This window comes from Scleropages formosus, chromosome 11 (assembly GCF_900964775.1).
Source record: "Scleropages formosus chromosome 11, fSclFor1.1, whole genome shotgun sequence".
Lineage (NCBI taxonomy): Eukaryota > Metazoa > Chordata > Actinopteri > Osteoglossiformes > Osteoglossidae > Scleropages > Scleropages formosus.
The window spans coordinates 4980416-5048483 of record NC_041816.1 but is presented as its reverse complement, the minus strand read 5'-3'; the positions used below and the strand labels follow the sequence as shown (position 1 = coordinate 5048483).

Below are 68068 nucleotides of genomic sequence, written 5' to 3'. Positions count from 1 at the left end.
TAGTATGGCAGGGCCCTTGTAAATTAGCGAACGTGGAATATTGTCTGTGGAGGTAAAATTGAAATTCTGCATGAATATTTTGACCTTCTTCAATCAGTTACATTCATTGCTGTTGAAGTTTTCATGATTCTAGGCATAACGCAATCCACTACAGGAATTATATATTTGTGTTTCTTCATGCGATGCTTTTAAAGATGTGCTGACCAGTTGTTTGTTAAAAGGCCTCAGGGTTGGCAACTAAAGCAAATACATTTGGAATGAAAACAATGTGTTAACATATTTAAGACTAATCACCCTCATAGGGGGTGTATAGCATGTAATTGTCTATTCAGTTCTTGTAGTACTTCCCTTAAATAATCGTAGTGGTAATTGATTTGTCAATATTATTACCATTTTCCTCTTGACATTCATAGGCTTCAAAATTACATCAATGTAGTAACATGAAGCAACTGAATAAGTGGTGCATTGCAGCTTGAGCATCTTGCCCAGTGATATTAAGGTGCAGAAGTAATAGAGATATACCTTCTAATAAAGTATATTGTAGTTTAACATTTTAATTACGTGTATTGCATAATGTCTACATTATTTAGATCACACAGCAATCAGATTATGCTGTGCTTTAGTACATGAACTTCTACTCTGAATGTTACTGGATTGAATCCCATTCCTCACTGTTGCTGCAGTTCTTTAGTTTGTCTTGCTGTAGTAAAAAAAAAAAAAAAAAAGGCAGATGTATAAATTGGTAAAAATGCTGTAAATTGCACTCAATGAAACTATCCAGGGTGGAATTAAAAATCATAGCTAATCTCCAGTTGTAGATATGATCAAAGTAGTACAGTGTTACAATACCAGTAATGAATGTACCAATTACACCAGGACTTTGTGAGCCCCCCCACCATGGAAAAATTAGACAAAATTACTTCAGACATCTTCAGCTAGACCAAGAAATTCATAACAAGACGACTTGCTTTTTTTGACTGTAAAGTTTGCTATGTTTCTATGTAAATCAGTGATTGTTTGTAATGTGGTGATTGCTGACATATGTGCATTGAACATGTGCACTGTTTTGTCCTGTGTTTTAACCACTGAAGTGTTTTTTACTTGTTGCTTTGCGGAGGACTTTATCCCAAAAGAAATGACACAGTAGGGCAGTTTACCGGAGCATTTCGGCACCATATTCAAGGGCATTGCAGCAGTGATAGTGGGTGGGTGGGTCTGAAACCAGCAACCTTCAAGTTAGTGGAGGCTTACAATGACTTAGTCATAAGATACCTGTAATGGTGAAAACATAGCTCGATGTATTCAGGTTTCTTTTTTTTTTAACCTTTCAGCGGTTTTGGTGACTGTGTACATTCTTAATCTCTGAATAAATATAGGTGGTCCCTGACTTATGATGGGGTTACGTTCCGCAAAACCCATCGTAAGTCAAATGCATTTAATACGCTTAATACACACCTCTGCGTAATAGACTGGGAGATGCGGACCGCTGCCCAGCATCGTGAGAGAGTGTCGCTCCCCCTATCGCCTGCCGGGGGGGATCAGAATTCGGAGTATGGTTTCTACTGAATGTCTATTGCTAGCTCACCATTGTAAAGTCGAAAAAATGGTAAGTCGAACCATCGTAAGTGGAGGAGCAACTGTATTGTTCCATTCTATTTTTAAGCAGTAGTTCTGCTAACATTAAATGCTCAAATACAGGGAAAACATTTTACTACACCTCTAGTTTCCCGTTTGCCTAATTATCTTAAAGTCCAGTGAGGGCACTAATGTTATTTGAGTTGTGCATTAAATGGTAAGTTTACCTTGTCTACACTTTGTGTGTAAAAGTGTTAGTCTCTTGCTCTTCGTTTTCAGGAGCCCCCCCCCCCCCCCAGTCAATCCATCAATTTGATATTGAGCTGTTCAGTTACTGATGTCTAATTTGTAGTTAACATGCCATCCTTTGGTGATAAATCTAGGAAAATTCTACGACATTATATTATTCTGATATGTAGTATGCTTTCTCACAAAATTTTTTTAATATAAAACAATTGACCTTCAAAGAAAGAAGGCAATGGAGCTCTAATGTAAAATTGACAGGTACTGGTGTGTTTTTTTTTTCTCCTCTTTTCAGGGCCTGATGGAAAGGTAAACGGAATTGTGTGTCTGGTTGATGCTGGAATGAGATGTTTGTGACATCTGTATTGTCTGAAAGTTAATCCTCTTATCCCTGCCCATCCACTGCTTTGTCTTTCTGCATAGAGATGTCTTTTATCTCTTGGGGGGGGTTTATTTTTCCACTTTTAATCAATGATTACAAGAAACGTATTATAACTAATGAACAACAGAGCGATTGTCTATTACGGAGGGAAAAATATTCTTGGAAATAATTTCCAATCCCATTTACTTTAGCAGATGAGGGTAAATTAGATGGAATTGCTGCTCTGCTGCTTGTTCTTACCGACCGTCTCTGAAATCGTAATTTTCATAATGGATTTTGAATAGTAACACTGAAAGATGGCTCCCCTTAGGAACAAGTTGAAATGTCATCACCCTACACACCTGGCTGTAGTGACATGCTGAAAGGCCCATTTGTTACACTTGTCTTCAACTCCCAACCCCTTTCCTATGAAGATTTGTGCAAGAAATCATAACCTTTAGAAATCTGCTCATCAAGCTTGGGTTCCGAGATGTATCCTGCTAAGCCCCTGCGGTCTGCGCAGATACATGCCCTAAATCGAGAGAGCACTGATGTGTGTGGCTAGGGGGTTGGTGACTTGTTGGGGCCTGTCCTGGCAGGATTACACCGTGGTTGTCGTAGGGATTGGTCCAGGCAGGTACTTGGAGCGTGATGTGGTTGGCTCACTCATCTAGCATAAGTTCTACATCCTGTGATCGGGGCAGCAGGTGGCGTAGCTGTTAGAGCTGATGTCTTGCAGTCAAAAGAGCCAGGTTTGAATCTTACCTCCTGATCCATTTCCTGTGCTGTTAGTATTCAGTACAGAAAGTTGTGAGACTGTATACCGTATCATGTTGCTACTTGCATAGCAGGGCTATATAGGAAGTGATGTACGATGCTGAAGAAAGAGTCTTGCATCCAGGTGGCGGTATTATCTATTTATAACACAATCCGTTACTCTTTATCTGCTGCTTTAAACATGAAGACGTGACCAGAACCTGGTGTTAGAAGTGGGATTTGATCACTTACCCTGGACTGATGCATTTAACATGTTATGCTGTCATAATTAGGCTAATCATTGTAAGTAGCTTAGTGTACAGTCTTAATATTGGAAGCCCCTTTGTTGAAGTGTCACCTAAGTGAAGTAATTGTAAATACTATTTTTTTTCTAAATTCCGAAAATATTATGGAGATTCCACTTTAGCGGTGTGTTGTCTTATTCCTCGACAATGATGTGGCCGTGTGTGCTCTGTGTCTGTCCGCAGGGACAGAAGGGGGGGGTAACCTAGAAACCAGAGCAGAGGCTCTGAAAGACTTGAACCCGCCGCGGGGCCAGCTGAGATGAGTAGAACATCCTGCGCCTGGTGACGCTGTCTGACAGACCCCCTGTGCGGTGTGGAAAAAGAGGACTTGTTCTGTCTTTAGTGGTATTTCAGCTCAGGTTCCTTTAACACGAAGGAGCATTGCTTTGCTGCAGTGCAGCGTGGCCCTCTGGGCATTTCACAGCGGAGGAATATGTTGCAGTTATTGTGATCAGCTGTTGCTATTTCCTGTTGCTCCTTGAATTAAACCAGGCGTGATGCAACATTCCCTGGAAACTGTTGTTTTTTCATGGCATTAGGTCCGCAAATGGGAAGGCTGCAGTCAACCGTGAATCTGTTTTTAAGAAATTCATCCGGTATATTTGTCTGCTTTTCCCCATTTTGTTTTATTGCTGTTTTAGGGTTAATCACTGAGGTTGTGTGTGTGTGTGTGTGTGTGTGTGTATGTGTGTGTGTGTGTATTTTTTCTCTCTCTATATATATATCGAGTACAGCAGCAGTTTTGTCCATCACAGTATCCAATTTGTTAATGACAGTCATAACTGCAGTGTGAAAAGGCCATTTAAATTTACCTCATATCTCATGGATGTTTTTTTAAAGACTTGTGCCCCGTCTTTGGTTGGTGTCCTTAGTGGTTCTGATTTGAGCCACATTTGTATTCTCTCATCTTTACATTCAAGGATCTGCAGTGTTTGGGCACAGAGCAGTGCTCAGTTTGATTTGTCCATCACGCTACATGTTGAGACCCACCTGGAAAGGTGGAGGTACAGCTTCCCCCCCTTCCCCAGTTGGTCACCTTTCCTGCCCTCTGTTAGTGCCCTGTCTTGTATCTGGTGCCATGCTTCTCCTGGGCCTTGCTGGCAGGCTGTCAGAATGCTCCCGTAGAACCAGTCCATTTTCATCCCTAGGCAAAAATAGTTATTTCTATGTTTTTAAAATGAAATGCAATTGAATCAGTTATTACATTGCTTGTTGTGTGCTGAACTGTGACAGGTTAAAAAAAAGACTCTCAAAATAAGTCTCTGTGGAGTAAGGTGTTTAGAGGGCTGAACATCATTGCTTGTTTCTTATACACAGTTCTAAACTGGATGCAAAGAAAAGTATTTGTCCAAACGTCCGGCATAAAAAAGACAAAAATCTTTGTGCACATAAAGTCCAGATAATTGGGACTCAACTGCACCTCTGTATATGTAATTAAACAAGCCGGACCCCTCCATTTCCATACGTCCGCATAGCACAGTAACTTGCATCGGCTGGCGGCACGGGAGCGTGCCAAACCCACCCAGCCCTGCATCAACACAACCGGACCTCCGCCGCGCGTTTGCTTGGACCAGCATCCTTGCCTGGAGCACAGAGTGCAGGCTATGCGTAGCCACAGTATATTGTTGCATGACTAATCTCTCTCTCCCATCTGCTGCGTAGGTCTGGACAAACAGCTCCGCTCCGGCGTCATCTGGAGCCATATTGCACCCATCACAATATTTTGGCTCCCCTCTATCGCCGATGCCAACGCGTTGCGGCAGGTTGGCGACGATGGCCGTAGCATCGCTCCGTGTTCAGCGCATATTTATACATGATGCGGAGAGCACTGCCCAAATGTCAGCTCAAAGCCCATCTGATCGCCATTCCACTTCTTAATAAAACTGTGACTCAGTGCGTTTCTTATCTCGAGTGTTTACATAGTCGTTTCTGCAGAACTCGCCTTGGGTTTATTTTTGCCACAAATGGTCTTTGCTTCTCTCCTTGGCTTCATAACATGGGTTTTCTTGCAGTTTCATTCATCTCAGGTTGTGCACCCTGCTTTTTGGCAGCGCAGGAAATGTTGTCTCCCCCCCTCATATTCCTCAGATGTGTTATTGACAGCTGAACACTAAATGTTTAAAGAGTTTTAAAAAAGTTGTTGCTGTAGAAGGAAGGGAATTTTGCTGTTTTCATGATCTGTTTTATTGTCATTTATGTACCAGCCAGCTTTCCTGTGCATTTCCCTCCTTTAGTTATTTCTCCACATTCTTGTGTTGCTCTACTTGTGCAACAGAAAGATGAACTGGATGCAAAAATGCGGTTATGCTGAGAAATGGACAACTTTGAAGCCATTTGTTACCAAAATAGAGACCAACCTGTTCAGGGCAATTGAGAAATATTTGAGATTTAAATTTTTTTTAATTAAAAAAAGGTCAATGCAGAAGGAGAGTACAAGGCAGCGTCTGTGCCCGCCTACAACACGCTAATGAAATTGGGTTCTCCCCGCAGTCTTTTGTAAGGAAATGGTCGTCATTGCTGCGCGTTGGGTAACATTGATCTGCTCCTGAAGAAGGGCCCTCCTGAGAGGACTTGTGTGGAATATACTGACAGTAGTGAATTATTTAAGGTAATTTACTCCGTGGTAAATTACTCCGGAGTGATTTCAGCCGCGTTCAGTGATTACTGGTTTGCTGGGTGTCCGTTGTTTCAGATGCCCTTAAGCTTGCGGGTGACTGCAGCCTCCCAACGGTGGGGGCTGGACGTTTTGGCACATTGGCGCTTGTGCATGTAGTTATTGGGGGGGGGGGGGGATGACGACAGAATCCTAAAGAATGGGAGCTGCCTTTTTACCGAAGTATCTTCTCTACCTCCTGCTGACCTGTCAGCATGGGAAGGGGCTCACGTACCGTACGCCGTATTGCGACATTTCTTGGTACCCAAGGGTCGGTCAGTAGGTTCATTGATTATGAAAGGAGAGCAGCCTTCAAGACCTATAGAGCATGGTCCCCACTTTAAAGAAATGTTTACTTGTAAAGGTTGAATAGTACCAGTGTAAAGTGAGTACATTTGGGGGCAGCTAGTTTCCCTTTGCGAGGTTTGTGCTAGCAGATTTGAGGGTATGAGTAGTGCTGTGTTCTTTCCAGCTCTCCTGCAGCACTTCCCAGAGATGCAGGACACCTGTGTGGTGCCTTGGTGTCACTCTTCTGTCCAGTTTGTCCCACACAGGTGTGGCCCGGTGGACTCCCTGTTCCCCGACACTGTACAATTTACTTGCTCCATTGACACCCGCAATGCAAAAATGGTCCCCACCCACCGCCCCCCCGTCCCTCTTCCCTTTGCTGTGGGTGACGGAGCCACTATACAAAAAGGTGCGGTGTCTCCTTGGGTGGGACAAACCTGTCAGCGACATACCACGGTTAATGCACGAACAGCAAAGAGGAACAATGGCTCAAACAAATGGCAACATGCGCACATGGTGTCGTGCTTTTTTTTTTTTTTTTTTTTTTTTGTGTTTGTATTCAGAATTTCCATGCAGTCGTTTCACGACCCAGTAATTTCATTTCTCCCATGAAGCCAGTGAGACAGTTGAGGACGTGGAGTGTTTCACTGCGGAAATTCACTCCGGTGTGCCTGTGAACGGCCGTCAAGGCTGAGTGCGCTGTCTGAGCGTATGTGTGTGGGGGGTGGTGTCTGACACATTGTTAATTATTCTTCACGGGACTGAAGGCTGCTCCCCTGGTCACGTGTGATTGGAGGGAGAAACCACCTGTGGGAGGAGCTAATAAATGTCAGCTGCTCCCAGCAACCTCAGGGGAGGAGCAGAGCTGGAGGCCGAGTTGCCTCAGCGTGAGTCGAACTACCTGATTGCGGGAACTGAGGGCATCCAGACAGTGATGCCGGCCAAGGTAATGAATGCCAGGAAGAAGCTCTTGCCACCTTTTGCAAGCAAACAAACAAGAAATTCTCCTGAAGCCCAACTCTGACCTCAGATCCAAAGTGACATCTTGGTACAAACATGTTTATCTGCTGGGGACTCCTCTTTGTAGGCCACAAGCCCCTTTAAGAATATGATGACAGTTAAGGACCCCTCCTATAAATGTCCATTTTTTTAATAAGCTTTGCACTCATTGGTTTGAAAAATTGATTTAGGTCTTGCTTTTCTCTAAAGGCTGCATGGTGGTGCAGCAGGTGTTACCTCACAGTGCCTGTGTGGAGCAGGAGAACTGGGTACGATGCCGCTCAGTGTGCATGGAGTTGCATGTTTTCTCTCTCCTTGTCTGCCTGACTTTCCTCCCACAGTCCAAAGACACAGAGTCCAGGTAAACTGGTGGTTGTCCTCAGCCCTTAGTATATGAATGGGTGACTGACTGTGTGTGTGGGGCTATCCTCTGATGGACTGGTATCCCACCCAGGGTTTAAACCCCCCCCCACTGCGGTGCACCCATTGCTTGTGGGATAGGCTCTCAATCACCATGACTCTGCTTGGGACAAGAGGTTTTTGAAATTGGACAGATTTTCTCCAAATTGACTTAATGTTTACTTGTTTATACAGCTGGGCAATTTTTACTGTATTAGCTCAGGGAAAGTACCTTGATCAAGGATACTGCAGCAAGAAGTGGCATTCAAACCTAGGATGTTTGAATTCAAGGGATGTGACTCTAACCACTGTGCCACCTGCTGTTCTATAGTGACAGTAAACCCTTATTACCACTCAGACTTAATAAATGGTAATTTACTGATATATTTTTAAATACATTAAAAATATTGCTTCTTCACAGACACACAAAGGAGTACATGGGCCCCAGGTTAAGAACAGGTGGTCTTAGGGAATCTTCCCAAGTATTCCTACACCTTCCCACATCAAATAGTTAATGCTACTGAAAGGAAAGAGAGGTCTGTGTGTTCCGGGATGCATGGCTTGGCCCAGTTGAGCCCATTTTGCGTGTGTGCGTGCGCACACACACATCCCTGTGCTGGAAGTGATTACCAGTGATTACCAGTGCAGTTCATTATTCAGCTGAAGAGGAAAGGGGATGGAGCTCTTTGGTGGTTGGAATGGAAGTTTTTTTTTTTTTTTCTCTCCCCCCTTTCCTCTCCCACCCCCCCCTCCCCCCATCAGTCAGCGAGCAAGTTCTGCAGTGTCAGCATTCAGCACACAAAAACGGAATTCAGTAAAAGCGCCCTCTGCCCCCCCCAGCCCCCACTCTCTGGGAGTCCTTTTCCAAACAGCTTGCTCCCCTCCCCTCCCCCTCACGAACTGACATTCTAGAAGAAACATATGCTGCTGGTCCCTCTCTTCAACAGCTTGTGCTGTGTGAATAGGGGTCCGCCTAGAGAGGAAGGGGTTGTGTATGTGTGTGTGCGTGTGTAAGAGAGCGAGGGCTGGGGGGACCGGGTGGGGCGATGATGGAGGATGAGGGAGGGACTCCGAGAACTTAGTGCAGTTGTTTTTGTCTTTTGTTTTTTTTTTTTTCTTTCTTCTTTCCCCCCTTGCATATTTGACGCACACTCTGCCAAAGGGAGGTCTCCTTGTAAAAGCCGATCCACACGTTGTACAAGGCATCGCGTTGGACCGCTTGCGCGTAGTTTTCTTTGAAGGTTAGTGCAGGAAGGGAAACAGTTGCAGGTTTGAGGCTTTTGCCAGAGCAGAACGGATGACAAGGGGGCGTTTCGGATTCAGAAGCCGCGCCGGATGTTTCAGCAAGGGGGCTGCCACTCTCATTGTCCTCCATAAAAACCTTTGTCCAGCCATCTCACAAACACGAATCCGTCCACATTTAAGAGGCTGTTTGACAGCTCTGACAGGCCGCTCTGGAGTCTGCCGAACGGACACTCGCCGTTTTATAGCAGAGCGATGTCGGAAATACCAGCTGTTTCGGATTAACGATTTAAGGCCGTTCCCACATTAGTCCTCGCCTCGCTGTTCGCATTCACGTACCTGGCAGTCCGTTTCGCAGTCTCGTTGCCTCGGTCTCGTTTCTGAACCCTTCTGTGATCGGGTGCGTAAAAATGCATTTGATGGTTACATAGAGGTTCAAAAAAAATTTACAGACCTTCAGCCAAAATATTCTGTGGGAATAGCAAATTAGTTTGTTTGGAGGCTGACCAGGATTTTGTGGGATTCTTTTGCTGCAAAATATGCCATTTCCTGGGAATTAGTGCGCTTCTGCTCGGTAGCAGCAGTCGTGCTGACCGTTTGAGCTGCGTAGTCTGTGTTCCACATCTCTCTGCTTTATCTTGTGCCCCCCACAAATGAATTAAACATGTAGGACCAGCCTGGGATTTCCTGTTTCCTCTTCTGCTCCTGGTCCACCCCTCTCCAACCCCCCCCCCCCCCCCCCCGCTTGCTGTTGACCGTCGGAGGCCAGCAGAGTGCTCCAGTTTTGCGAGCAGATGTCCGACTCCTGGCGAGTGACGTCCTCCTCGTTTGTCTATTGTCTCATCCAGGTTTTTCCCCCTAGTCGGCTCCAGGCTGCGGCTTGGAGGACCCAACCGCCACCATTGATCCCAGCAGCTGGAGCGGCAGCGAGAGTCCTGCCGAGGACATGGAGAGGATGAGTGACTCGGCGGACAAGCCCATGGACAACGACGCTGAGGGTGTGTGGAGTCCCGATATCGAGCAAAGCTTCCAGGAAGCTCTGGCCATCTATCCGCCCTGCGGTCGCCGGAAGATCATTCTCTCTGACGAGGGCAAGATGTACGGTGAGTGCGGGGCAGAACACAGGGCGACTCTGCAAGCCCATCTGGGCTGAGCGCCGCCACCAATGTGCAAATGCACAAGTGTCGCCTCTTCGACCCCAGTGGCATCACAATCTCGAACAAGAATGCTCTTGTGTAACCTGCACAATGTTGCCCATTGTCAAAATAAGCAATGTTTCCTCTCCATTTTTACCCCAAACTTGTGTTTTGACACTCATCCCTTGTTATCGGTACCTAATTTGTTCCTGAAAATGATGAAATTCAGGCTAACGGGAACAGTTGTGTAAAATGAAATGGGAGGAATTCAACTCTGTTCCAAATTCCCCCCTCAAATCACCTTCAGTGCTTAAGACATGAGGGAAAAAGTTGTGTGGGACAATAAGATGGAATAAAGAACAGTTCATTATAACATATATCAGTAAGGTAATGGGAAAAGGGTTATTGCCACCAAGTGCATTTCTTCTCTTGATGCATAGATTACCTGTCGGTAATCCCTGTGGATTTTGGTAACCCTAAAACAAGAGATGTCTCCCCTCGTCCTTTGCCATATTCAGCGTGCTTGAGGACAGCAAGCTTTCGTTACAAACTATAATAAACCCAACGTTTCACCCATTTTTCCACCTTTCCCATTAGTTTTTTCCCCACCCTTTAGGACCAACATTCACAAAAATTTACACAGTCAATGCATAAAAAAATTGAAAGGCAGAGAGAACAAATGTGAGTACGCAGACAACTTTGAAAGCCAGTAGGAGACTGAGTGGATGTGTGTTACCCATCAGGCAGTGTGTCTCACAGCTGCTTGTCACAGTCTTTAATTGGGGTCTCGGCTCACACAGACCGGGTGCTTCTATAACTGAAAATTTTTTTACATGGATAAAGGAAGATGGTATGATATTTGTCCTGCAGATAAATGAAAATCCAGGTTGCAGATGTACCTATTATGGAGTATGAGTGTTGATAAAATAAATATAAACTGAAATAATAGAATAATGAAAACATAGCAGTAGCTCGGAAGCTTTTCTCCAAGCATGGACGCATGCCGATGATGGACCCGGGTTCTAGACTACCTCGACTGAACAGATGCAGCGCTTCTGTTTCACTGGAGGGAGGAGCAGAGAATCATGGGTGGAAAAACAAGACCTGAGAAGGGGGGAAAAAAGTGCTGTATGTTGAGGGCGATAATGTCGGTGAAATTGCCAATCAGGAATTCATGGCTAAGGCGCGGCCTGTGAGCGAGTGCCGCCGGGAGCTGAACATTAATGCCTCGCTTTGCAGTACTAGGAGTCTATAAGTAAACCAGCGTGAACTATTAGTCGGGAGCAGATGGTGCAGCGGACGCCACCAGCTGTGCCCGCCCCCCCATCCTGGCTGGGTGATGTAATGGAAACAAGGAATATTTTCTTTCTGTGGCGTTGGAGTCTCTCACAGGCTGTCAGTGTCAAATGAAAGCAGAAGGAGCCCTGCGGGCATTTCATTTGCAGCTGTCATGTGACCCCTCTGGCCAAACGAAATGTAAAGTCTGGGACGTGCAGCGAGGCTCCTCAGCTGCTGCTACAAAGGGATTCAAGAACTAACCCCCCCCAGCTGGTGCACATGCACACACGCAGCTCCCTCGGACGGGAGGGAAACGCCGACGGTGCGTACTGCACCCCCCAGATTAAAGTGCTTTAAACCAGCTTGCTTTGTGAGTTTTAAGTGATGGATTTGAGCGCCAGGCTCAGGAAAGCCCCCCCCCTTTCTCGCGCCCGGGTCCCATGACCGCAAAGCACTGCTGCTGCCTTACTGGGCTTGGGGGCAAGGGTCAGGTATAACAGGATGGTTCACAGACTTGAAGAAATATGTGTAAAATTTGAAGTATTTTTTTTTTTTTTTTTTTTTTTTTTTTTTTTGAACAAGACTAGAAAAACAAACTGCTGTACTGTCATGTTGTATTCTTGTAAATATCTAGGATACCGATAAAAGCTTTTTTTAATGAAGTATAATTTCAGTTCATATTGGTCTGTGGCACAGTGGTTAAGGGTGCTGCATTGCACCCAAAAGGAACAGGGTCAAATCCCATACTTGTTCTTGTGCCTTTGATCAACGTACTTACCCTGAATTGATTCAGTAATAATTACCCAGTTGCTTAAATAAAGGACTGCAAGTACATGAACGTTTGTAAGTCACTTTGTAGAAAATCCATCCAAGCATCTGCTAAATCAATAAGTACTAATACCTTTGATTTTACTGTCACCACATCTGACTGTATTTAGGAAGTAGTCAGAATTTTAATCTAAAGTATCGCATTCATTTGATTGATGGAGGGTGTTTTGGGGTCCTCTGTTTGCTGTGGGCTGTCACTGCTTTGCTGAAGGGCCTCACCTTACCTGTGTGTCTGGAGCAAATCTGCTCCTTAAGTTGCACCCCAATCAGGAACTCACTATTTTTTTGTTAAGGTTTAAAATGATGGCAATACAGGTAATTCTTGACTTCTGACAGGGTTCTGTTTTGACAACCTTGTTGTAAATGGACTTGGTCATTAGTCCCATGTCCCCATATTGTATCATAGAAATTATAAGGATATATAAACATGCATAAATAGGTTGCATAATAGATTTTTTTCCACTAATTTCACATATTCAAGTTAAAATCACACTAATACAGAATACAGTACAGTATTTTTCATGCTGTGCTATTTTCAGTTCATAAATGTTTTGCTTTTCCTTTCCTAAACCACCAGAATACTTTTTTTTTTTTTTAATAAAGTTGCACGTCATAACTTGAGGGTCACCTGTAATGACAAAATAGCAGTTACAATTTGCATTTTGTAACCTACAGAGTATACTGCCGACGCTGTATGTGGACACCATAGGCATCGGAGCTCTCCACTGGTGCTAACGAACAGCTCGCGTACGACATCAGTCCTCTGGTTTATGATTGTGCTGAGCACCTGCTCAGGCGTCGCTCACAGTCACCCATCAATCTCGCCATTCGAGCGAAGTGTCAGGTTGCACCTCTCTTCTGCTGCCCTTGTGGTCCCCGGTGTGATGGTGAGCGACCCTTCATAGCAGCGGAAACCCAAAGCCATCAACATTTCTACTTAGAGGAGTCAAATGCCATTGATCCAATGGGACACAGACATTTGGGATTAAACTAATCTGTGAATTATCGATTTGATACATTTCTCCAAAGTGACTTACAATGTAAGATTTGTACATTAAGCTACTTAGACTGATTTATCCATTTATATAGCTGGGTTATTTTCACTATCAATTCAGGGTAAGTATCTTACCCAAGGGTATTACAGCAGGAGGTGGTATTTGAACTTGGGTCCTTCAAGTGCAAGGCCATGGCTCTAACCAGTATGCTACCTGTTGCCCCCCCTCCCTTATTTTAATTAACATAATTCCTTTTGTTGTAAGCATGTAACATCTCATTCTCTGAAATGTACAAATGGTGCAGTTTATGGTGCTGCTCTGGCATGAGGAGGTTTTACACACACACATATTGATATTTTTCCCTATAGCTGATGCTTTCCTCCAAAGCAAGTTAGTGTTGAGATGCTAACAGTGATTCACCCCTTTATACAGCTGGGTAACTTTTTTTTTTTTTTTTTTTTCCCCCCTCCCCTCTCTCTCTCCACTGGAGCGATTCAGAATAAGGGGGTTGATCTAGAGAGCTGCAGCAGGAGTGAGATGTGAACCCGGGTCTGAGTCCACGGGCAGTGTTTATATGCCTGTTTGTCAGGCACGGAGTGGTGTAGGAAGAGGCACGGTGGACGGACCCGACTGCGGAGCACTGAAGTTCGGCAAGGCAGGAGCACAGTGCGGGGCAGATTGGAGTGCGGCGCCACGCGACTGGAAGGCCGGCCTGGTTTTTGAGCACACCAGCTGTCACTGGGTCCTAGTGCCAAACGGCTCCACAAAGAGCTGGAGCCGACGCGGTCGGAGAGCCGTCCATACGGGCTCTCTCGAATTGCTTCAATTATTCAGGGCGCTGCGCTTTGCAAGTTCCATCTGCAAAAAATGTTTTTTTTTTTTTCTCTTCAATATATTTATTTTATTGGGGGGGGTGTCAGCTAATCCTTTTCGTTACACCCCCCACTTCCTTCTGTGCAAGTAAAGGGCAGTTTCCTTGAATTAAGCTAAAATTAGACCTATTCCTTCATCAAAATGCAGCTCTGTCAGGACAAATTAATAAGTAGTCACTTGTTCCCTTACTGGCACGTCATTTTGGGTAGCTCAGTTCCAAACTCTTATGTAACTGTTAGATGGTTAAAAAAGCAGTTTAATTATTTTAACGATGAATTTTGTGATGCTACGTTCAGCCAGGTCCCTAGTAGCCATTTAACATGGATTTCATAGTATTTATAACCCCGCATGATTCATTATGCTATTAAAAACACATTACAGATAGACTTCAAGTTATCCTTATTGTGTGCAGGTTGGCTAAACATCCGCTTGGTGAGGTTTTCTGGGTCGAAAGTACTATTTCGATTTCTGTCCATAAACCTATGTTTTTATTACATAGTACGGGGTACAGGGTAGCAGTATATTAAATATAGACGTAAAAGCTGCTTGATTGCCGTTTTTGCTCGGCTTGCTTTTGTGAATTTGCCGTGAAACGCTGTTGATTATTGATGTTCTCTTGATTACGCCTGGAAGAGAGCCGATTATGAGGCGCGTCTTTATTCGCAAGAAGTTTCCCGAAAAGGACACAGTGTAAACATTGAGCGGAAGAGATGAAATAAAGCAATTTACACGGCAGTTGAGCAATCAGGCCTTGCACGCTCACCAAATTGTTTGAGTGAGAGTATTTGGCACGGGCCCCTGTAGTTTGGTAGAGCTTTTTTTTTTTTTTTTTTTTTTTTTTTTAAAAACAGTTTTATTTTTGGTCAGCAATAAAATTGCATTTTTATACAAAAAGTGGACATGTGCCAAACCCCTCGTTTTATTCGTATTACTGCAAAGTGATGCAACCTTAAAATAATGCAGGGCTTTGCATACCATATTTTCACTCTTGTATATATTACATTCTAAGGCAATGTATGCATTGCTTTTGAGTCTTTAAATGAGGTTGTTGACTGACTGCTGTCAGGCAACTGTAACATTAAAGTAGCTGTAGCTTAGTGCTATATAAACTACACGCACACACCATTTGTGTCTAACTTTTACATCTGCTTTAATTCCTTTTTTAATGAGAATTGTTTTGCAAAAACACTACTGAGAAAGTACAAATAGCTACAGATACAAAGAAAATAAAGTGCAGCAATTAACAGAACATGTAGCTATGTAAGACATTCCAAAAAGGTGAGCAGCTCTTCCAAAATTCATTGATGCAGGTCAAATATTACCTTTTGTTGTGGAATAAATTGATACTCAAATCAGCCACGTATTTGTAGGTGGGCCGTAGCAATAGGGTATAAGTATATGTTGAAGTTCACGTTTAATCCAAAGTACTATCCTTATCATTGTTTCAGCAGATTACTCCTCGTGTGCTTTTTTCCGTAGTTTTCTCCGCAGCTTCTTCTTGGCATTAGTGACTCCCACAGGTATTACACACCTGTTGCACCTCTGCATCACGCGGAGCTCTTTGTTTACATCGCGAGCCGGGCGCCGCGCCCCATTGCGTTTCGCGCGCGAAAAGGCGCACGCGGACTTGGGGAGTGTGCAGTCGTACCGCGGTGAGTTACAGGTGTAACCTTAAGTGCTGGGGTTGAGGTGTACCTCGCAGGCACGGGCATCATTCTTAGGGCATCCGCGAGGAGCTCGGAAGCGGAGGCATTTGCGTGGTGAAAGGTTCGGGCGGTGCGCAGGGCGCCACACACAGCTCGCCACGAGACACGGACTCCAGAGTGCCCTTAAGCCCTTTGTTCTCATGGCTGAATGCAGCTAATTAGCAACTGTCTCTATAGCAACGGCTTCCCGGTTCAAAACAATGTCTAATTTTTGCAGCTTAGCTTATCACACTGTTTACCTGAAGAGCGTTTTGGTGCTTTGAGTCTCATTGCGGCTGGCGCCGCGCCTGGTCTTGGAGGCCCATTGTGCGTCGGGTGGAAAAAAGAACGGTGGGGGGTGCGAGAAAACAATGCAGCGGAGACACGGCAAGGGCCGGCTGACTGCGGAGCTCTTCGCCATGGAGGACCTGACCTGAGGAGCAGGAGGAGGCAGCAGAAAGGCCCGATTCTGATTATGTGCATAAATCACCTGGCCCGCCCGGACCCCTTTGTCCTATTCGCGTAATGAAATCCCCCCCAGACTGTATTTGCGCACATACGTGGGTTACAGCGCTGCGCTCGGCACGCTGATATACGAGGGATCGAGGGGCCGCGCAGCTCCCTGTCATGTGCAGCCGCTCCGTATGCGCCGAGTGACCTTTCGCTTTACCGCGGGGGGCCCTTCGCGCACAGCCCCTATCGCTGTTAATGGGTGTGTGTGTGTGCGCGTGTGCGTGTGCGCGCGCTAGATCCACTCCTTGGCACGAGGGAGAGCCTCCAAAGAGATGCCTTTTATAATGCATCCGCGGAGTGTCAGGTGAGCTGGTCACTGTTTGTCGAGTCCCTACCTTAACAGCATCTTGATCTTGAGGTGCGTATCTTGAGCTCTCGCGTTGTTTGGATGATTGCTTATGCGCGATTTTTCACAAACACTTTTGTACTTGGGAGGGAAAAAATTAATAATGTATAATTGGACAGAATGCAACTGGTTCTGTCGTGCGTTGTTTTGATAAGTGGGCCATAACTTTCCTGACTGGCAAAAATATTTCTTCCACGAGGGTTCCGTCTATTGTCTACTCGTGTCATGCTGCTGAGGTGTGGTCTTCAATGGGGCAACAGGTTGCCTACTGGTTAGAGCCATTGTCTTTGAGACTGAAGATCCAGCTTTGAATCCCTTCCTCTTGGTGTCAGAGTACCCTTTTGTCAAAGTAGTCACCCTGGATTGCCACGGTAGAAATTGCCCACCTGTATAGGTGGGTAAATTAAGTCGCTTATTATACAGACTACAGACTGTAACCGACTTTGCAGAACAGTGTCGGCTAAATCAGCGAATGATGATAAAATTAAATGTTCCCTTTTGCTTCCGATGACCGGTCGTCCCTGGGACTAGGTCACATACGGTGCCTGAAGACCTGTTGAGTGCTCTTGGTCTTTGGCAAAGCCTCCATTGCCATTGGTCATTTAAGTCAAAGGAGCACCAATAATTGCTACAAAAATTAAATGGTGAACATGAGCAAACGTGCGAGACTAGCTCGGCGCCAGCTCTGTTAGCAGGAAGAGCTCAGGTGCTGCTGCTGCTGACATTGTCGCCCGCCTTTGGGTCCCTTCCACTCCTTTTGGCTGCACTTTGGATTTTTCGAACCTCCATTTGGGGAAAAAAAATACATATTTCTGATATTTTTAAAAATGATTTTTTTCCACCGTTGCTCAACAGGCAGGTAGCATAGTGATTAGATCAACGGCCTTGTATTCAACAGACTGGTTCAAATCCCCGCTACAGTACCCTTCATTAACGTACTTATCTTAAGTTGCTCCGGTGAAAATTCCCAAGCTGTATGAATGAGTAAATCACTGTAAGTAGGGTAATAAAGTAAGTCTCTTTGGAGAGAAGTGTCAGTTAAATTTATACTTATTCATTTATTTCCAAGATACCTTTAAAGATGCACATCCTAGTACTCCTACTACAGTGTTTAACACTCTTCAAGGAAGACAAATGAGCTTAAGAGAGCTGTTCGTTTACATAGTGGTTATTATTATTACTCATATTAGCTGGTATTTAGCTGACGCATTTGTCCAGTCCAACTCGGTGATAAACTGTATTGACGTGCTTACGATTACTTGTCCGTTTACATTTATCTGGTGCTTTTTTCCCCAAAATGACTTTAAACGTTAAACCACCTACAGTTATTACCCGTTTGTACAGCTGGATAATTTTTGCTGGAGCAATTAAATATAAATACTTTGCTCAACGGTTCAAACCTGTGACCTTTTGATCCAGAGGCAGCAGGTCTAACTAGTGCTGTATCAGCTACCCCCCAATTTAAATAAATGAAAATAATTATCTATTCTTTATGAAGAATGATTATCCGATTTAAACGGGACAGATGCTAGGTCAGGTAACCGATAATATAGAAAAGTTGTTTGCAGGACAAAATAGAAGGAATTCCGCTATAAGTTTGAAAATTAAAAAAGTTGTATTAAGTGTACAATATATTAACAAAGTGTAGTAAAATTAATGATTAAAGCTAGTTTGGTTTGTGTATGTTGCGTTTGCTTTTTTTTTAATTCAAAATTGAAAAATAAAATGCAAATTAGGTCTGCGGACAAATGGCTTTGGTTTTTGAGCGCACACACACAAAAAAAAAAAGGACTTTATTAATTTTCTCTCTTCGTTTAGTCATACAAAGTGAAACATCAAAATCTCATAATGCCAGATTTGGTGAATGCCCTAAAGTGCACAATATTTCAAATCTGACAAGTAGCCAAACCTAGAACTTCATGGTGCTTTTAACAGCTGCACTTATTTAGTAGTAAGATCCTTAAGAAGTAGCACCTGAAAATAAGTAAACAATCTGTTTCTCTCTAAATCCTAAACTGTTGTATTTTTTTCTCTCCTATATCGATAAGCAATCAATCTGTGATCTAATTGTTATCTCATCCTTTGTGACGCTGCACTCCTGTCAGAGCGAACGCTCGTTTCCCTTGAAGTAGATGTCACGTGGTGTGCCAGACATGTCGGACATTCCAGAATGTCAAATAACTAAAGGTGCAATAGACACCTTGCTGTAAATGAATGAATAATGACGACAGTGAATCCCCGAATAAATAGCTGTTAAAGCGGAGTCACTGTCTGCAATTTTCTTAACATGGTGCTCTTACCCGTTTCACCTGGATGATCTGATGGAATGAAGCCAACTCCCACCTTGCCCCTCTACACCTGGTCTTCATGCCTAAGTATGATGTGACCATCTACCAGGGCAATGCTCAGTGGAACTGATCTGGGGGTTCCTTAGGGACGGTTTGCCCACGGGGAACGCTTCAGTGTGACAAAGAGTACTCTGTACACCCAGCGTTTGTTGTAGGATTAGCAACGCGTGGAGCCTTGCAGCACTCTAGACGGGCTTCTCCTCCCTGCCTCCTGCCTTTGGCTCATCAGCTGTTTTGACCGAAGGGCTGTTTTGTGTCACAGATGCGCCGCTCTCTCCCTGCCAGGGGTCCGAGAGCCAGCCATCGTCGCTGGCATTAAGTGTTACTTGGGTAGCCGAGGAAGAGTGGAGCTGTGCCTCGGCCGTCTGCGGGGGGGAGAGGGAAGGCTGTGGGAGTCCTCACCAGCAGTCCTCAAGATCCATTTGCATCCCTGCAGCAGTTGCAAATATCTGAACATAATTAATTGCACGCGACCCATCAGTTCTTTCCTCAACTAGGGTGCCTCAATTAAGGTGGTTGCCGCTTTCCTGCAAAGAGAGTTGTTCCCCACTGGTTCTACTTGGCTGTGCACAGCAGCCCCACTCCTGCAAACATTTGTGCCACGCACACAATTTTCGACGACAACTTCTGACACGCAGGCTTTCTGGGTATTAGGACACATGTAGTCTGGATGTATGAGTCAGAGCGGGCACGGTGTTTTAGTGATTACGGAACCCAAAAGGACAGGAGCATGGATGGGTCCTGAGCATCACAGGTACATACGTTTTTATTTATTATTACTAAGCATCTTACAATATGTGATTTGTAGACTAAGCTACTGCCTGTGATTTACCCATTTGTACTGCCAGTTCAAGGTAGGAACCTTGATCAAGGGTACTACAGTGGGAGTGGGATTATAACCCAGGTGCTTTGCTTGTAGAGTGACAGCCTTAGTCACTGCGCTGCGCACCTAATTTACAATTATCGTCCACAGTGAAATGTGGAAACACCCGAGTTGCTACCTGAATCTCGTGCGCAAAGAAATTACCTATTTTTTCTTCATTCACTCTCACGCCATATTTCATAGAATGAGCAGTAACTCGGATATTTCCATAGGCTTATAGGATATCATAACAACCTGCTTTCACTTGTGCACCACTCCCTGTTATTAAGCAGCACCAGAACAATTTTCCCTTATCATATTAAAATCATAATATGAACGAAATGGCATCTTCTTTTGCGATGTTGACCATAGTCACAATTTGTGTGACAGATAGTTATGAGAGATCTGATTAAAGGAACGGCAGGGTTTCAGGACTTCATAGCACCTCCCTCACCGAGCTGCCGCTTGGTCTTAAAGAAGGCTGTGATGTGCAACATACGCCTTACATTTAGCCTTTGTTAATGTTTTTAATTATTGTGTATTTGGTCATTTTTTTGCAGGTTATGAGCATGGTACACATTGCATTGTCATGATTTATCGGAGTCAGAATGACAGTGCAGTATGGAAAATCGGGAAGGAAGCTTGCAGGATTATTTGCTGAAATTTTATTTTAAGACATTCGTTCCTCATGGGAGAAGGTTTTCTTTTGTCCTAATTGCCATTTTTCCTGTCTTCACACTGCAGGGTGTGTTGCAGGAGCTGCACTGTGTTTTCCTCGCCTTGTATTTTTTAAATGAAGTTCAAGGTTCTTGCAATATCTGACTGGCTGATATTCACACATCCAATGTCATGGTACAGGAAATTTATTTCACCAACAGACCCAAGGTGTCCTTTTCGAGTTATTGGCACAGAAATAAATGCAAGAACAATTTCCTCTTTAATAGTATCAGCTTAATGACAAAGGACAGCGTGTAGTTATTGTTGGGAGGTGTTGGCAGTTTGAAGGATGCGGAAAGGGACACAGTTATTTAACCATCCAAACACACAAAAATAACCCAAAAACCCTCCCCGCTCCCTCTGCCAACAGTGCTTTTCTACCAGCATATCAAGTGAATTTTGTTTAAAAAAGGTGCTGTGTAGTAAATGTATGTACAATTGCATAAGAGCCAGTCGTGTCAGTGTCACTCATTTAGTTATCCACGGCATCATGACAATATCTGGACATGCAGAACTACAGTTAAAATATGGGAAATGTGAATCACAATGTTTCTATATTACTTACTAATAAATACTGTGTATTTGGAAATGAAAATGATCCTGAAAAAGGAAGAGGGATATTAGCTTTTACATACAGTATGTCATTGAGGCTATATGTAGGTCAGTTTGTTTGGGGTTTTATTAGTAACTCAAATCATAATAATTCAAAAAGCTTGAATTGGCCATCTTTCACGTGTTGGGTTTTTATTCCCCATCATCATCTTTCTCTCCATGGCCTTTTTACTTTTGTAATCCCTTGTTTACGATGCAAACGTCAAGATCCGCATTATTGTTCATACCGTTCTTTTAAACTGACATGTTTTGAGAATTGCAGAGGTGGCCTCCCTAAAGCTGAGACGTGTCTTCCCTGATCAAGCCCGCTGAGAGGCGGCCCTTTGGCTGCCCCTGCGCTCCAACTCGCCTTGTGCTCTCGAATGAGCCATTTCGCAGTTGCCGTTGTTTTTCCGGAGGTGCTCCTACGGTACGAAGGCCTGCGAAGATATGACCTGAATCCTCATTGTTCAATGGAGCCCAAGTGAGATTACGGGTGGCGCTGCGATGTCTGCACAGCCGCCTGCAGAGAAATGAAACGCAACGGGGTGTGTTAACTTATTGCCGTGTATGAGTGCCTTGGCTTGGAAAAGTATGCGTGGTCAGGGTTTTTGGGAGGCCAGAAGAGGAAGGGACACAGGTGAGCTTCCCAGGGCGGCTCTCCTACCCAGCGTTGGTTACAGGGCCTGTGGACCTGCACCATGGAGATGAGCGGTGTTCTGCACGGAGGGGATCAAAGCCCAAGGTTGCCGTTGGTACTGGGACACCTGCTCTGGCAAGCAGGAGATTTGTTTTCCAGCTGGGTGTGGAAACGAAACAAGAATGACAGATCGCGAACGGGGCTGTATCACCATGCCTCGTTCAGTACTGCATTTCCCACGTTCCCCGTCGTCCTCCTGCCTCTCTGGAAGCTGTATGCACAGTCAGTTTGTTCAGCTCCTATGTTTAACCAGGAAGGTACGACACTCCTGTTAGTAAGCAGGCAATGTTGCCCTGTCTGGGTTTGAAACCCCCCTCTCTGTTCCGAAGCTCTCTGCGTCATGGAGGTGGCGGGAATGTTCGGGTTCATGGTGGGACTGCTTCTCTCGATACAGAAGGCTGTCCGTTCAGGTCATGCTTGTCTGCACCTGTTGTATTCTTTTTTTCACCCCTCCAAGAACAATTGTAGAGATGTGTACTTGGCCCTCGGTGTTGTGCGCAAAGAAGCGATACCCTGAAAGACACATCGCTGTACTGCTGCTACAGTGTTTAACACTTAGTTTACAGAGCGGTTATTACTATTATTCACTTGTGTTTATTAGCTGGTATTTAACCCACGCCTTTGTCCAACCTCACATAGTGGTACACGGAGCTGACGTGCTTACAATTATCTGCCCGTTTGTATTTGTCTCGTTCTTTTCATTTGTACTGCTGGGTAAGTTTTACTGGATCAATTTAGGGTAAGTACATTGATCGAGGGCACTAGAGGGAGTAGGTGAGACTCGAACCAGCCATCTTCGGACCTCCTCTACACAGTAGATTGACGTAACCCACACGGGCATTTGGAGTCTCCTGTAGCACATGTCTGTGCACTGTGGGAGGAAACCCACATGGACACAGGGAGAACATGCAGACTCCACACAGACTGAGTGGGGGTTGAACTCACAGCCAGGCGCTACCTGCTGTATGTTTATAGGCCGGCGTGAGGTGTCTGAAAGCAAGATCCCCTGCGTGCGGCCGCCAGCATTCGGACCTGCCGTAACGTGCTAGCAATGGGGCGGTGGGGGAGGTGGGGAAGGTGTTGGCGGGTTGAGCCGTGACCTCACGCTGCTAGGTGTGACCGCTCTCGGCGTGTCGGCACTTGTCTGATGCCCACCTCCCGCTCGCCGGATTAAGCGGGCCCTCAGGTAGCCCAACCCTCACCCCCAACCCAGACGCGTATGGCTGTGGTCCCGGCCGGTGCTCCGCGTGACGCTATTAGCACGAGTTCAGTTTGTGCGAATCACTAACAGTTGAGGGACAGCTATAACTTCAGTGTGTTTTACTATGTTTTGGGGGCTGCAACAGGAGCGTTGCTAGTTAGTGATGCCGCGGTGACAGATGCGCCTTGTTTATTGTTTTTCCTCTTCCGCCACGATGGTTCTGTACAAATATCATTGGGGTTCTTCATTTGCATTACCTTTATTTTGGATCGGCTTTCGACTTTCGCGTGCGCGCCCTTGTTTGCTTCCTGAACATTGACCGTAACTGTGTGTTGCCCCAGGGAATGCAATGTGGAATTCTGGGCATCTCTGTTCACGCACCAGACCGGCACGTCAGGCCCCACCCCCCTTTCCGCCCTCTGTTCCTGCATGAGCACGTTTCTTGGTTCAGCTTCGTCAGAAAACAAACGGTGCTGCTGACAGCACTTGGCTAGCTTGTACATTAATCCATACACATTTATTAAACATTGAATTATTTGCTGTTTTTTGTGGCAGTCTAACTTCTGTTTGTGCAAACGTTTCGCAAGTGTGTGTGCACGCTCCCTGTAGGTCAAAGCACGTGATAATGCAAATACATGCCAGTTGATAGACGTAAGAACGTAAGAGGCGGATTTGAGCGGAAGGACCTCATTGCTCAGAGCTGCGTTGGCAGGCATAATGTGAGAACCCATGTGCTGCTGAAGGTGCCCATTTCCTGTGTGGGAGGAGCCAGATTGGGGGCGTTTCCGTGGTAATGCGAACTATGGGCTGCTCCCCGTCTCTGGATTCCACTTAGGCTGGCATCGAGGGAAGGTGAAGTAGGTGAGCGCAGGTGCCCATCTCTTCAAATTCTCTAGGATCTGCATCAGGGAGACCCCACTGTGACCTGTTTCATAGCTTTAATACTGAGAACCCCCCCAGCACTATAGAAGCAACCCTTTTGGGTTGGATTATTATGACATGGTTAGTTTCTGTGTCGGCTTATTTAACTGCAGAAGATGCCACAGCCCCTCTGTTAGGGTGTGACTGGGGCAAAAAGCCACATGTTCTAGGATTACAGCAAAGCCGAGCGGTAAAAATGCATTGTAAGCTTGTGAACCGTTGCCCTCGGCATCATCTTCATTGTAGATCTGTGCCTCTTCTGAGGGGGAAATTTGCAGTGGCAATAGGAGGGGTTGCACGATGTGCAGTGAGGTGGCATTTTTAATTGGAAAAGAGTGAAACACAGCTGCGCTACATCAGCATTTTACCACGGGACAGCTGGTACCATAATGGTTAGAGCTCCTGCCTTTGGACCCAAAGGTTGCAGGTTCGATCCCCCCCATTCAGCTGTAGTACCCTTGAGCAAAGTACTTACCCTAAAATTGCTCCAGTAACATTGCGCAGCTGTATAAATGAGTAAATAATTGTAGGTAGACTAACACTAAGTCGCTATGAAGAAGAGCGTCAGCTATATGAATAAATGTAAATGTTTACAATCTTTTGTTGATGCATGCGGCGGTCTACGGAGTCCCCCGCGAACATTTGGTGGCGCGAAAAGCCTACGGCTGCCACGGAACCGTCGGCCGCACCAGTTTGGCGAGGGAGTGATTGAGAGTGCTGGGGGGAGGCGCGCAACACAGTCATGAAGTTTGACTTTTCATTTACACGTATCGGTCACCGCTAACAAGTTTTCTTCATGTTCAGATGGCGGATTGATCCTGAGAAATTGAAAGTATTGATTTAACCCTGTGTCTGACTGCGGGCCCTGGCTGAACCGTGCTCCCGCACCGCAACCCCCCCATCCATCAGCTGCCGTTCCTCAGAGGACTCGTGTTCATCGCTCCGTTTGTCCGTCTGGATTCTCCCTGCAGCTGTCTAGCCCCTCCCCTCATGATTGCTGCTGTTAAGCTCCGCCTCCCCAAGTCAACGCCCCCCTCACCCCTGCATCTAGTCTCTCGGCAGGCAGTGAGGCCCCTGCTGGTAATAATGGCAGTGATACAGTTAGGCGCCCTTAATTAAGGGTGACTCACTCAAGAATGTGCAGTGTTAATTGGCCCCGGGTGAGTGCACGTTTGCTGCCCGAACCCCTCTTGGCTGGATCGGCCTGCAGTAGGAGACCATGAGGCCCAGCTAAGCATCTCCGAAGGATAGGGCCCTCTGTCCCTGTCCCCCCTCCTCCCCACCGCCAGTCATTCCCCTGGCTCCCTGTGGCGCCTCTGCCAGGTTTCCCACAAGGCCTGCAGGTCCAGCGTGTCAGCAGCGCGTCGGGAAAGTACCGAGGCCGTTAATCTCATGAGCCCTCTGCTGCTCATTACCTCAATTGTTTGGAGCGCTTCCTCGCTGCAAGAAAAGCTTTTATCTTCCGCCCAGGTACGGTCGTTAAGCACGCGTTATTGATTTTGCATCATCGTTCGCGCAGACGATTGATTTTGAAAGAGGTATTAATTAATTTATAGGTGGTGATTAGGACCTTTTAATAGATCAGGCCTTGTAAGGGGACCCTTGATGTATTAATCGACCCCATACGTGACTCTTAAATCTTTGCGTGCAACCACTATTCTCAGACAGAACCACAGCGCCGGAGCCCATAATGTGACCCACCTATGGAGCATGCTTGTGAGCTACTCTGGGATGAGATGGTGGGGCTCAGCGCTGCTTGAGCGAGCGGAAATGGCCACGGTCTTCTCCGGCATCCACCTGTCAATGCGATGCTCTAGTAAGGCTGGATGTCCGTTGTCCCTCTGCTGACCTTGTTCTTCATGGCAGCCTTTATGGCAAAGCTGTCTGGTCCTGCAACGTGGGACGAGTCGGCCGAGGACCTCATCACGTGCCTCCTGCTTGAGGGAAGTCATGCATGTGGACTTTCTCCAGCGGCAGGGGAGCTCAGTGAAGGCCAAGAGTCTGTTTTATTTCGGTTTTAAATTAGCTATCAGAAGAATGTTTGAATCCCACATGTGTTGTTGTAAGATGTTTGTTTTGAGATGGAAATGTAAGGGCAGGTAGTTGGCTTGCTACAACTTCTGCTGGAAAAAATATCGGCTGGGGGGCCTCCAAATTTTGCCCCTTTGACACGTTTACAAACTTATTTGTCCCTTTGCTTTTCTCCAAAAGGGCACAACTTGGAGTAAACAAAAGTAGATGTCACCACAGATGAGAAATGCAGATGCAGAGACTCTCTAAGTACAGTCAGTCAGTCTAATACCACTGCTTTTGCCAGCACGCAAGACAGTGGGTCCCCAGATAAATGTATTATATATGTAGCTGTATATAAAGCTGTTAAGGGGCATTTTTTACCACCTTAGTAAAGGTTTGTGGAGCAGATAGATGTATTCATTTAGCAGACACTTTTCTCCAAAGCGGCATACATCTCATAGAAAATACAATGTGTGCATTACATTAGGAGAGAGACGCTTAGATGGAGACACATGATTAAGTACAGTTAGTTTGCTTTCTACCGTATGAACCAATGTATATCACGAGTAGCTGCATAAAGGTTTATCCAACTTAACAATTCCTAATCGCCTTCCTAATTTTTCTTTTTTAAAACGGTTGCATTACACGAGTAGCTGCGTGAAGGTTATCTATTGTTCAGCAGTTATCTCAAAGTTATTGAGCATGAACATTTATACCTTACATGAACTTAAGAGATCATGGGAGAAGTGAGTCTGGAAGAGGTGAGTTTTAAGACCCTTCTTAAATGTAGAGAGATATTCAGCACTTCTGAGTGAGAGGGGAGGTTGTTCCACCACATTGGAGCCAGAACCAAAAATATAGGAGATCTGGAGAAAGTGAGTTCAAAAGGTAAGTGTTTTGAGGTTTTTCCTGAATGTTGAGAGGTTGCTCATTCCACCACGTTGGAGCTAAAAGAGGAATCTTTGGCATTTTTGATTTTTGGGACCTCTTGTGTTTGCTCCTCCACCTTTGGCTACTTGTTGGTCCCGCAGCAGTCTCGTCAAGATGTAGTGCTCGATCATGTCCAGCAAGTACTGGGGAGCACAATCATTGATGTTCTGGTAGGCTGTAACCATAGGCAGGAGATTGATACAGGGCAGCTACAAGCGAGAGAGATGAGAAGAGGAGATACATGGAAACAATATTGCATGAATTTTAATTAAAGGAGCCTTGATTAAGCTTACATCATTCTTTGGTATAATTCTAAGCCAACCATCACACAAAGTTTAACCGTTGCTTTTGAAAGCAAATGTGTTTCTGTAGCATCCTGCTGGAAATAGGTGGAGGGGGTCACCCAAGGACTTTTTGTTCCCAAAGGTAGGTTTCACCGTGGTGCAGTTTTAGTACTGCCCGCTGCTCGACCAAGCGGCTGTTTTCACAGGAAGCACGGCCAATTGCTCTCATTAAATCCACAGTCTTAAAACAAGCCTTGTTTATTAGTTGCATTTTTGGCAATCAAAAAATCACCCTGGAACAAAGAGTTGTGGTGAAAGAAACCAGACAATTTTAAAAGTACGCTGTTCTCATTTTATGTATATTTATACTATAATGATATGATGGCACAGCGGGTAGAACTGGTGGTCTCAGCTGTAGGTTCAAATCTGGCTCAGTCTGCTTGGAGTCTGCATGTTCTCCCTGTGTCCACATGGGTTTCCTCCAGCTGCTCTGGTTTCTTTCCACAGTCCAAAGCCATGTTTCAGGAGAATCGGTCACTCTAAATTGCCCACTGTGTATGCATGCATGCATGCGTGCGCCCTGCAATAGATTTGCATCTTGTCCAGCGTGTACCGTGCTTCATGCCCTATGCTTCCAGGGTAGACTCTTGACCACCGTGACCCTGCATTGGACAAGTAGTTATTGATTATGAATGGGTGGTGTAATGCGGTCATTAAAAACATACCATAAGCACACAATTTAATATAAAAGCATAGACCACGCGAGCACAGTTCCTGGTTCGGTCAAAGAAAGGAACGTGCATCATGGGTTGGCCTCAACTTGTGGTGTAAACTCCGCCGCCTTGCCAAATGCCACCTGTCCTTCATGTTAGCCTGTTGGTTTGGCTGCCGGACCTTTAAACAGTTGACTTTAAAGCACAGTGGGCAGCGGAAGTCAACGCTGCCACGATCCTGTTTCCAAAAACTACTAATTAGAGATCCCCTCTCACTACGGCTATTTGCCGCCTCCGTTCAGAAGGTGAAACCCACCAAGAGGGCCGTTGTGTCACTAGGGAGACCCCACGAGGGCTTGTTCGCTGTGGCCGCAGATGCTCCGACTCTGGCCTCGAAGGCTCTCATTGGTCCTGGCTCTAAATCCAGGGGGCCCATGGAGCGGGGAGTTAAGCCCAACACAATGGGCTGCCGTTTGGCCGGTTATCACATGTTGGCATCAGATCGCCGGCTGTCAGATGTTGGGATCAGCAGACGTGATCCTCTGTCTGTTTAAATGGATTTCGCTGGCAGCGGACACTGTGCTGCAGTAGCGCTGACCTTCGACACTCGTTTCTTCTGGGGGAGACACCTGCAACACCGGCCCCGGGTTTGTGTCCAGGAGCCCGGTATAGGGGTCGCTTCTGGGGACCCGCTGTCTTCAACAGGACAGCTTCCCCATGTAGGTGTCCTTGCTGGGCTCCCTGTTCCTTGGAAATGGATCAGAATTAAAGCAAAGGACATCTTTGGTTCTTCTGTGTTGCTTTTGGCATTGCTTTTCCCTCTTCCTTTTTAAAGCTGGCGCTCTGAGTTTTACAGACGTTGCATTAAATTGAGAATAAAATTAGATTCACTGTGGATTTTAAATGAGTTCATTGTTTTCTTCGCAAAACACAGGACATACACTGGAATTTAGTCAGAGTTAGAGGTCCTTTTACACTTAATTTTAAGATTACATTTAAAATGTGCGTATCTAAAGGGTGGTGAGTGCTGATGGAGCAATTTCTGTCCCCAGGTTGAACCTAGAGCAGACTAAAGGATATGAAGCCAGTGCGAAGGAACTTGTACTTGTGGTATGTGTGTGGAGTTCCTCACTCTGTTTACCCTGTGTGTGAATGAAGTTTACCCGTTGGCCATCCGGACAAATAAGAAGTGCCACGTTGGTGATTTGCGTGGACCCCCGGGTTGTTGACTAGCCTGTTGCTAGGAGATGGACTGAAAACACTGCGAAAGGCCTGCACTTTGCAAATTTGCCCAGCGCACCCACCCCTCTCGCAAGGGTCTGTTCCACCTTGGGGAATGGAGGGTCCCGGTTCTTCAATCGCAGCAGTCTGGGTTGCCCCACTTAGTGAAAACCGGCATCGCTTTATGGCCATTTACAGTTTGCAAGATAATGCATTCCTATGGCCTGCATCTATATTTTCATGTCACAAGTTAAAAATTAACAAGATGAACCAAGTGCATTTTCTTATTTGCTTCCGTCGCCATTTCTGGAAATTTCTGCTGCACGACCAGTGGAATCGGCACCGTCAGATGTCACCTGTACAACTTCCAAGCCACTCTTTTTTTTTTTTTTTTTTTTTTTTTTTTTTTTTTTTTTCTCCCCCTCCTTTCTCTTCCTCCCTTGTGCAAAATGGGGTCTTAACTTGGCACACTGTGTTTCCCAGGATGCCGTTGTTCTCGTGAGCTAAAGGCTTCCTGCACCCCTCCCCGAAGCGGGGGACCTCCTAGCAATGAAGCCCCATATAGTTGGTTTTGTCTATTGTGATGCTAATTCGAGCTGGAGAGCCTCGAGTCATCCATCACGCATGACAGGACAGTCAGGCTATTGTCCCGGCCTGCCAAGCAGCGCTACTCTACTTTTTTACCCCACTCAGGAGCTGGGACTGGCCCCGCTGCATTATGGGAGAAGAAAGGAGCGGAAAGGATTATGGTCGCTGTTGCTATGTAAATATGGCATTATCAAGCCTCCCACCTCCCCCAAAAAAACAACAATGGAGGCTGTAGAGGGATACCAACTGCATGTAAGCAAGCAGTCTGGACTGCCTTAAAAGGGTTGGGCCTTTTAACAAGGTTTCGAGATTAACCCTTTGTGGCCCTGCTCCGAAACTGTCCTTGTGCTCCTTTCACAGGCCAGGCAATGTTTGCCTGTTCTGGGTTCGGACCTGCGGCGTGTGAAAGGCGCCGCGTGCGGGGGGTCGCGCCGAGCCTGGAAGCCACATGAATGGAGCGTTGCGTGCAGAGCGAGCGGCCGCCTGACGGCCAGCCAGACCCCGCTCTTTTCCTGCGGTCCATTGACATCACTGTGCACCGCAAAGCCAGATGTGAGTGCGGTTGAGCTGCGGTGCACTTACAGGAAATGAGATGCACTCCCCCCCCCCTTCCTTTTTTAGAAAGAACTGTAGTTAAGTTCTGTGTTATTACTAATCACAGGACGTAACCAAGGCAGCCGAAACATTTAATATAGTGTGACGTGTGTGAGCATGGCCTTCACAATGTGTGTCAGCTGTGGGTCAGTAGTAGGACATGCTGTGCTGTGTAAGTCAACTTCTGCAAATATGAAATGTTGCTGCCCCCCCAGTGATTATGGAGGAGCCACTCTGGTCACAGTTTAAAAAAAAAAAAAAAAAAAAAAAAAAAAGTGTATGTGTGTATATATACATATGCACACATACATATATATTATATTATTAGAAATGTAATAGGGTTGGACATTACAAAGTTGGGTGTGTAAACTTTGCTCCCTCAGCTATTTACATGACTGTAATTTATACTGTACCTGTTCTGGGTAAGTAGCCTGTTCAGTGGTGCTAGGGATTTGATCCTGCGTTCGAGTCCAATGGAAACACCTCTAGCCACTGTGCCATCTGTCATCTGACTTCTCTGGCAAATTAAAATGTTAGTTTTGTACACTGAGTAGCTGAGTAATTTTCACTTTGTCAATTCAGGGTATGCACCTTTATTTAGAGCAACTGCCTCGGGCATGGCCATTCAAACTTACATTTATTTATTTAGCAGGTGCTTTTTTCCAAAGCAACTTCCAATGAACTTTATGCACTGTTACCAGCCCACACACCTTATTCACCAAGGTGACTTACACTGCTAGATAGACTACTTACAATGGGTCACTCATCCATACGTCAGTGGAACACACACTTTCACTGACACGCTTGACTTGTCCTTTGACTCCAAGGCGATGGCTCTAACCACCACGCCACCTGCTGGTCAATTTTATACAAATTAGCCATGACTTAGCAAATTCAAGAGCAATGCATAAAGTTTGCTGCTTAAGTCAGAGAAAGGAAATTTGAGAGGATGTGTGCCGAATGGGAGACTAAAACACTTGCTGCTAGTGCTGGTGTAACTGCAGTGGAACATGGTAACCGGTTGTTGGAGAGATCGCTGTTCAGGTGGGAACACCCCTGGCTGGACCATCGGGATGTGGTGGACGTGGGGACTCCAAGAGGGTGTGCAGGCGGTGGTCCATAAGGTGGAAGCTGAGGAGAGGAGTGTCTTGCTGCCACATTGGGCTCTGTAGCAAACATGCTGCCTGCAGTTTGATGGTTTACCTGCAAACGCTGGCAGCTTAAAGCAGAGAACAGATCCATGTCTACCTGGTAACGGGGTGCGAAGCTTCATGTCTCCCTGGTGTGCACTGACAGTCGGGGCAGGTGGAGCCCCCGTGGTCCCTCTCTGGGGGATGTGTCGCTTGCACGCCCCAAATTGAGTTTTTAATCGGATGAGGAATCTGGTGCTGCAGGAGCCGTCACGGGGAAGTGGGCCGGCTGCCTCTCTCTGGGCAGCCGCTGGGCTTCCATTGATATGCCTGAGGAGCGCCAGGGGCCTTTGAGATTCAGGGGAGGCCATTCTTACCATTCTTTCTGTGTAGGGTGGTGGGTGGTTGTCAGAGAGTCCGGGGCGGGGGGCCACGGTGCACACGGGCTCTCGGGCATCCAGCAGCATGTGGCTCCTCCGGCGTCAGTGCATAAATATCTAATCCTCCTCCTGCTGCTCTGAGTGACAGCGGGGCACTCCTTGAAAGAGTTAAAACTGCTCTAAACAATCGGGGCACCCCCCCCAGCCCCCGCGCGTCAAACACAAGCAAACAGACACACACACACACTCTCACTCTCTCTCTCATTCTGTCTTTCTTTCATTATTCTCCCTCTTTCCTGGCTAGCGGTGAGGCTGAGCTCAATCAGAGCAGAACAAATTGTTATACAGTGTCTGAAAGCGGATGCACGACGGTGGTGGTTTCCACGCTGACTCGGAGCTGTCCCAAATACGGGGGGGGGAGTTTAAAGATGGCCCCCCCAGCCATAAATTTTCTTCATCACTTGGGCTCCTCTTTCCTTCTCACACAGAGCCACCAAAGAAGAGCAGGAGCATCCCGTGGTGGGTTTCAGCCGTCCTCGCCGGCTGGCCGCCTGGTCAGCTGCAGGGGTGCGAGCTCCGTGCCTCCTCCTCACCTCAAAGGCTGTCGTCTGCTGTGACGAGCCCCCCCATATTCCTGCCCGGAATTGGCAGAGGTGTGGAGTGGAGGGTGCCGGATAAGGCCCCGCCCATCTCCTATCTAGCTAGCTCCCCCCTTAGCAGGAGGTGTGGGAGAAGCGGTGACAGACGGAGGCTTTAAACACGAGTACCGAAAAGGTCACCGGGTGACAGCATCGGTGTCTGGAGGGACAGTAATTTATCGCCCATCGCCGCTCTTGCAAACAAGATTAACGCCGGCAGCCTGCGCAGGCCCGCTTACCACCCTCCGTGCTGGAATAGGCATCTGCGATAATGCAGTCGGGCCGCATCTATTTAAAGCGTACACGTGGAAGCAATGTGGCTGAGCACGTTTCACATCCAAACGTACCGGGGTCGAGGAATAAGACATCTAACAAGCTCACGTCCTATATGAATGGTGAAGTCCCTCTGCACTGTCCATTTAAAAAAAAAAAAAAAAAAAATCTCAGCGGTGCAAAAGGGTAAATAATCATAGGTATCTTAACATTGTAAGGTGCTTTGGAGAAAAGTGTCAGCTAAATGAATAAATGTTAATGGCTTTAAATCTCCTTGGGGGACTTTTATCCATGAGTTGAGTTGGAGTATAGCGGTGAGGGTGTTAAGGTAGAGTCAGCCTGGTTTTTACACTGCTAAGGTCAGCTCATCATTAACAAGAAAAAATGCAATGAAAGTTTGTTCTTTATCTCTGCCGTATGCCTTCACATTATTAGAAGCTAAGTTTCCCCTTTAGAATTTACCCTAGCAATTCACGTGAGAGCTTTTTTTTTTTTTTTTTCCTTTCCCCCCTCCCCCCTGTGTGTGTTTTGGGTATTCCGTGTTCTAAATGCGTCCTGCTCCAGTTTGGAAATGTTGTTTTGCACAGCACACAGGAAAGAAAGCACATTTGCCAAGTCCTGCCGAGCGTTTTTTTCTTGCCCCCCCCAAGCCTGTGAAAAGAATGAATTATTCAGCAGTAAGCATGCTTACAGCTGGCCATTTGCTAGCTTTGATCTCAGAATCAGGCGTCTGCATGAATGCCCTTATTGTCATGTTATGTGTACACAGTGTGTGAATTATTGAAAATAGCGAGGGCTCCAGCCTCATCTGGTAGAGATTACAGTGCAGGCATGCTGGGTGGAGGGCTGTAATTGAAAATCCCCAGATGCTGTTTATTTGCCTGGGGTCACATGATCTCCTGCCGCCGCCGTGCCCTTAACAAAATGCTCCCCGCCAAGGAAGCAAGGAGCTGGCCCCTGGCTCGGCCCTGTCGCCGTGGCTGTGCCACCTGTCTGGGTGGAGAACTTGGCAGGGACAAAATGCTGCTTAACACTCTCTGTTTGCTTTCTGTGTGTGTGTGTGTGTGTGTGTGTGTGTGTGTGTGTGTGTGTGTGTGTGCGCGTACACAGAGAAGAAATGGGTGGGTGTTGCGCGATGGGGCCAGCAGGGCTCGTAGTACTTGCGTCCAAATGATCTGAGTTCAAATCCCACATCCTGCTGTAGTATCCTTGATCAAAATAATCACCCTGTATTAATATAGTAAAAACTATCCAGCTGCAAAAATAGGTAAATCATTTTGTTTCCTAACGTGGAGTTGCATTAGACAAGTGTCATCTAAGTAATAGTAATGGATAAATTATTGAATAATGCATTTATGCATTAATTTAGCTGATGCTTTTCTCCAATGAGCTACTTACAATGATGTACCTGTTTAGAAAGCTGGGTCCTATTCGAACCTGGGTCCTTCAAGTTCAAGCAGGCAGATGTAAGCACTACGCCTCTTTCTGCATTACCTGCCTTGTAATAAATAACAAGTAAACATAAGTAACATTTGATATCTTAATGTTTGCCACATCTGGGGAACAGTTCAGCTTTGGGAGCTGTGATATATGTACAGAAACCTCTGAAATGGTTGCTGAGGATTTTGGGTTCAGTGAAGCTGCCGAGATGTGAAATAATACCCCCTGGGAGGGGGTGGCGTGGCCGCCTTTCCCGCTGTGGCCGATGGCGGTAACATGGGGAGCCTTCTGCCGACTCCCGCGCTTTTCACCCGACACGCCCACTCGCGGCACACGGCAGGTGCCCCCTTTTGCCAGGCCACCGATGCACTAGCCCGCCTGGCCCATGCCTGCTGCTGCTGCTGCACTCAGACTGAAAAATGAAAAGCAAGTGAAATAATCCTTACAGATGATGAAAATGAACAGTTTGCTCATGAATTGATCCACAAGAACCAAGAATTATATGTTACTGTTCATCCACTTTTTTCTTTGTCACGCAGGCATTTGTAACACTGCGCTCCTGTTTTTGTCCCTCCCCGTTTAATCTAATGTGTCGGTTCAGATCCGAGAACTTTAATCTCCCCGCGGCAATTCAGTTACTCGTTTTAGCTGGGATAATCGGTGTCCTGTGGTGTGAGAGCCTCGCTGTTTGCGCAGAAATCATACGATGCTGTCTAAGTCAGAACTGCGCCCGTGTGTGTGTGTTAAAGTCATCACTGCTCGGTCATACACATTTGTCTTGGGCCCGTTCCATCGTAGCGAAGGGAAACACGAGGCTCTATGACGACCGTAGCTTACAGCTGGCCATGTAATTAGAATGCCTCCTTACCTATAATTATTGTAATAGTTTTCGGTGGCGGTATGTTATTAACATATGAAAAGGCTACGCAGAGGTCATTGTGCTATGCTTTGGTAATTAGGGGGATGCCGAGGGCAGAAGAATGTTTCTGGCTGGCATTAATTGGAAATCACTACAAAGCTATGGTTTAATTATATTTTAGCGAGTATGAAATGAATACATTTCCACCGCTATTCTTTCCTGTAACAGTATGAAGGTCAGGTCTGTTCCCTTTTGCCGAGGGCGACTTTGAAGAAGCGGTGATTGAATTAGGTTTGATGTGAAAGGCTGAATGCACACGCTTTTTTAATGGTAATGCCACTTGTTGCTTTTGTGTTGAAACGCATTGCGTTCGCTGAAATGTATACGCCTTGATCTCATAGGTTTACAAGGTCCGTCCACTGTTTTCTGTCAGATGCACTGCCCCTTTTTTGTGCTTACTGGTAGCACGCCGACGAGTGAAATAAAGTGTTTCTTTGCTTGTCATTTATGACCTTGCCGTATTTTTATCCCCCCCCCCACCCCCATAGGGAGGAATGAATTGATAGCCAGGTACATCAAACTGCGGACTGGGAAGACGAGGACGAGGAAGCAGGTGAGTCTTGCCAGCAGGAATGCCTGCATGATGTGCGAAGAAAGGACCCCCCCCCCCCCCACACACACCACGTGTCTGCGTACCCTCACTAACAGCTGTCATGCGCAGACCGCTAACGAGCACTCGGGTGCCTTGGCCGCAGCCTCGAGGCTGTTTGCGTTGCATGTTGGGGAGAGCACCTCGTCTGCCTGGCACGCCTCGGCTGTTTGAGCTGCCTGTGCCCTGCTCTGCTCCGCCGTGCACCGCCGTGCATCGCCCTGTCATCCTGCATGTCGCAGTCTGTGCCCCGCATGGGAGTCATGCTCAGCGTTCGCAGATACACACAAACACACAGTCACGCTCTCAACTACACGTACAAATGAGAAGCACAACTGCCTAAAACACACGTTGCTTAGAGATATATGTGTCTACCGAAAGTCAGAATTTAGCAAATGTTCCTTTTGGCCAAGGACTCTGCAGTATTGGTATGGGCCATATCCTGATGTGCATGCTATATAAAACACTATTAAAAAAAAAAATAATAATTTCTGCATGCACGCGTGTAAACATAAGATTATCCTTGGATCACACAAAAAGTGTACAATTTATTTTAGAGAAAAACACTAATTGGGTTTTAATGAGCAATTTTAAAACAAACACTATTTGCAAGTGAAACTATGAAAAATAAACACCCTAATGACTATAATCAGATGACCTTAGTTCCAACGGTTTAAGATGTGCAGAGTTGCAAGTGTTTCACCGCAATGTGTATTTATCACGCTCAAGAGCTCCTAGTTGTGAATCCCGCTTGATAGTCGCGGAGGCAGGATGAGGACACATCTACGTGACCTGTTACGTTGTATTAAAATGCTTTTCCCGTGATAAATGGTGAACAAAGGAGAGGAGGCCGCCGGGCTGCTGTAATCCCCCTCATCCACAGCCGTCCTCATGACCGGTGGCTCCCAGGTTCGTGATAAATGCCCGAATGTCAAGAGCGACACTCAAAGAAGGCTCCGAATTGATTAGCTAGCTGAGGAAAGGTCACATGCTCCGTGTTATTGTGTAATTCATTCTTTTATAGGTCAAAGAGATCCACTGGAAACCCGTTTTCTTGTTAGCTTGTTCTCTGTGTTCAGACAACGCTCCTGACACGTTTCGCTCTCTATAACCCCACAGCTGATGGGCATGTAATTGATGGCGGTCGGCGTTTTACTCTCGTTCACGTGCGTACGTAACACCCTGAAGACTCTTCCTAGAGTGGCCCATACCGTCGCCAATGGGTTCAAAATGAGAAATTCGCGACCATGTTTGACGTGTCACCCAGCAGGAGGTACTGAGTCGCCGTGGTCTTGCGACAGGGAGAGGGGGCAGCACGCTGGGCAGAGCGTACACGCAACTGCCTCTTGCTTCCATTAACACGTTGCTCTCAAATGGCCATCCACCCTAGATGAGTCGCTTCAACAGCCACTTGTGTGTGATTGGTCTGATTAAAAGTGGGAGTGCGAGAGGTGTGCCGAATGAGATGTAATCTACCGTTTCTCAAAAAAAAAAAAAATCCACCTGGCGGTCGTCACTCCTCCCGCTTGTTTCCGTCCCTCCCGTGACATTATTATTAATGTTGATAATAAAAATAGCTTTGCTAGGGGAACTAGTTAAGCATCCTGTAGTATGAGCCCACATTCCTTGTGAGTGTCTTGCTGCATCGAAAACATCACCCCCAGTCTGTTACACAAGGGTGCCATGGAGCACCCCCTGTGTCCAGGAACACAATGCTTGGGCTGCTGGGAGCTTGGGGTGCGGCTGAGGAGCTTCCTGTCCCCCGAGTCGGCCTCCTCGAGTGTGCTCCACCTATACACGTGTGTCATTTTCACCATGTTCTGCCTTTCCTTTTTTTGTTTGTTTTCTGTTTTTGTTTGTCTCTTTAAAATTTAATTTCCTTTCCATGATTTCTTTACAAAAATGAAGGTGTCTAGTCACATACAGGTCTTAGCAAGAAAGAAAGTTCGAGAAATCCAAGCTGCCATCAAGGTACGTCTGGCTTTGCCCAGTAGCGGGGGGCCTTTCATCGCCATGGTTACAGGTTGTTCCTTTGTTTTCCTCCCTCCCCCTACCCTGCAGGTGTCTAGTCACATTCAGGTTCTTGCCAGAAGGAAATCTCGTGAGTTTCATTCCAAGCTAAAGGTATGCGCTTTTCTGCTTTCGGGCCTGTGGTTGCTATGCGCTCCCACTTCCTGTTTCCCGTGGTGACGGAATGAATGCCTGCTGCAGTGATCCCTCTAACCCAGATTCCTTGCATGTGGCCCTCTGTTTAGCATTTGTACTATAACCGCTGTCTTGCATCAGTCATCACACCCCCAAACACACACACAAACAGCATCTCTGTAAAACAATCCCTTTCTTGTTTCTGTGCCTTTCAACAAGTGCATTTGCTTTCGGTAGAAGTGTGTCCCACGCTACGTGTTTAATGTTGCCACGCTAAAAATATATATTCAAAATTCTGTGTTCAAGCAAATACATTTGTATTTAAGCAAGTAAATATTTGAAAATGCGTGAGAGGTAATTGAATCGTGCCACTGTGCCATAGAGTATGAAATTGGAGAACTTAATTAAATAAGGCATCTTTGGAATCCCTGTTTAAACTTTCACTTATCAGGAAATTGTCCGTTGGTCGTTGTGCTTGTCATATTCTGCCATTTTTTTAATGCTTCCAAACAAAACTGAAAATAATAATAATAATAATAATAATTATTAAGTGAAGTGGAAAAAATAAATCTAGAAATAAATAGATGGAAGGTGAACAGCCCAAAACAAATGGCACTTGGTATTTCGGTGCAGCGTCTTGCATCCATGTTGGTCGGCACGATGCTCTAACAAAGTCTGTGTGTGTCTGTGTTAGCTAGCGGTAACTAACTCCTCGGAGTCAGGCAGGGCGTGGGCTCCGTGTAAATGGGGCCGCATGCTGGCGACACGCATGGGCTGGCGGCGAGTTGCTGTGAGCCGGGGTCAGGGGTCGTCTGTCAAAGGCCGCGGCGCGCACACTGCATTGAGACGCGCTCGCCCCCTCGCTGTGCGCTTGATGCCTTTGGGGCAGGCACCCAGAGAAAGGGCCGCTCTGCTCGCTCGTCCTTCCTGCTCTTCTTTTAATCCCGCGTTTGTGTGTTGCCACGTTCCTCCCGTGTCTTTCGTCACGGAGCAACACAGCATCTCTGCAGCTCTTGTACTTTCTCGCCTTCAAATAACACTCTGGCTGGATATTGCTCCTCTCATGCTGCATTTAGTGGAACACATCGGAAATATTCCACGTCATTTTTCCCTGCAGTGGTTCATGAAGATGTGCAGTGAAATTTGGGGAGCATGTTGCCTTTCCCCAAAATGTCTACCCTTTTACCGAGGCCTCGTCTGCGGGAGAGGCTTCCTGCTCCTGGACTCTATATATGTGCATCTGTGAGAGTGTGTGTATCTTGACTCCAAGACCAAAGGTGTGCTGCTGTTCTTCATTTAAAAAGAAAAAAAAAAACCAAGCAGGTTGTGAGTTCTCGGATTGGCATGCTTTCCAACTTTCGCCTGCTATGGCTGATGGATCAGCGGTTGTTCATTAGCCCATGCCCTGCCACCTGTGAATGGCCGGCCTTTCAGGGACACCCGCGGCCGATGGGGTAAAACAGCCAGCCTTTTGTATATGTTACCGTCTCCCCTCATCTGAGGAGAATTAGGCATCGGGGATGGAGGATTCGCGCTCCGCACCTCTATTTGCACTGAGCACCATTGTAAACCCTCTCCTTCTTATCTCGTGTGTGTTAAGTGAAATGACAGCCATTACGGCTCCATATTCTGCGTGCTCTCAAATTAAGGGCGCCAGCGGTGATCTGCGCCAACTTATAGGAAGATGCATTGCATGCTGGGTACTGGGGGAGGGTGATGAACAATGATTACATGGGTGGTGTGCAACTTCTCTCACACTGGTGTGTGTCTGAGCGTAGGGCAGCACACAGTATAGGTGGCACAGCATAGCTGTTGGCGTTCCCTCGGAGGACCTGGCCTCAGAGCCCACTTACATTGAAATTTATTCATTTAGCTGCCGCTCTTCTCCAAAGCAACTTACAATCATTTACCCATTTATACAGCTGGGTAATTTTACTGGGGCAATTTAGGATAAGTACCTTGCTCAAGGGTACTACAGCTGGAGGTGGGGATCAAACCTGGGACCTTCGGGTCCAAAGGCAGCAGCTCTAACCACTGCATTACTAGCTGTCCCTATCACTTCCTGCTGTAGAACCCTAGATCACGGTGCTTACCCTGAATTAATACAGTAAAAAAAGGCTTAGCTATATATGTGGGTAAATCACTGTATCTTAGATTACAAGTCTGATGTTTCAAGGTGTGTGAATGAATAAATAATAAAAAAGATAATTGTGCATAACTGACAAGATTTGCTGACCAATAAGAGCAGATCACTCTGAGACACTAAAAAAATACTATGTTCCACACTGAGTTTATGTGCTACCTGAAAAGGGACAGAATTCCATAACTGCATTTTTCTCTTTACATATTAAGGTGGTAATAAGGTGCTGCTCTGGGAAAAGGGGCTTTGGATTTCATGGGACTGTAAGCAGTACAGTGCCACAGTAAATGCGGTACACCGACAGAGTTTGTATACTGAGCTGTCAGTGAAGTACACGGCGCTCTTGTCCGTGGCGCTTGCACACGCGTACAGGAACAGATCACGATGCAGCATCACTGCAGTCGAGCGACTTCAATAAGTGCAGGGAATGAAAATACATTTAGTCTGGAGATATCTGAGCTGTGTGTGTCCCCTCCCCTTCAGACATGTTTTTGGGCACACAGTCAATAGAGTGTAGAGCACAAATTAAGTTTTCTATTAGGGATCATATGGTTTGGTGGAAGCGGCTGGCTGATATTAGTAATTTCCTGACATGAATGATCCTTGAGCCCTGAAAATGATTCCATGTTAAAACCTGCAGCTGGGGTTCCTCGCGACATTCAATCAGCTTACAAATCATTTTCTGGATTACGGTCGCATGCTGTAAGTTCACACGATTGGCCAGCTCTTTGTGAAATTTTAGTAATGTTTTGGGTGTTACTGCAAATATAAGCCAATTTATCACCAATTTGAGTGTTATGGTAGTTGGCAGTGTTGTTCGCGGTAACCCTAATAATATTTGTTGAGCAAATCAAATTTCTGCACTACATTGACAAGAGCCGGGTCATTGCGCTCTAGCAGCATCATCATTTGCTGTGAATGTCCTTAACTACGTCACCGTTTATGCCTTGGAGCGAAACTGTTTATATTGATGATGCGCGATGTTTTAGGTTGCAGTGTCATGTGAACTTACAGCATACACACACACACGTGCAAGAGTGGGGCACCAGTACTTCGTGGGGTCACTGGCAGATTTGTTCATGGCAACTCCCATGAGCTACCTATCACACACAGCCCATTTATACCCCTCTCTAAGTGCTGAGGGAAGACCAGCATGGTGGCACAGCAGGTAGCGCTGGTGCCTTGCAGCTCTTGGGCTGGGGGTTCGAACCTGGCCTGGTCTGTGTGGAGTTTGTGTGTTCTTCCCATATTCATGTGGGTTTCCTACCATAGTTCCAAGTCGTGTTTCAGGTGAATTGGCAACACTAAATTGCTGTGTGTGTGTTTTTCATTGTTGAGCTGTCAGATGGGTAGATCACAATAGGGAGTTCAGTGTACTGTATGTATCACTGAAACAATAATTTGTAGTTACTATTGTCAGTTAGTGTTGTTGTAATGTAGTATTAGTGTTGTTAATGGCGACATTTGCTGTTCCAGCAGTCTGGTGCCCTCACACACCGTCATTCCTTGTTGGCATCGTCGTGTGTGTGTTCGTTTTCGCTGCAACTGCACACCTCTGTGCTGCTGTAGGGGCTGGCACTGTACACTGACGATGAACCTTGTTTGTTTGCACTCAGGTCACAAGCATGGTAAGTATGGGCTCCATCCGTGCTTGGGTGCCATCCTGCCGTCTGGATGCCTGGTAGCCACGCCCCTTTGCACTGCGCCCCGCCCTCCCTGCCCTTTTCCAGCATGCCCTCGGCTCCGGTGTTTGATTTAGCATGGGTTTGCCCGCCGATGACCTCTCGGCAGCTGCTCTTTGTAAGCGTGGCGCTCTGACACCTTGGCTAAATGTTTACAGAAGCCCTGAAAGCCGCTCCGCCCTGCCCTGCTTGGCTCCGTGTGTCACCGCACGCCACTAACACGAGGCTTGGGGGGGGACGCGGCAGAACGGCCATGTCCAAAAGAGCTCCTCACTAGAGAACTTCTGTGCCCAGGGGGAATGTTAAATTCCGTTAAACTTACTATGTATGGTCACGGCTTTGAGTTAATTCAGCAGCCGGCGTAGTTCACCTGTTTTAACATGAAGCTGAAAGTAATTTAGCGAATTCGCTGTGTGTGTGGCACCAAAGTAAGGATGGAGACTGACAATGGATGCCATTGAAATGCCTTTGAAAGTGTTCTGCTTTACTGCGGTCCGTGGCCTTCGTGCTGCATTCTGACAATCCAGCTGTATGGGTAAAAATACTCGGTCAAGACAGACGGACACAATCAGCCTTGGTGACGGGACTATTAAGGGAGTTAAATTTAACTAATTTTTGCTCGGGTGTCAGCCAGAACTCACCAAAAGTGGACTTGATTGCTTAATTTCAAAGTCCAGTAAAAGCAATTAAAACTGCTGTGGCTTTTTTTAGCCATCATCCTTCCTCTCCTGTTTCAGAGTTGGTTTGTAGTTGGAGGGGAGTACCTTCCACTTGCAGGATGTGGGTTCGAATCCCACCTGCTGTAGTACCCCGATGGGTATCCTAAATGGGTAAATCATTGTAACACACTTTGGCTGAATGAGCGTTACGTGCAAGGAAGGATAGAATTAAGAATAATGAAGTGTAAGAACGCCGCTTTATGCTGCAGCCATGTCCTCCTCCAGCTCGATGGGCTCGCTCTCCAGCATGGTGGCTTTTTCCCCGTTTGCCTGCTGCTTTGCTGTGTGCATGCTCCCCCTCCCCCGTGACACCCCCCCCCCAGCGCTGAGCCCTCCCTGTGACCCCCCCCCCCCCATTGAAGGACCAGACAGTGAAGGACAAGGCCCTCCAGAGCATGGCGTCCATGTCGTCGGCCCAGATCGTCTCCGCCACGGCCATCCACAACAAGCTTGGTTTGCCGGGCATCCCGCGCCCTGCCTTCCCAGGAGCGGCCGGGGTAAGAGTGCCGCCACGCCAGCATTCACGCGGCGTCCAAATCCCATTTTACACACAGCCACCCTTATCTGATAGGTGCACGGGGAGTGCGAATGCCGGCCGAGATAAGGGCGCTGCTTTCCTCGCTTGTGCGCTTCGTGTCACGTTGACAGTTATTTATGAAGTACCACAGCAGGCTCTTCAGACAGATGTGCACGAGCTTATTTCAGGTGTCCGTTTATACGTACACGTCTTTTCTCCAGTTTTGGCAGGGGATGATATCGACAAGCCAGCCTGGATCGTCGCAAGAGTGAGTACTGCTCGATCCTGCAGCAGCGGCTGTTTCCCATGTGCGTTGGGTCGCAAACCCAGAGACGGGACCTCAGAGGGTTGTTTCCTCCCCCTCTGCATTGTGGTCCTCCTGCACTGTTGTTTTTCATTAATTTTATTCCTTGTGTGTGGCCGTCCAGAGCAGCACATTTTTCTCAGATCGTCTGTCTGTGTGTGCCATTTCTTGCAGCATCAAGCCTTTCGCCCAGCAGGCGTACCCCATTCAGCCGACAGTCACCACACCCATTTCAGGTACACACTTCCTGTCTGCCTGGGTGGCGACGTAGAACACATAAGTGTCCTGTTTAATGTCAGTGTTTTCAGTTTAGTGTAAAAATACAATTTGGCAACTTAACGTTACTGTAGTGCTTACAGCCATCACCTTGGAGTCCAAGGACTCGGGTTTGAATCCCACTTCCCACGGCAGTACCCTTGATCGAGGTTCTTACCCTGAACTGATATAGTACGTTTACCCTTTTCCAAATGGGTAAATCAGTGTAAATAGCTTAGTGTACAAACCTAGTATTGTATTATAACCTATGCTACCAGCTTGGGCCCAGCTGGTAACGTACTGGTTAGAGCTGCTACCTTTGGACCCAAAGGTTGCACGTTCGATCCCTACCTCCCATTGTAGTACCCTTGAGCAAGGTACTTACCCTAAATTGGTCCAGTAAAATTACCCAGCTGTATAAATCGGTAAATAATTGTCATCTTAACATTGTAAGTCGCTTTGGAGAAAAGCGTCAGCTAAATGAATAAATATATTATAGGGAAAAATCAACTTGGTGAATAATAGACCTTGCAATGCTGATTTCATTCCCTGCTTTTATGTATAAAAAGAAAAAAACAACAATATCCAGCTGTGTAAGTGTAAGCCATATAAATAAGGAAATAGATGAGGGTGCAGTGTAACATTGTAAGTTGCTTTAGCAAGTTAATAATGATGCTGTTGTTAATGATGGTAATCATGAGGGTGTACTGTCACCATGGGGCAGAAAGTGGCATAGTGGTTAAGAGCATCACTGTAAAATAGGGTTTGAATTTCCATCTTATTCCTGTTGTAGTACCCTAGATCAGGGTACTTACCCTGAATAGATGCAGTAAAAAGTTCCCAGCTGAGTAAATGGGTAAATCGTTGTTCGCAGCTTAATGTACAAACCAAACACTGAGTCACTTTGGGGAGGGGGGGTAAATGGTTAAGTGACATTGAATGACAATGTTTGTGATGTACCGTCACGTTTGGTGTCTGTGCAGCCACCATGGTGCAGGAGAGTATTTGAGAATGAAGCGGTGCTGTGAAGAGTTTTTCTTTTGGGACCCGCAGGGTATGAGCCCCCTACAGCCCCAGCTCCCACTGTGCCAGCCTGGCAGGGCCGCTCCATCGGGACCACCAAGCTCCGGCTGGTGGAGTTCTCGGCCTTCCTGGAGCAGCAGCGGGACCCGGACTCTGTGAGTTCTCGCCCTGCTCCTCCGGCACCTTCTTGGTCACTCCTTCACTTCCATCCTTCGAAACCTTTTATGTATCCAGCGAAAGTTAGTCAGGGGGGAAGAGAACGCTTTCACTGTCTCTGGAGAACGTGTCATACATCAGCAGCCCTGAACTAATTTTTTGAGAAGTGCTTACACATCTTTTATTATTTGCCATGGACATGGGTGATCTGTCATGGTTTGTCAGCATTCCTAACTGATTTTATCTTTCTATTGATATTGCATGACAGCGGTCGTTTGTCTTGCATTGTTTGCTAAATGTGTGTGTGTGTGTGTGTGTGTGTGTGTGTGTGTGTGTGTCCGGTGTCTGCCAAAGATGCTGGGTGACAACCGAACTAAAGTGCAACAATGAGTTTGAAATAAGGCTGATAACGAAATCAAACGAGTTCCATATCCCCGGAATGATTCTGCGGAATTGTTGCAGATTGAATGAGTTTGAATCTAACGCAATTTCCTCTACCCCTGCAGTACAACAAGCATCTCTTTGTGCACATCGGACAGACAAATCACTCCTACAATGACGCCTTGCTGGAGTCGGTGGACATTCGGCAGATTTATGACAAATTCCCCGAGAAGAAGGGGGGTCTCAAGGAGCTCTTTGGCAAAGGGCCGCAGAATTCCTTCTTCCTTATAAAGTTTTGGGTGAGTTTTTTTTTTTTTTTTTTTTTTTTTTTTTTTTAAATGTTGTGGGAATGCCAAACCAGTTTGGCGAGTGACCTGTGCTCTTCTGAGAAGCCAACGCGTGCACACATGCGTGCACGCACACACGTGAGCATGCACCCTGCTTGTGTGTGTGGACCTTTAAGAAGACACACTGTGTGTGTGTGTGTGTGTGTGTGTGTGTGTGTGTGTGTGTGTGTGTGTGTGTGTAATGGTGAGACTGGTCTGACTAGCTTCTGGGACTGTGTGTGTCTGTGAGAGAGAGCGAGAGAGAGAGATGCTCAGACAGGCCTGAAAGGCCCCAGCGCAGGCCTCACCGGGCTTGGCTCTTTGAGCTGTTCAGGCTTTATTGAGGCTTTGTTTGAACACCTGCCTGCTGTCTGAAAGGTGCAAGGGATTATGGGAGAAAGGGAGCGCCTGTTGCCCTCTGCTGATAGAGGCGTGCGGCGCTGTTAGCACCTTTCTTCCTCTCTGGGGTTTCACTGTTTACTGTACAATGCGCTGGAATAATGCCGCTCTGGGGCTTTTCAAGCGCACTTCTGCACATTTTTGGACTGGATCTATTTTCATGGCGTTGTGTGGCTACATTTTCTCTTCTCTCTCCCCCCCACCCCGCTTTCAGTTTTAGTGAGACTGGAAGTTCACTGATATTTATTCTATGTGAAAACTTGTTTTTTTATTAATAGGGGAATTCTTTTTCAGAAGTGATTTTTTTTTTTTATCAAACACCTGTATTAAAAAATGTTTTTTTTTTTTTTTTTTTTTAATTTTATTCCATCATGTCCTCGAAACTTTGAGTCAGTGTCTATCTCTGTCTGTCTATGGGAAAAAGAAACAGTTTGCACAAAGAAAAGTGTTCAGAGTACTGGAGTGTCCACATGTGTATCATGTGAGAGCGTTCTTCAGCATGAGCTTTAGTCTTTGCACCACCTGTCAGACAGATGGATATTAAGGTGTGTTTTTTTTTTTTTTTTTTTTTTTTAGTTTTTGCGGATGTAGTGTGAACGATGACTGCCTCGTTTTGTCTTTGTGCGAATGTAGAAACCCGAACTGGAGAATGTTCAGGTGTGCTTTACCGTGCATCCGTGAAACGCGGGTCGCCATGTTTGGCGTCGCTCGGCACAAGGACGTGCGATCAAAGCCCCCCACTAATTCTGTTTAATATTTCAAAACAATGGGGTGACCCGGCAGCCCCCTAATGGCTGTTCAAGCATCATGGCCGTTTGGTCGAATGCGAAATGCTAACTAGCAGCGCCTGACAAAGTGGGCCCCGGCGCTCGGAACAAGGCCTTTCAGATTCTTTTGAAGTGCTGTGCAGATCTGAATTTCAAATGAAACGCAGAATCCGCACAATAATACCCCTCGGAATATTATATCAAAATATGACTGCCTGTCTTAATGAAGGAGGAGAATGCAAGACGCAGATATTTGCTGTTATCATAGAGGTAATGAACATCGTGTTCTTGCTGCTGAGGCTCTCTGATATGAGTACTTTTTTATTTTTTTTAATTTTAATAAGTACAAAATGACCTTTTAACAGATTCTCATTCAGTCTGCACTTCAGATTCTTTTTCTGCATTAACTTTGAGGGGGAGAAGTTTGAAAATGGCTGGAAAAGGTGTTGTTTATAATATTTGGACGTTATCACATTGGGGTGGGACCTGAAGGGTGGACATCAGTGCACCTTTAAAATGGAGAAAGGAAATGTTTTCCCTCCAAAATTGCTTTGAAATTCTCACTTGAGCTATTCTTAATTTTGGCAGGAGTGCAGCAATATAATCTTGGCCTAGTGACTTTCATTTCTGTGCTAGAACTAATTCTGTTTGCCAGTGGTCAATTTCACCGTCAAGCCTGGACTTGTTCTCGTGGTCCTAACATTTTCGTATGTGCTGTTTCTCCGAGTGGCCGCTAGAGGGACCAGTTTCTCCCGTGGCCTTAAACACATGCAAGGCTGAGTAATATTGTAGTAATTCATTCAGCCGATGCCTCCTTCTTCAACGAGACTCACAGGAACAGGTTTTGTGCACTGGGCTACTTGCGTCGTAACGATTTGATGAGCTATGTAATTTTTATGGGGGGGAATCAAGGGTACTGCATTAGAATGTGGGATTCGAAGCAGCGGTTTTTGGTCGCAAGGCCGCAGCTGTAAGTGTTACACTACTCGCTGCATGCTCGAAAGACTATGGGAAAGCTGGGAAAATGGTCAGCTTTAAAGACAAGAAAGGACAAAGAATGCTGTTCGCTGCACAGCCCATCAATTCTGTGCTGCTGGCACTGCAGGCTGACCTCAACTGCAACATCCAGGACGATGCAGGAGCCTTCTACGGGGTCACCAGCCAGTACGAGAGTTCGGAGAACATGACAATCACCTGCTCTACGAAGGTGTGCTCTTTTGGCAAGCAAGTAGTGGAGAAAGTGGAGGTGAGCATCTCAGTGCAAGTGGGGCTTTGACATGGTTGTGACGGTGCTAGCTATAACTAAAACATTTCCCCCTTTCCACTTTTTTTTTCTGAAAGGTCTGTGTGTATGTCTGCAGTGTTGTGCATCTGGTGTGTTTTACCCTCTCTTCTCAGACCGAGTATGCGCGATTCGAGAACGGACGCTTTGTGTACAGGATAAGTCGGTCGCCCATGTGCGAGTACATGATCAACTTCATCCACAAGCTGAAACACCTGCCGGAGAAGTACATGATGAACAGTGTCCTGGAGAACTTCACCATCCTGCTGGTATGTCCCCACCCTTCCCCTTACCGCAAAGTCTTTTTGGAAATGTCCATTGCTGAAGTTTACCGGGGGGAAGTATATCCTGGCTCCTCACCTTATGAGCTGAGAGCAGAAGTCTGTCTTTAGCTCGATTTTAAAGTCCCAGTTCACTTTTACCACCATGTTTTAAATCAGTAAAAGCTCAATAGTCCAGCTATCCCTTGATTTATTACACTGGTTACGTTCTGTAGAAACTCATTCTGAAATAGAAAAATACTCTGCAAGATCGTATAAGACTTATTTCATTGTTTTATTAACTTTAGCAGCATAAAATTAAAACTACCCCAATCCTGTTAACCAATCCTAATTTATTATCAAGAATGGAATATGGAAAAACTGCATAATGAAATTCCTTCCATTACTTCTAATGGAGGGAAATTCCAATTTGTGCCAAGTTCACCCGAAAACCACTGTAAATGATGCCCAACAATTTCTTTTTTCCCCCCAATTTGATTGTCCTCACCTTTTTTTTTGAGCTCTGCATGTGTCTGGAGCTTTTTTGAATTGCACGTGGTTGCAGTAGCAAACATGAGCCTCTACGTCTGACAATTAAAAGCCTACATTCAGAGCACAGGTAGCAACTAATTTTATGTCCTTTTTTTTTGCCATTTCTCCTTCATCAATAAATACAGAAATTAGTTTGGATTATTTTATGCTTGCTATTTTTAAGGTTTACAGGGTTTGTAGGGCAAAGGAAAGCTATTTGCTGAAATTTCATTTTGATGAAAGGTGATAAGTTTACTGTATATAAATTTTCTATAAAATCAATGTAAACTTATGTTAAGTATGCATAGACTCAGCCTTATGAAAATGATGGCTTTGTCACATACAAATGAATGAATAATTAGAAATAAAGCAGTGGTTGAAAATGGAGAATGCAAACACGTGAACACACAGGCAAGACCACAGAGGAGCAGAATGCAGATGAAGCATGGGTATGGAGTTCCAATAGTGCAGTACTTTTCACAGTCAGATGAGCATAACCGAAAATGAGCTAGGTGGCCCTGCACTATTCTGTTTTTCCTTTTACTAGTTAATGGACTTGCATGTGCTCTGCAAAAGACAAAAATTTTAGATAACACAGGTCCTCAATCACTTATCCAAAACCATTGTGGCCAGATGTTTCGGAATTCAATTTTTTTTAATTTTAGGAAACATGAAAGATAACACGTTGCATATACCATATATTATGCAACACCCACCAGTGGGTCCAGGGCAGTACCCTGTTATCACTCACACGACTTTTTCTGCAGCGAAAGTATGAACATTTACATTATGATATATACAGACATTAAACAGTATTAGTTTTTTATATAGTTAATTTGTATAGTAATAAACTGGTAAATGAAACTGAGATATAGACAGTAAGTACTGTAGCATCTCTAAGGAAAACTTTCAGCAAAACTTCACAAATACAGTTTCAAACTAAGGTAAATACCTGTACATATAAAACACATACATGTTCATCACCTGTGGTTGCTTGAAGACCTTGGAGGAGAGTACATCCGTCATCGTCGTCGGGTTTTGTTTTTACATGTTCGTTGCTAAACTTGGGAAAAACGTTGGTTTTCAGAACTTTTTTTGGCTGCCTGAATTATCGATAAAGGACTGTAGACAGGTATTAGTAATAGTAATATGCTGAAAAATAGTGGCATCCTAAACTGATAAGTCCAGCAGTGTTAACATGAGGAGCCAGTGTTTCCTGTTTTTAGACCTGGAACTTGGGAGGTAAACTGCTTAGGTCTGCTCTCGTTTTTCTCCCAAGCAATATACACTGTTTGTTTTGTACAATAAACTACTGATAAGGATTTGCACATATATACAGCTGACAAATTTTTACTGTATTAGTTCTGGGTAAGTATCTTGGTCACAGGTGCTATGGCAAGAGTAGGGATTTTTTGAATGTAGGGTAGGAGCCCAAACCACCACGCCACCCCCTTCTCAAGGTCTAGAGCAGTCCCATAATGTATGGAAGGTTGCATGTATGCAGTAAAAGGCACGAGTAGAAAAATTAGTGCTTTCTCTGTTGTCTCAAAAGCAAAATGAACCCGACATTTGTTTAAAGTACCTTGATGCTGTGAAGGAGAATCTGCTGCTCTTCGCTCACCTTGTTCCACGCCTTGTCTGGCGAGCAGCCTGTGACACTGACAGGCCCGTGTTCCTCTGCCCGCAGGTGGTGACAAACCGCGACACACAAGAGACCTTGCTGTGCATGGCATGTGTGTTCGAGGTGTCCAACAGCGAGCACGGAGCCCAGCATCACATCTACAGGCTGGTGAAGGAGTGAGGGACGGCGGCCACCCGCGCGCTCACACACACAGACACACACACACGCACACACACACCTTTCGCACAGACTCAACCTCAACGCAAGTGGCAGTGCCTCTAAATTGAAAATCAGACCCAGATTGCTTTGCGGTCACATTTGGGTGAAGCCTATTAATATTATTATTTTTCTTCCTTTGACTTACTTAATGTATATGTGTATGACTGCAGCTGTGAATTGCGGTACAGTTGTATTATGTTTTGATACAAAAAAGGTTCATTTTAATGAATGACTAGTCAATGTTTGTAGGAAGATGTACATATAAAGTGGAAGTGCATAACATAAGACAGAATTATCTGTTGGTTGCATTCATTCAGCAGACAACGTCTTTTTTTTCTGAATTTGTTTCCACATTGTGTTGTCTTGTAAGAAGGAAAAGAACTACAAAGATAGTAGCTTTGTTTCATGGCTTATGTAAACTACATAATATGTATTTGAGTGTGTATGTATGTGGTCGCTCGTGTGTTTGTATAGATGTATATACATGCACACGCATACACATGTACATTTTCCAAAGAAAAAGTATTTGAAATATATAATTTTGGATAAGTACATTTAAGAAGAAAAAATGAGAGCTATTTAGAAGATGAAAAGCTTGTGGATATCGTAACTACAAGGACACTACATGACTTAAGCGTTTGTAGTGTTCGGGGAGCACAGACTCCAGTCCAGTTTAAAACAAAAAAAAAAAAAAGTTTCACTGCGTCAGGTGACACACACGAGTGAATGCACTGTGAGAACCACGTATTTACACATGTGGTTTATATATACGTACATATATACATATATAGACACACGTATAAATTGCCATCGAGGCCTCAGCCTGGACAAACCGTGTCGTCGCAATAAGAAACCCATCAATGATACCCCTTTAAATTCTCCTGTGCTGTGCAGATGTTCTCCAACTATGTAAATGGAAAACGGAGTTTTTTAAAAATTTTAGAAAAAAAGACAAGCATCACTTTGGGAAGAAAAGCACTGCAGTACTTCTGAGCTGATTGTCACCTTGTCCTGAGCACTTGGTTCTTCTGCTAGAACATGCCTTACTGAGGTGTCGCCCGTTACGTTTGCCTTCTAGATTAGAGACGAAAGAATTGTTCGTGTCGGGAGCTGGTAGGGTTGGGTGGGGTGGGGTGGGGTGGGGGGGTGTGTGGCTGTACGGCGTCTCCTTTGTGCGCCTTTTCTGCTGCGGTGCGTGACCTCCCAAGAAAGGTGCGCACGCAATTCATTTATTAGACACTCATATACACACACACTTGCACACAGAGCTGTGTCCCGTGTCGCCTGGTCGCTGCCTACACACACCTGATTCCTGCAAACCTGTGGCCTACGTTAAGTTTTCTACAACTCTGAGCCTTAAAAAAGAAAACACGGTGGTGGTGTGAACTCCAAAAGATGCCATTAAAGCTGTGAGCTCTTTCCTAAGCTGGAAGACGTTTGTCGTCGTCATCACGTCGTGGGAACTCCTTACAGTACAGAACTGCCAAAGTTTAAATAGTCATACAGTGCCTTAGTGTATGTCGTAACACTGACCACCATTCTATCGTTGGAGCTCCCTTTCTCTTCGTTTCCAGGACATTTCGATCAATTTGTGTGAATAAGGGGAAAAAATATGCTTGACTTTATCTTTCACATATAGATGCCAACTTTTAATTATACTTTCAGTGACAGAAACAAGACGATAGAGATATGAATTCTTTCAAGATCTGGTCATATAGTTACTGTCATTGGGTTTATTTTTCCAGAGTTAGACAATGTATGCTGAACTGATTTTGCCTTTAACATTCTGAAAGACCAAAAATATGTTGTCAAAGTGTACTGGATCTCAAATCGTTTCCTGCACTGTCATGTGAAGGTGCCTTGGGTTTGACATCTCCAGCTTAGAAAAGACAAAATAAAAAAATCTTAATCACTAATTGTAGCAAAACCAAAAAAGTATACGTAAAAGGATCACCACATTGCCTTTTTTAGGTTTTGTTAAAAAGAAAAAATGAGGGACACCTTCTGTTGCCATGGAGGCAGATGTGATTTCCTACAATTATACACAAACAATGCAGAGGGTGATGTATAAAGTAACTGTACAGACAGCAGAGTGATCACAGCTCCTGCTTAAGGGCCTTCTTTCTTAAGCAGGAAATATTTTCAACAAAACTGATACTTTTTTCCTCTTTTTTTTTTTTAAAAAAAAAAAAGTCTGCTGTTCAAATCATTGTTTCAACTACAACTACACTAAATATGGGTTTTAAGTTGTATGAGCTGCCTTGGACTTGTAATTTTCCCTCAGAAGTAGGTGAGGTCTTGCTAAAGTTGCCTCTTCTGTGTATAAACCGCATTTGGTTCATAACTTGATAACCTGAACACTGTTTGGGGGTTTTCTGCCCTGCACGTTCTGCTCGTCCGGACCGACACTACCATGAATGTCCTGTGACTGTTAGAATACACACTAACTGACATACAATTAACAGACAAACCTTGATTCCCATGAGCTGCTCTTAAACATCACTTTTAGGAGAAGAAGAAAAGCTGTTTTTATTGCCAGATGTCCCCCCCGTTTTTATTTAACTTTTATTGAAACTGTCACACCAGCTCCTGTGGTAACAGTTTCATGCATCTGATGTCACAGCTCACACTAGGAAAATGGGGGGGGGGGGGGGTCCAAACACACACACACACACACACACACACAAATCCAAGCAGAGTTAGTAAAACTACCCTTTGTGATGCTACGTGCCTGAAGTAGACGATGGACGTTTGTATTATTTGCAGTCTAATAGCCTTTGTTTCGTTAACCTCATTTTTACTCCTTGAACGGTGTACGACGGCCGTCTCGCACTGTCTCTGTACCTGTGACTCCGTTCCGTTTTCTGTTGTGCTGCGCGACGGTTCTTGTGACGACTTCATTATATTGAGATGTCACGTCGGTGGTGATGCTGTTACCGCTGCGCTGCTGGTACTTCGGACGCGTCGGCTGCGGCCCCCTTTGCCCACCCAGAGGCCGTGAGCCTTGGGCCATGTGGAACGCTTGGACGTCTGCAGGAAGTGCCGACGCCGAGCGAATCAGCAGCTCAGCTCTTGTTACTTGTTTTGTATTCTGTCAGTTTGTAGGTACTGGTACCTTTTTTTTTTTTTTTTTTTTTTCCTTTTTGTTAATTACCATTTTTAAATGTTGGCTTTAAAGTGATCTTTTTTTCCTGGAGCTCGGATGGTATCATGAGAACTGTTGGGTTTGTGTGAACATTTTGTTTTAAAGGTGCTTTGTATAAAGGAAATCATGTATCCTGGCTTGTCTCGGTACAAATATGTGATACTTTTACTATCCACCTTGTCGGTGAGGAGAAGAGGACTGAGGAGTAGCCTGCTTAGTGTGTGTGTGCGTGCGCGCGTGTTCATTTCTGCAGATGGTCTCGTCTTTTGCTCCGTAACATTTTGATGCCTTCTTGATAAAGTGGTAGATATTTTGTAGCTTTCTAGAAGATTTGTATGCATATAATATCAAATGAAAATAAAGGATAAAACAATTTCTCCTTGTGGTTATTAATGCGTGCGGCGTGTTTGTGTTCTCGTGTGTGAGATGTGTACAAACCCATCTAACCCTGTGTTTTTACAGATTATTTTGATGAAGCCCTGGGTGGGGAAAAAGCTGGTGCTGTACCTTTTACACTGAAATCCTCTGCTTCACCTGAATTACTTTACCAAAAGAAGAGTGTTCTGTAAAGACTAAGAAGTGGATTTGCATAAAGGCTGAGTAGAAGGTGAGAAGGACCATGTTAGAGTATAGACGTATAAAAAGAAACGCGTGTCGAAAATCTCGAGGCGGTCACTTACGGAGCGTGATCATCGCGCCCTGTATCTTGGCTCCGTATCTATTTATTAGCCGGAGTTACCGGGCCCTCCGATGACTAGTTAAGGCCGATAACGTCCCACTAGCTGGGTGTCTCCTGCACAGGGTCCCCTACTTTGTGTCCTGTATTGCGGGCTGAGGTCGGCGTTTAATGTGTTTGATATGTGGCACACGCTTAAAAGCGCATGACGTGAATATTTCTAGAAATGCAATAACACAAGGAAGGTGAAATGGTTCAGGGATGTTAAGCCAACCAAGTTGCTACAAATGTTTGAAGGTGTTCAGCACTGCGTTTCGCAATTAAAATATGCGGTGGAATATCAATAGATTTATAGCAACGGGTTGTTTTAATTAGTCATTAATTTTTCCTTACATTGGAGTGTGAGTTTCGCAAACATGCTCAGTTCACACACAGTGTGTGGACAATTGGTTTGGAGCAATAAAGCTCCAAATTGATTCTTAACCTGTTTAACAGGCAAAGGCTGGATTGTTTCAGTTAAAACCCAATGACTCTTGGTTTTCACTGAATTTAGAGGACATTTTTGACATGCAGCTGCTATATGAAATGCCCAAAGACTGAATTTTGTTACTGTAGCCCATGAATTAGTGTAAATATGCACAGTACAGCTAATGTTGGATGACACATTTGATCTTGAATGTGCTGCATAATTATGTCTTAATCCCGGACCCCAAATGATTTTTGGTTTATTCTTTCTAGTGTGTTAATGTAAACATCTACAGTATATTAGTGTGCGCGCTGCTGCTCGTCACGTGTAATGTGAAAACGTGGAGCTTCTCAGGGTGAGCGCAAGGGGGCGCCACACCACACTTAACGGGGCTCTCTGGTAATGCCACCCCTCTGGAAGGATTCACCTGTTGGCTGCAGCTTGTTCTAGAGTCAGTCTGCTGAAATATGACCATACGTTCTCGTGCTCCGTGACACCTGGCCAAGTGTGAGGCTGTCGAGTGTGTCCCTGGCACACCTTGCGGGGGGGGGATGGGGATTAGCACTGTAAAGGCTCTGGGTGTGAAAAGGTCCCTAAATTACATCATGTTGCCTAAAAATACTCATTCTGTCTCAGGGTTTGTGTGTGAGTTGATGGTGCGAAGGCCTGTGGCTGTGGTGGGAGCCCTGTTGCTCTCTGTTCTGTTGCTCAGCCAAAGGATGGTCGAACCTTCAACGCAAACTGTCCCGTGCTGCTTGTAGTGGGGGTAAACACTCAAAATATTTCCAGTAGTGGAATGAGGGTCAACTGGGGTCAGAATGTATCTCTGAGGAGCAGACAGGCTTAGTATGTGTGACCCCCAGAGGGTGCCAGTAGGGGGCGCCACAGTGACTCTGCGCTCACAAGTTCGAAAGATACTTATTCATTCGTCTTTACTGATGCTTTTTTCTAAGGTGCCTTACAGTCAGAGATACATTAGAGTCATGGAGTTACAGTGTTCAGCCATCCACACAGCAGAGCAACATAACACACAAGTACGCACGCACTTTACAGTCACCATTCAATCTGTCTTTGGAGTGTGCAAGGAAACCAGAGCACCTGCAGTAAACCCATGCGAGCAGAGGAAGAATGTGCAAGCTCCACATAGGCCGAGTAGGATCGGAACCCATGTCTGAACCTGTATCCCAGGAGATGGGAGGAACCAGCGGTATCTGCTTCTCCGCGATATTGCTGTGCTCACCATGTGTGTCGTGTGAGGGGCGAGGGCTGTGCCCCCCCCGGCTTAATTCGTCATTTCATCTGAGAAAGACTTCTCCTTCCCACCAGGCCGCCGCTACAGGGCTTACTACTCGCTCAGCTGCATCTCGCCGGGCACGTCGGCGCCGTCTTTTTGTGGCACCGTATGTGGGGCATCCAAAAACACACCAGTACTGAGACACGGGGAAAGCGCAGCACTCATGTCACACACACATAAGGTCACGGTCGTGTCGAATGTCACTATTAAAAATATAAATCACAGTATTCGGTGCTGTGAGATTGATTGCTGACTGACTGAACCTATGTTCAATCAATCAGTCACCCAGGTGCTCTGACTTGGGATGTGGGAGACTTTCCCGTGTACTGACTGACTAAACAGGACTGTGTGTGTCTGAGATTGCCCAAGATTGCCCTCTGATGGGGTCCTGTCCAGGATGTACCCTTCTTCACCCTGTGCTTCTGGGATAGGCTCCTGACCACCGCGACTGCTCTGAACAAGCAACTGTCGGTAATGGATTAATGGAAGGGTGGCTGAAGAATGGATGATTGATTGATTGGACGGATAATTGATTGATTGGATGGAGTCCTAATTACAGTACAGTTTATATTTGAATAGGAGAGAACTTGAACTTGTGTTGCAGGGGGTTTGCTCAGGGCCCCATCCCCACCATTAATAGCTGTCTCTTTATGGAAATTTTATTTTGACTCTGAGCAAAGAGGTGTTTACAGTTCCCCTCCGAGCCCCGTTCGAGTTCTCAAACCCATCATTTCTCTATTTCTACGTTTCTTTTCGCTGCTCGTCCGCGAGACGCGGGCGCGCGCTTTCAGCGCTCCGTCGCCTCTGCGGAGAAATTCCGAGCGCAGCTCGTTCGGAGCGAAAGAAAGAGAAAAGGTGCGTAACTCGTCACACAAGTTTCAGCAGAGGGCGATCGCGACGTGTGTGTGTCCGTGTGCGGACAATGACCATGCATCTCGAGCCGGGTCCAAAAGCACAGGGCGCTCACTTATTATCATTATTATAGTCATTGTTATAGTCATTATTATTATTTTATTGCTCTACTGCGGAGGGGTGCTGACAATAAGAAACCCCGTCGTAAAAACACCAGGCTGAAGAGTGCGAGGGCACTTTACGGGGACAGGATAAGCTTTTTTTTTTTTGGGAGGGGGTCAGAGATCAGAAAAATATTAATAATAAATAACGCTGAGTGCAGCAGGTCAGATATTGACATAATTTTGGTAGATTTGCCTGAATGTTGAAAAATGGGTCGTAAACCGCGCCTTTCGTGTTAAATTCTGCGCTTGTACAGTACATGATTTTTGCTCATCATCATGCCTTCATATGGCAGAAAAGAGGATGTATAAACTGAATAATTAAATAATGCTAATAAAGTAATAAAGTTTTGATGATCACTGTGACTGTAAGTTCCTGTTGGGGAGAGAGAACGAGAGAGAGAGAAAGTGTGTGTGTGTGTTTTTTCAGAGTGGGCGGTGTCACTGGTGCCTTTACTAGAGTTTGCTGTCAGTTGTCATGCGAGCGGCGAGGCGCTCAGGCTCGCGACACTCCGCGCCACACGGACGCTCCTCATCGGCGGCTCGTCGCCTCGCGACGGAGCTCCAGCGCGCGACCCGGGACACCCCCTACCGGGACCGGGATCCCCCCGCCTCCAGCGCCCAAACTCATATTCGGGCTGAAATGGACTGAAACGGACCGAAGGGGCTCGAGTGCCACTGCTGCTGGGACAGCCCCCCCCCCCCACCTCATCTCCTCTCCTCTCCTTCCCTTCCCCTCCCCGCGCTGTCCACGAGCGCTCCGGACAACTCGTGCACGCGCCCTCTTCGCGCTCCGCGACCATGGAGCCGGAGGACAGCAAGATCTCCGTGTGGGTGTGCCGCGAGGAGAAGCTCGTGTCCGGCCTCTCCCGGAGAACCACCTGCGCCGACGTGGTTAAGGTCCTGCTGGAGGAGCAGAGCGCACGCGGGCGCGCCGCCGCCGCCGCCGCCGCAGCCGCCGGCTCCAGCGCGCTGTGCGGACCCCCGCAGTCCTACTGCATCGTGGAGAAGTGGCGCGGGTTCGAGCGGGTCCTGCCCAACAAGACCAAGATCCTGCGCCTGTGGAGCGCGTGGGGCGACGAGCAGGAGAACGTGCGCTTCGTGCTCGTCAAGAGCGACGCGTCCCTGGCGAGCGCGGGGCCGCGCAGCGCGGAGGCGCGCGTCGTGCTCAGCAAGGAGGGTCTGCGCGCGGCGCGCGGCACCGCCAGGACCACCATGGCTTTCTCGCAGGAGAAGCAGCGCAGGATCGTGAGGAAGGCGTTCAGGAAGCTGGAGAAGATCAACAAGAGGCGCGCGCAGAGCTCGTGCCAGGAGCGCAGCTCCTTCGTGGAGAAGATGGAGACCCTGGTGCACCTGGTGGTCTCGCAGGACCACACGATCCGCCAGCAGATCCAGAGGATCAAGGAGCTCGACCGCGAGATCGACAGGTACGAGGCCAAGGTGCACTTTGACCGCATCAAGAGACACGGAGTCAACTACGTGCAGGACACCTATCTGGTGGACTCGAAGGGCGAGGGCGACGCCGCGGACCCCCGGGAGCCGCCGTGCGCACCCCCGGGCCTGGCCCGCTTGGAGGAGTACACGCGCAGGTGCGAGGAGCTCGTTAGGCTGCAGGAGGAGCTGGCCGAGCAGGAGGCTCTCCTGGAGAGCGTCACGGCCGAGATCCAGGAGGAGCTCAACCACAGGTGGATGAGGCGGCGCCGGGAGGAGCTGTCCGGCAGGGAGCCCGAGAGCGGCGAGCGGGACGCAGGGGGCAGGGCGGCCGGGGGTGCAGACGGCGAGCTGCTCGTGGAGGAGGAGAGGGTGAGAACGCAGCTGGACGCGAGCCTCTACATCGGCCTGCGCCTCAACACGGACCTGGAGGCCGTCCGGAGCGACCTGGACTTGAGCGAGCAGCTGTGGGACGCCAAGCAGAAGGAGCTCAGGATTCTGCTCCAGAAGGTGGACTCCTTGGACGGGGAGCAAGTGGCCGAGGAGCCCGAGGAGGAGCCCGAGGGGGGGGGGGCCTGGGCCGGTGGCCTTGGAGGCCACCGGCGGCTGGGTGGAGCAGGCCAGGGGTCTGTCCAAAACCAGGGACGCTAACGACGAGGACTCGGACACGGGTTTGAGCTCCATGCACAGCCAGGACTCGGACACGGGTTCAAGCGGGGCGCGCGCCCGGGACCAGGACTCGGGTTCGGACCCGACGCGTGCCCAGCACGAGGGCTCGGGTTTGGGCGCGACGTGCGCCCTGGACCGGGACCAGGGCTCGGGTTCGGACCCGACGCGTGCCCAGCACGAGGGCTCGGGTTTGGCCCCAACGTGCGCCCGGGACCAGGACTCGGGTTCGGACCCGAAGTGTGCCCAGCACGAGGGCTCCGGTTTGAGCCCGACGTGCACCCGGGACCAGGACTCGCGTTCCAATTCGACATGCCCCCGGGATCAGGACTCGGGTTCCAATCCGACGTGCACCTTGGAGCAAGACACGGGTTCGAGCTCACCTTGCATCCAGGACTCTGAGGACCCGCCCGTCTGCGAGTCTCTCGTCTGAGTCCACTTTCTGGACCTTTCCCTGCTGGAGCTTCGCCAGCAAACTCAGGGAAGAGTGTGTTTCTCCAGAGTTCATCAAACTTATTTATTAATAAGGATATATGTTCGCTTTGGAATGGCGGTCTGATGGGCCCCATCTGCAGGTCCTTCTTCCTTGTCCGCAAACAGATCCCTGAGTTGTACATTTAAATATATGTTACAACAACAAAAACTGAAGTTCTTGACTTGGCAAAATATGGAAATGGTGCATAGTGTCGAACGTGCGAGCAGGAGATGTTCAAAAGCTCGCATCCAGTGTGATGTCGAAGGAGCAGCGACATTTTAAAGTGAGAAAATAAGATCGCTGCGTATGACTGCTTTTCTGTTGATTTCATAATTCACACACGGGACACTCAACTGAAACGCATGACAGGCTGAATTTTGGGAAAAAAATGTACAACTGTTATTATCATATAGTTCATACTCAGTAGCTCAATAAATGTCATCTGTATAGTAAATAACACTTTACTTTGCGCTGTGATTTATTGTCATTGTCAGGATTGTCCAAAAAATACACTTTCCTGTCTGCTTTGTTTAGAACTAGGAGTTGTGTGTGTGTGTGTGTGTGTGTGTGTGTGTGTGAGAAAAGCACCAGAGTGAATAATGTTTGATCCAAACTAAATGTAGAAGGATATTAAATAATGAGGGACGGTAGATGATTTAAACGTGTGAAGGTCTCCAGCAGGTCGGTGCTACACACAGGTGTGTCTGAAAACGTATGAGAAATGCCACACTTTAAAAAATGCTTTTCTGTGGCTCAAAATCATAACTGCACACATACGGACCGTGTAACGAACAATGTCGGGTGGGCAGTAATTGAGGACTGAAGCTGGGAATGGAATTAGTGAATATGAATAATTACTCTCAGTGTACTGTGTGATTCGCTCAGTGATTTCCTATCAGTTCATATCTTCCAGTGTTCGAGGATGTGATGTTTTACCAGAAATTGTGTCGGTAAAATGAATGAAGTGTTTGCACCAAAGCAGGGGGTGTGGTGGCGCAGTGGTGCAGTGGGTTGGACCGGGTCCTGCTCTCCGGTGGGTCTGGGGTTCGAGTCCCGCTTGGGGTGCCTTGCGATGGACTGGTGTCCCGTCCTGGGCGTGTCCCCTCCCCCTCCAGCCTTATGCCCTGTGTTGCCAGGTAGGCTCTGTGACCCTGCATGGGACAAGCAGTTCAGAAAGCGTGTGTGTTTGCACTGACTCTGCTTGCTGGTGTACATTACATCACCTTCAATAGACATGAAAAAAGATGAGCAGCAAGGACAGTTCTGATTATGAATTAAGGAATGGCAAATGTTGATCATTTGTTATCTGTCGGTTTTGGAGCTGCGCACAAACAGAGGCAACTGTCATTAATACAAACCTCAGAGACAGTGTGTCTTTGTCCTCGTGGTCTCTGTGAAATAAACGGGACTCTTCAAATGGACATTAACAAAATGTAGGATGTAGGTGACAAATGGGCTGCAGTGATTTCTGCGTTGGCTCTGGTTGTCGTGGCGCTGGAGTCACGGTGCGAGAAGCGGATGCATTTACATAATTCCCCAAGTGGGGTCTGCAGGAAGGGAGAGTGGCCTTGGGGCCACACATAGGGCGGAGTCCAAGGTCCCGTTGAGTCCTCTGACTCACAGCGCTGGTGCTGAAGGCCACTGGGTGGTGTCCACTCACATGCCGACCGCTCCGCATCATAGCAACAGCGGGGGGTGGAGGCCGCAGGGACGAGGATCGGGATCGAACCACATCCTGGGTGAACTTTCGAACCCTGCAGCACGGTGCTCTTCACCGGACCTCGGCGGTGACACCAGGAAGTTCTTTCAACGCAACGGTGGAATCTCCGGACGCACGGCGAGGCCAGCGGAGGAACGGTGCCCGTCCCGCTGCGTCTGAGCCCTATGAAATATAGTCTCCGTCAGTGTTTGTCCTCAAACCTCCTAGGATGGATCCTGTTGTCCAGTAAAGAAACTCCACACGGTCTGAGCCGCGTTCGAACCCGCAGCCAATGCTACCCACTGTGCCGCCCTCGTTTTAAACTATGGAATGCAGAAGTGAGTCAGTGTACGTAGATTCATGGCTGCGCACAGAAAATCCACACATCTGTCGTCCGCGGAGGACGGGCATCTGCTCCACGGTTGCGGGTGCGACCCAACTGTAAGGGAGGCTGTGCGATGAGGACAAACAGCACCTGCTCGGCGGGAACGTCCCGCCAGATGTTTGCAGTATTATCTCACCGGGGGCGGGGGTGGGGGGGTGCTGTGCATCGCCAACTGGGCTTTAAAGAGCTGTGTACCCTCATCCTTTGCCAGTACCAGGGTAATCATCTCATAATCCCCCGTATGTATTTCAGCTCCGCTTCACTTAGCGAAGACACTCAATCTTAACAGATCGTGTCGACCGCTTAGTTTAATGTCACCGGTGTAATAATACGTCTCACACTGCGTGGAAATTTAACGTAACAGGTTAGGGCTGGATGTGCAAACCTGTGATTTAGCAAAGGCCTCTGATTGGACATATTATTCATTAATTCATTGCTTGTTAATTATTCATTAATGAAGCGAAAATATTCATGAATGGATTTTATGCACGGCTTCCTATTATTATAACCGAATCCGCTCCAAGTGTGTACTGTATGCTCGTGACGTGAAAGGTGGCGCTGAGAACTTATCTCGCCTGCTGTGTGTTTTCCTGTCTCTCACTAAATGTGAGCCATAAACTATTTTACCATGGTCCGCTCAAAGTGTTTTTGAAGTGACCGTGTGATCGATAAAATGTCCCGAGATCCTGTCACTGAGCATCTGAGACACACCCAGGTGCTGCGGCAGCGTGGTCATCCGTGACCGGTGAAGACGGAGCCGCTGCGGTCGTTCTTGTGCGGTTACAGCGCCTCTCGTGCGACTGTGCCCAGCTGCTGCGGCCCTCTCCTCGTTCCCCATCCCCCGATTCGTCTGGGTGGACCTCCGCCCCCAGAGGGAGAACATCTTTCCAGCACTCAGCGGAACGGTTTGTTTGGAAGGTGTTGTATAACTGGGAGTGCAGGGACTGTCATGTTTAGTGCCTTCATCATCATCTGAAGGTTCTTGGTTCAAATCCCACATCCTGCTTGAACAAGGTTCTTACCTTGAACTGATACAGCAAAGAATTACCCAGCTGTATAAATGGGTAAATCACTGCGAATTTATCTAGCATTGCAAGTCATTTTGATGTCTGTCCGAACCACTCGCCCCATACGGGGCACGGGAGCCTAACCCGACACACAGGGCGTAAGGCCGAAGGGGGAGGGGACACACCCAGGACAGGACGCCAGTCCGTCGCAAGGCACCCCAAGCGGGACTCGAACCCCAGACCCACTGAAAAGCAGGACCTGGACCAACCCACTGCGCCACCGCACCCCTCCCCGCTTTTGATGTGATAAACATTATTGTTATTAATAGTAATATGTTACATGTGCTGTTACAAATATATTCAGTGCTGTGAAATATCGTCCCGCTTTCTCGGTGTGACGGAACGTACCTCGCCGGGGGTGGATAAACACGGCAGAGGATTTGAAAGGCTCACAATAACAAATTATTCATTCGGTGTAACAGTAGAAGCAGTTTGGGAGAGTGAAACCCAAAGCGCCGCTGCCAGCGCAGGACTTTCCGATTTCGGGTCCGTTCCACGTCCGTCTCTGTGTCTCAGGAAGGGCTGCGCTCTGCGTGCGGCAGATAAGAGCTCAAAACACTCCGACCCTACAGGTCCCAAATTCAATACTGTTTTTCCTGTTGTAATATTGAGTATCATTTTTATACCCACACATCATATGCGCGCCTTTCGTACAGCAGGCATTGTAAACCAGACTGGAATTTTCTGGATTTAAACGCAGGCGTCAGTGAGAGTCGGAGAAAATTGTTCGTAGCGTGAGATCCATGCGCGCGTAACACGCCATGGGGTTGCGGTGACATCGTGCCGAGTTCATCGCCCCCTTGATATTCGTCAGTTTCGAAGCATAAGAACGGTGTCATTAACCACTCCCAGGGTCTCGGTGGAGCGGAGCCCATCCCGGACGCAGAGGGCACAAGGCTGTGTGGAGCACGCCTTCGATCGTGGAGCGTCACTCCCTCACAGCCATGTATCGGAATCAGAATCTGATTTTTTTGGCCAAGGGCGCACGCACATACAGGGAATTTGGCTTCGCTTCCCAATGGTTCATAGTATAGAGTAGACAAATAAAAACACAACATACATACAACATCTGCAAAGATGCGTTGACAGTGCCGGAGAATAAAAGAAAGTAATATATTCTCTATATTATTATATATAATAATATATCATGAAATAAATAATGAGGGATCGAATCAATAATGAGGGAGGGAATAAATAAGACGGAGAAAGTATTGCACAGACTAACAACAATCAGCTGTTCATGGACATACTGTAAGCCACGATCATGTTCTTTCCCACTCCAGACGGGGGGGGGGGGATGAGGCAGGCGCCAGAGATGGCGACTCCTCTCAATCCACCAGAGGATCGTCCGCGTCGTTTCTTAGGAGCCGTTTGCTGAGTCAGCGTTTCTGGCGGAGAGGTGGCTGGAAAAACCTCTCGTGAGCCATCTGGGCTCTTTGAAACAGACGCACGGATGTGTCGGGGAGAAGGTTCCCGTGTGGCTGTACGATGCCACCTGTCACCGCGCTGAACGGCCTTCCCCGATGGGCCGGCGAACGCGGGTTTTGAGGGAGGACGAAGCTGTGCGGACACGCTCTCCAAGGCCCGTTGTTCCCTTTCGCCTTCCCTTTGCAGCGACAGACTGGGGAACGTTCTTTGTTTCCCCGGTGTCGCCGAGCTCGACATCTCAGAGACATCTGCGGTTCGAGGTGGGGCCTGGAGCCCGTAGACATGGCTGTCGGAGAGCAGAGCGCTCTAAGGAAGGACGGATCGGATCGCCCGTTGGGACCGCAAGGGGGGAAATCCGCTCCAGAGGGAAACCCTTGACCCTCGACTACGGGTTCGAATTTCACCGAAGCAAAAAACCACAGCATGTTCGCCTTCGCCACCGTTGCCACATGCCGTGACACCACTAGCGTCTCTGAAATAACGTCCGTGCTTATTACACGTAGTCACCTCGGCTTCGTAACTATCGCTTACGTATGTGTTCGAAGAAGGTCTGTGAAGATGGTGGCTGGTAGCATAGCAGTTGGAGCAAAAAGTTGCAGGTTTGAATCCCATGTCCAGCTGCAGTACCCTTGAGCAAGGTACTTACCCTACATTGCTCCGATAAAATTACCAAGATGTATAAAAGCGTAATAATTGTAAGTGCTTTGGAAAAAAGTGTCAGCTAAATAAATAAACGTGATGAAAGTGAACATGTCAATCAGGAAGGAAGAGCTACCTTTTATTATTATTTATAGTATATATATTATTAATTATTATATTATTTCTACTATTTATACAGCTGATGCTTTTCTACAAATTTCTATGTCTATAATTCTCTTTCTATAAATGACCTACAGTGATTTATAGAGCAAGGTCATTTTACTCTATCAATTCAGGCTAAGTACCTTCGGCGGGGGGGAGGGGTGCGGTGGTGCGGTGGTGCAGTGGCGCAGTGGGTTGGACCACAGTCCTGCTGTCCAGTGGGTCGGGGGTTCGAGTCCCGCTTGGGGTACCTTGCGACGGACTGGTGTCCCGTCCTGGGTGTGTCCCCTCCCCCTCTGGCCTTACGCCCTGTGTTACCGGGTAGGCTCCGGTTCCCCGCGACCCCGTATGGGACAAGCGGTTCTGAAAATGTGTGTGTGTGTGTATCTTCAAGAGTGTCACAGCAGGGCGTGGGGTTTGAACCCGGGTGATGTAATCAGTGCTCTACCTGTTTTGCGAAGAGTGGGATATATGAACTGTTGATTCATTTTCGCTAACCACTTGTTCTGATCAGGGTCGCGGTGGTCCAGAGCCTATCCTAGAAGCACTGGGCGCAAGGCTGGGAATGGGATATGTGAAGAGCATGGGTTTCTAAACAATTTCTTAACCACATAATTAAATAGGCACGATACCTCCCATATCATGCCACGCCCATCCCCCGAGCCGCCCCCCCCCCCCATGCTAGACCTGTTACATCCTATTTGTAATGAGGTCAAGCCCCAGTGGGTCCCCAGTGCGCCGTCACCCACTCATTACTAATAAAACAAGGCATCAGCAGTTATTAATGGACGCTGCCCACCCCATCAATTCTTTGTTAAGGTCAGACTCTGGAAGAGGAGCCATTATTTCCGTGTGTCAAGTCAGATCACGACCCGTGTGTGAGACACACGCGCTGCCAGCGTGACCCGTCCGTGGAAGCCCTGCCGGACCCTCCATGCCATTTTTTCCTTTGAAGGGTGAAAGAAATCTCAAGTGTTCGCTGGGCGTATCCTGGGATTTGTACAGCTGCCTAAATCCCAATAATGAGCTGAGATTATAAGTGTATGTGCATACATGCGCATGTGTTCAGACTAAATAGAGTGAATATGAAAAATATGCAGTACCTTTTCATGCACTGCAAGTGCTTATAGCTTTGTGTGAATGCAGGGGTGTACAGTCAGTGGTGTACAGTACAGTACAGTACACACACCAGACAGTACCCAACAGGGCAGACTGGAGGAAAGGCAGATGGAATAGGCTCAATCACATGTGAATTTGTCAGATTATTATGATCATCATCATCATCATCATTATTATTGTGAGCAGTTAGGAATAACCCTGGTGGAAGTACAGCGTGTGATACCGAGTTTTGGTTCGGTCCGCTAAAAAGGATCGCTCTTTACAGGCAGCGTGGTGTTGATGTTGTAGCCTCACAATGTTTGGATCCTAGTTTTATTCTTGACTGTGAGTCTTTCTTGGTGGGGTGTTTACTGCATGTTTCCCCTGTTTCACTCTGGTTTCTTGCTGCTGTTCTAAGACAGGTGATCAGATGGAGTGGTGGTGTGAGTTTGTGCGTTGAAAGCACGTGTGCTGGGTAGGCCTAATGTCCTAGAGTGAAATCCCTTGGGATGAGTGGTTCTACATCTATTTATTTAGCCGCCACTTTTCTCCAAAGTGACTTCCAATGAACTCTATGTAGTGTTATCAGCCCACGCACCTTATTCACCGCGGTGACTTACACTGCGTCACTCATCCATACATCAGTGGAACATACTATGGGTGAACCTGAACAGCATGTCTTTGGAGTGTGGGAGGAAACCAGAGCACCCAGAGGAAACACACACAGACACAGGGAGAACATGCAAACTCCACACAGCCTGAGTGGAGATTGAACCCATGTCCTCTCACACCACTCAAGGAACTGTGATTCAGCAGCACTACTCACTGCACCACTGTGCCAGCTGCTCCACTAGTGGATATGGATGTTGGACCTGTCTGCTGCGAAAAGCTGCAAGACCAAGGTGATGCTGGGTGATATTGGTGCTAATGAACATATGGATTCACGATTCATTGTCATAAGATGATTGAGTTACAGTTTGGCTGCGGATCAGGAGCGCGTGACACGTCTGTCCATCCCTCGTCAGTAACCCCTTGTCCAGCGGAGGGTCGCGGCACTTGAGTCCGTCCCCAAGGCACAGGGTGCGAGGCAGGGTACGCTGTGGATGGGACACCAGTCCATTGCAGAGCAGTCACACACACACATTTATACACACAGGAGGCAATTTGGAGTCACCAGCTCAACAGGAAATGCATGTCTTTGGACTGTGCTTCAATAAGAGATGACTGTATGAATGTAAGTAGCCTCTGTGCTGCCATGCACTTTCGCTCATATTCTATGTTGCTTCTAACTCCGCACAGACTGAGCAGGACTTGAACCGAAGCCAAACCTACAGCCCAGCTGTATGAGACACTGATGGAACCCGCTGTGCCGCCATGCACCCGTACAGTGAACTGACTCCAATAAAATATTAACAGTAGATGGGGTGGTGCAATGGCGCAGCAGGTTTGCCCTGTGCCTGCTCTCTGATAGGTCTAGGGTTCGAATCCTGCTTGGGGTGCCTTGCGGCAGACTGGCATCCTGTCCAAGGTGTGCCGCCTTCCAGCCTTGTGCCCTGTGTTGCTGGGTTAGGCTCTGGCTCGCTGTGACCCTCCTCAGAACAAGTGGCTTCGGCCAGTGTGTATAAACAGTAGATGGGGGGGGTTGGTCACAGTAGCCGGTCGAACCCGAGACAGGTGGTCTTGTTTACACTGCATATTGTACAAACCGAGGCAACGGTCAACATGTTCATAAGTTTAACTTACTTTTTTTTTTTTTTTTTCTAAAAAAAAGGTCATTGAAGTTTACGGGCAAATATTGACCGAGGTCAGATGGAGTTCACTTGGAGACGTGTGGCGCTCTTCCCGGCCGCACGGTCGCGGTCGGCAGGGCGGAAGCGCCGCTCCCTTTCTCGCAGCTCTCTTCCTTTGGATCTGGACTCTCCAGTGGCACAGCAGCTATCAGAAGCGAAATGTTTAAAGCTTCGATGGATGATTCACAAGTCAGTGACCACAGGCGAAGCCCCAGGTGCCAGTCAAGGCCGCGAGCTCCGTGCCCCAGAGAATGTGTGTTCGCGCGTGTGCGGACAAAACAGGACGGTGATTCACGGAAACGAAGCTTCGCGAGTCAAAACAGCCTTTCCGTCTGGGGTAGCAAGAGATAAGTCAGCAAACGCTCCAACAAGGTGTAAGA

General features: G+C 46.9%; 2 protein-coding genes across 9 annotated transcripts; both read left to right on the top strand.

The window, feature by feature from the left end:
• The first annotated feature begins 9651 nt into the window (after positions 1-9651).
• LOC108934637 (transcriptional enhancer factor TEF-1) lies at positions 9652-51362 on the top strand. Of its 8 annotated transcripts, XM_029256535.1 has the most exons (13): positions 9652-9924; positions 35427-35491; positions 37436-37498; positions 37589-37651; positions 41429-41440; positions 42576-42710; positions 42952-42998; positions 43209-43270; positions 44343-44467; positions 44975-45148; positions 47447-47587; positions 47740-47892; positions 50102-51362. In XM_029256535.1, the coding sequence occupies exons 1-13, from the start codon at positions 9768-9770 to the stop codon at positions 50213-50215; spliced, it is 1311 nt and encodes a 436-aa protein (XP_029112368.1). In that variant the 5' UTR covers positions 9652-9767; the 3' UTR covers positions 50216-51362. The 8 variants fall into 8 exon arrangements, with proteins under 8 accessions (XP_029112368.1, XP_029112366.1, XP_029112367.1 ...); XM_029256533.1 differs by having other exon boundaries at positions 37436-37651; XM_029256536.1 differs by lacking the exon at positions 37436-37498 and having other exon boundaries at positions 9653-9924.
• Positions 51363-57595: 6233 nt separating this feature from the next.
• LOC108934553 (ras association domain-containing protein 10-like) lies at positions 57596-58993 on the top strand. The gene has a single exon (XM_029256393.1). The coding sequence runs from the start codon at positions 57650-57652 to the stop codon at positions 58928-58930; it is 1281 nt and encodes a 426-aa protein (XP_029112226.1). The 5' UTR covers positions 57596-57649; the 3' UTR covers positions 58931-58993.
• Positions 58994-68068: the final 9075 nt, after the last annotated feature.

Excerpts from the sequence above, each read along its gene's own strand:
- LOC108934637 (XM_029256533.1), top strand. The coding sequence starts at position 9,768 with ATGGAGAGGATGAGTGACTCGGCGGACAAGCCCATGGACAACGACGCT. Across the intron at positions 42,711-42,951 it reads CCTTCCCAGGAGCGGCCGGG|TTTTGGCAGGGGATGATATC; the intron begins GTAAGAGTGCCG and ends TCTTTTCTCCAG. Across the intron at positions 45,149-47,446 it reads TCTTCCTTATAAAGTTTTGG|GCTGACCTCAACTGCAACAT; the intron begins GTGAGTTTTTTT and ends CTGGCACTGCAG.
- LOC108934553 (XM_029256393.1), top strand. The coding sequence starts at position 57,650 with ATGGAGCCGGAGGACAGCAAGATCTCCGTGTGGGTGTGCCGCGAGGAG.